The sequence below is a fragment of the Miscanthus floridulus genome, chromosome 18 (assembly GCF_019320115.1).
Source record: "Miscanthus floridulus cultivar M001 chromosome 18, ASM1932011v1, whole genome shotgun sequence".
Lineage (NCBI taxonomy): Eukaryota > Viridiplantae > Streptophyta > Magnoliopsida > Poales > Poaceae > Miscanthus > Miscanthus floridulus.
Genome location: NC_089597.1, coordinates 88,802,100 through 88,873,767, shown reverse-complemented (window position 1 = coordinate 88,873,767; position 71,668 = coordinate 88,802,100). Strand labels below are relative to the sequence as shown.

Sequence of the window (71,668 nt, the reverse complement as noted above, 5' to 3'; positions counted from 1 at the left end):
TGATGCAAGTGGTAATATGGTGGACCAAAAATTATATCGGTCTATAATTGGAAGCCTACTCCATGTGACCACATCAAGGTCAGATGTCATGTTTAGTGTATGCATGTGTGCAAGATTTCAAACCTCGCTAAGAGAAAGTCATTTGAAGGCTATAAAGAGAATATTGAGGTACTTGAAGCTTACACAAAATGTTGGTTTATGGTATCCCAAAGGAGCAAAGTTTGAGCTAGTTGGTTACTCCAACTCAGATTATGCAGGATGCAAGGTTGAAAGGAAGAGTACCTTGGGCACATGTCAATTGTTGGGAAGATCACTAGTTTCATGGTCATCAAAGAAGCAAAATAGTGTTGCATTATCAACCACCAAAGCTGAATACATATCCACTGGTAGTTGTTGTGCACAAATACTTTGGATAAAGGCCACTTTGAGTGACTTTGGAATCAAGTTCAAGAAAGTTCCATTGCTATGTGACAATGAGAGTGCAATTAAGTTAACCAACAATCCGGTTCAACATGCAAGAACAAAACACATTAATGTCCACCACCATTTCATAAGAGATCACCAATAAAAAGGGGACATTTGCATTGAGAGTGTAGGCATTAAAGATCAACTTGCTGATATATTCACCACACCATTGGATGAGAAAAGGTTTTGCAAACTAAGGAATGAGTTGAACATATTGGATTTCTCAAATATGTATTGATGCACCCCCACTTATATGACATGCCTCTCCTTCGAGCAATCCAAGGTAAAAGTTGATTGGCATGGCATCTAGTCATCTTTCACATTTAATAGGCTCATTCATGAAAATCAAATAATTTTGATGTGTGTATGGTACCACTATTGCTTCTATGCTTAATTTGGTCTAGTGGTAGCATATGACATGTTTGTAGGTTTGTAAACCTAGTGTTTGATCTAGAAAATGAGCTATAAGTGTTTAACTCAATATGGTACAAGATAACCCTTATTTGGAGGTGTGAAGAAGCTTATCCTTGGATCAAACCAAGTTAAATATCTTTGGCAAATGTTCTAGATTGAACCAAATTTGGGAAAATGGTCCTCAGCCCATTGATTCACATTGGTAATCTCAACCTATCTACATTTTGAACCTTTGTGGTCATTGATAATAAAGGGGGAGAAATAGTGTACAAAGATAGTGAAAAGACAACAAAGGGGGAGAGAAACAAAGATGTAAGTGATAGGGAGAAAATTTGATATAGGGGGAGAGAAATGACAAAGGAAGAAGATCAATTAAAATTTTAAGCACACAAGTAGGGGGAAAGCTCATAAACTTGTATGGTGCATTTGAATGTGCATTTCGTATATTTGCTTGCATGGCACAGGTTTTAAATTTCAATATCCATGCTTGTGTGGTATATGCTAGTTGTAGGATTGAATGATGAAATGAAAAACTAGCATGCATAGGTTAAGAAACTAGACTTATGTTCATTTTATGGAAACTAGACCCTTGCTTCTAATGTTGATCTCATGGATATTCTAGTTTTTGTGTATGTCTAGTTACTAATGGTGCTAAGGATGGAATATTGGTGCACTTCAATTGGTATCACACTTCAAAGGTCCATCTCTTATACCTTAGCATCATTTGGTAGACATTGTCTCCTATATTTCTTATCTAAGCATATGTGTAAGCTACAATCCAAACTCTTAGCACATATGTAAGAGCAATTGCTACCATTCGGGGTTCATGAAACTTGTCCATATCCTTTTACATATGGCAAATATGCTTAGGCAAGCAACATGGATTCAATTAAATTTTAATTCATATCTTTGTGTAAGGGTTGTCATCAATTACCAAAAAGGAGAGATTGAAAGCTCTAGTTTGGTTTTGGTGAATTGATGAAACCCTAAGTGCTAACCTAGTTCATCTAAGTGGACATGAGATAGGTAGCATTACTGGAAATGACTGGACTCCAGTGATGGAGCGTCCGGTCACTTTGAGCAGTGTGTCCGGTCACAACTTAACATGTGGCGTGAAGCAGACTAGCTGTTAAGATCAGACGCTTAGCATTTGAGGCTGATGACACATGGTGAGCATCGGGCGACCGGACGCTAGGGTCCTACATCTGGTCAACCTAACCAGCGCGTCCGATAAGCCCATGTTTCACTAGACAGAGGACCCAATGGCTCTATTCGTGGGTGCTCTCTATTTAAGCCTCATGGCTGGCTCAAGCTGTCTCTCTTGGCCATTTGCATTGACATAGCAACCTTGTGAGCTTAGCCAAAGCCCTCCCACTCATCTCCATCATTGATTCATCATTTTTGTGAGATTGGGAGTGAATCCAAGTGCATTGTCGAGTGTTTGCATCTAGAAGAACTTGGTGTTCGTGTTTCGCTGTGGGATTTGCTTGTTACTTTTGGTGGTTGCCGTCACCTAGACGGCTTGGAGCAGCAAGGATTGTCAAGTGCAGGTTGGTGATTGTCTTCGCCTTCGATCATGGTGATTGCGAGGATCGTCGAGCTAGGAACAAGATGAACACAGGTTGAGAGCCAAAAGGTACTCTAGTGAATTGCTCGTGGCTTGTGTGATCCTCATCTTGTGTTGGTTGTGTGGCACCCTATTGAGGATTTGGCATGTGATGCCAATTAGTGCGTGAACCTCCAAATAAGTGAATCGCCACAACGAGGATTAGCTTGTCGACAAGCAAGTGAACCTCAGTAAAAAATCATTGTGTCATCATTTGATTCTAAGGTGATTGATCTTCATTTATATTCATTCTTGTGATTGATTGGTTGATTCCTTGACTCAGCGGTATAACCATCTTGCTCTCTCTTTATATTACCGCGAACTAGTTGTCAAGCTCTTTAGTGTAGCTAGTCATGAGAGCCTGTTAGTTTGGTTAGTGTAGCTCTTTAGTTAGCCTTTGAGAGCACACTAAATTAGTGTAGTGACAAAGCCATTGTATGGATAGAGACTATAGAAACTAGAATTGTGGTAGGTGGCTTGCATTTTTAGTAGGCTAGCGCAACACTCGCTTTGCCTCATATTTGTCTAACCGGTTTTCTAAGTGTTGTTGTAGAAATTTTTAATAGGCTATTTAGCCCCCTCTAGGCATTAGGACCTTTCACCAGCTTTGTCCCTAGCTCCACATGTATGCACGCCTCACCATGCTGTCATCGTCCCCTTCGTCGGAGCACTCGTCGTCGTCATCGTCGCTGCCGCCACATGTGCATCGTCCTAATCATCAAGATCACCTCCGGCCAGCACTGCCTCGAGCTCGTCCTTCATCCCTAGCGGCTAGCCCTATGCACATGCGCGCCTCGTCCCGGCCAGCTCCATGCACGCACGCACTTGTTGTCCTCCATGCTCGTCGTCCTCGATCTCCTCGCTATGCTCGGGCTCGTGCTTGTGCTCGTCGTCGTGCTATATGTGAGCAACAATGTGTGTGTATGAGTGTGTGTGTGTGTGTGATGTGTGTGTGCATATTATTTTTTTGGCTTAGAAAAATATAGAAACAATAGATAGATTTTATTTGTAGACAAAATTGAAAAACTATAGTAGTTTACTTAAATATAATATATATAGAAAAATGTTATGAATTGTAGAAAAAATGTAGTAGTGTACTACAATATATAGTTGTAGAAATATATTACAATCTTCGTCACAATTGAAAAGATTGTTTTTATTAGTGCTATGAATTTTTTGGTATATATATATATGAATTTTGATATATTCACATTAATGTTGATATATATCCTAATATCCTAAGCTCCGCTCCAAACCCTAAGCCAGCCGAGCTCCGCTCCAAACCCTAAGGAAGGTGTAAATAATAACCCTGAATTCTATAGTTATATATATTTGAATTTGATTCTTCATAATTAGTGTGACATGAATGTTAATATATTTATATACACCAATGTAGATCATGATATATGTATATATCCTAATATCTTGAACTCGCTCCTAACCCTAACACGGCTGAGCTACGCTCCAAACCCTTATATATATCCCGATCGAGTTCCATGCATGCAAACTCTAACCAAAGCTAACCCTGAATTCTATAGTTATTTAAGTTTAAGCCCCTGGCTCTATCCATTAATAAGCATTTGCATGACTAGTGTATGGTTTTCATTTATATATAGTTGTGGTAATTAAGATGGCCGAGCTGCAAGACGACTACAACCAGAATGAGGCCATGATGAACATTATCAATGCTGGCACTCAATATGGCCCCAACAACTAGAACGAGGCTGACCCAGAGTTTGACGACGGATCTCAATACTTACTGAATTTTGAAGATGAGCAAGAACCTCTTGTGCAAGAAAATGCTGGTGAGGTATATTTGTTAATAATCTTGCATCTCTTATATATATGAAATTAAACATAATTCCATTAATTTGTGTATATATATATGTGTATTATTGAATCTTTGTGTTTCTACGTACATAGCCCTCTAGATCGATGATGTCGACGAAAAGTGTACAAGGCCCGACAAAACCATTGGAGGGCCACTACATAATCACAGAAGTCGATCCTAAAACTAGTGAATCGCTCCTGCCAAAAAATAATGCAAAGAAGTTTGTAAACCACTGTGGGGTTCTTGTTAGGGACAGGGTCTCGATCAACGTCCATGAATGGAAAAAGAGGAAGGACGATCCTCTGATCAGTTTTGTCTCTGAGCAAGAAAAGGACATTCTTTGAGATTCAGTCACTGCACATTTCACTCTACCAACAGGTGAAGATTTAAGAAATCTAGTTAAAAGTTGGGCTTTCAAGAAGATGGCCACATAATTCCAAACCTAGAAGAAGAAGCTGTACACTAAATTTGTCAAGAAGAATCTGACTCTAGATTTCAATGAAAATAGCCCATACAAAAAGTTGAGGGACGACTGGCCTAAATTTATGAGGTACAAAACCTCGAAAGGGGGTGAGGAACGGGTGAGAAGGAACCAATAGAATGCATGACAGAAGTGATACCATCACAAAACGGGATCAGGTGGTTATAGGAGTGACATTCCAAAGTGGCAAAGAATGGAAGAAGACCTGCTTGCCAAAAGGATCAATCTATTTTCAATCGATTCGCCCGAACGTTCCAAGAATTGGTTTTTCATGCACAGGGGATCACTGGACCCAGAGACCGGGGAGCTGGTTGTTGGTGAGCAAATTGGAATAGCAACATAAAGACTTTTCCATATTGTAGATGCTTCTACCAATGGTGCCTTTATGGCCAACCGAGAGAAGCATGAGCTCACGTACGCCCTATAGACTCCTGAACACCCTGGGCGAACATGAGGCAAAGGGTTGATTTCATGGCAGCATGGCTTTCCTAAGGACTCCGCTACCTATAGAAGCCGCCAGTGAAGGAAGGATAAGGAGGCAGAGCTGATCCATAGGTTTGAGGAGGAGGTGTTTCAATTGTGGGAGCGAGAACTAAGCATGGAGGCGAGAATGCAAGAGGAAATCAAATGGTGAGTGGCACTACAGTTAAGTAGCCAAAGGCAGTCATCAAACATCATAGCATGCAGTCAATATTAGCCCCTCTAAGCTAAGAAGTAGCTGCCCTTCCACTGAGCTCCCAAATTAAGATGAAGCATTGCAGCAATTCCCCATGGATGACATCACCGTGCCTTTGAGCCATGTGAGCTGCACATTCCCTTAGGGAATACCGGTGCCACAGTCTTGGTGGCGCATAGTATTGTTTATCCTATGGTCCCCAACAAGACACCAATGGATGGGTTCATAAACCCAGGGTCCCCGATGGGCCCACTTTCCAACAAAAGCTCAGCCCAGTAGACGACATTACAACAAACGTACGACTCTTGGGCCGGCCCAGATACCTAACGATAGGCCGGAAGAGCGATCTAGTCTCCGACCAGAAGGCCTAGCCAAGGAGGGGACAACACTCGCTTCTGACTCCGACCCTCTTTTCCAACCGGGAATACACCGAACCTCTGCTTATAGCTCTTCTTCGACCGGTGCGGTAGGAGCCGACTATGAATGACCGACCAGAGACGCCCACTCGAAGAGGACCCAAGAAACAGGTAGAGCAGATAAGGCAAGACGCTCAAGTCAACCACAATACCAAGGACCATATCCTGCACACCTGCAGGACGGTTCCGCTAGGCCATGCCAGAAGGGTGCTTTGCAACCTTCCAAGCATGTCAGAACCCGAACAGTGTTGTGGGCACCGGCATTTGCCTTATAGTGTTGTGGGCACCATCATTTTCCATACCAGGCAAATATGGTAAAGCCTGCCACACGCATCTGACATAAACTGTATTATGGGCGCCGACGATCGTCTTGTACCTGATAGCGTGGGCAACAAGACTTAGTAAAACACAAGCCCACACACTCTCTCTCTCTCACTTGTAAGGCCATCCCCTTCACCTATAAAAGGGGATACGCTCTCTCCCAACAAAAGGGCCCCATTCCGACTCTCTCTCTCTGCTAAGCTTTAGACATTTTAAGCACTCAAACAGCTCCATAGCTCTAGAAATCTAAAGCTACATAGAGCATATGTTCCAATACTTAGTGCCTGTTGGAGCTCCCGTCACTCTTGACCCTTTGGTTCAGAGCCCGACCAGACCTTTGACACCCCCCTTCTTATTCCTATTCGTTTATAACCCCACAGCAAACTTTAAGCACCTAGGCTCAAGAATAAAGTCTTCGACCGACTAGAACTAGACGTAGGGTACATTGCCTGAACTAGTATAAACCCTGTGTCATTGAGTGCTAGGCAACATCCTATCACAACGTACAAAAAACTTTAAATATTTACTTGTTGGTCACGTTTCGCACCGACAATTGGCGCCGTCCATGGAGAGGACGCCGTATGTTCATGCTTTTGGTCATCGGATGGCCCACCTTTCCGCCATCTTTGGCATGACGGGCTCAAGTGATACGATTCACTTCAGCTCGCTAGAGTTTCCCATGCTCCTGCCTGTTAGAATGTGGGTTCCTCCTATCTTTGAGCAATTCCAGACCTTCCTCTTTAGAAGCCTAGACTTCGTCACTGACCAGCTCGGCATGCTTCGCCTCCACGAGGAGGCACTTGTCCCAGCGCCCATCGGAGGAGGAGCACCCTTTATCAGCTCTGAGCCACCCGGTGATGTCAATGACGAGGCACCTACACTTCGCTTCGAGCCCACGCTAGGCTCAAACCCCACTGTGAGTAACGTACATATTATTCTTTACTCACTATTGAATACCTCCCACCGATTCTCCAAAGGGGCCCCGTTGTCCCCGCCATGACCGGTTCCCCTATGGCCTCGCATCCCCTGCAAACACGTATGCACGGGGGCTCTGAAAGATGCTGACATGCCATCTCTCACATCCAAATTTGTGGGGATGACACCTCATGGATGACTAGGTTGAAAGCGACGGCTCTAGCATCAGCGACATCGTGGCACCTAGCCACCCTCTATCTCAGGAGTGTGCTATGGCGGACGCCCTAGGATAGCCGCTGGTGGTAGCATAGTCTCTACATACTCACACCCCTCTGGACCCTCGTGCGGAGACCCTCGCTCGTGCATAGGAACACGGCGAAGAGTTGCAACAAAGGTGGTAGAGCCAACTACCACCTGCGCTAGCACGCTTAGCGCAGCACACTACGCCACATGTGCTTAACCCGACGAGCGATGCCTGGGGTCGCACTCGTCAGGTCCAGTGCAACATCATGGAAGGAGGAAACGACCCCCCACAGTTCACTCGAGCTAGCCAAAACATCACCGTCGTGGCCATGCTTCTGCGTGGCCTTCCTGAGCCTATCAACACCCAAGAGCAGGAGATCCACCAAAACCTCCGAGCGCTGGTGGAAACCATCGCCGTTCAAAAGGCAGAGAGCTCCGTGTCGCGACACCGGCTTGCAACCTCTTTCCCTATCGGGGGAATGGGGTGCACCAGTCAAATCACCCTATCCGCTCAGCACTATAGTCATAGGGCATGGAACAGGAGGCTGTAGCTGCACCATGGCCTGACCTAGTGCCCGCTCCACACTGACCACATGTGCATGAATGGCTCAGGCCAAACCGAGACGCTTGCAGCATCATCAACAATCAGTGTCAAGCCTGGCGTGATGATGACATCCATCAAGGGGCAGTGAGAGCAGGCGGCATGGGCCCTGGCCAGACCATCAAGGGGAGTGGGGAAATGTACCCAAGGCATGGTGGCTGACCAGATCACTGGAGTCCTAGCCCGAACATCTCAGGACTATGAGCCTTTGGCCATCGCATCCAGAAAGTGTTGTTCCCACAGCGCTTTCGACCACCTACCAACATTGCCAAATACAACGGGAAAACGAATCCCGGTATATGGCTTGAAGACTTCCGGCTCACCTACTAAGCTAGAGGAGTGGATGATGACCACTTCATCACTCAATACCTCCCCATATGCATGGGGAACATGTTCGAGCATGGCTCAAATTCCTCCCGCCTGATAGCATCCTCGGCTGGGCGGATCTCAAGAGGATCTTCATTGGGAATTTCTAAGGGACATATGTCCTTCCTAGGAATTCCTGGGACCTCAAGAGCTGCCAGCAGGAGCCTGACAAGTCCCTATGGGATTACATCCATAGGTTCTCAAAATGATGCAACTCCCTTCCTGATGTCATTGACGCAGACGTCATCAGCACGTTCCTCTCTAGGACAACCTGTGAGTCCTTGATCCACAAGCTCAGCTGTCTGAAGCCCTGTGCCACTCGTAACCTGCTCAACATTGCCACGAACCACGCCTCCGGTGAGGAGGCAGTCGAGGCTATATTTAGTGGAGGCCAGGACAAGGGCAAGGCCAAGCATGAGGACCAAGACGAGGGCCCCTCCATGCAAAGGGGCAAAAAAAGAAGGATCGGCGCCGACCGGCCAACTCCGCTTTGGTTGCCGTGACCGATCATGCGAGCAAGCAGCCCCAATAGGGTCAGCCTGACCACTTCAACAAGCTCATGGAGAGCCCATGCACCAACCACGCCTACCCCATCAAGCACCTCTACAAGGACTATGAACTCCTCAAGTGCTTTCTACAATAGGTCGGCAGTCCAAAGGAAGGAAAGGACAAGGAGGCAGTAGGCAAGGATGATGATAGCTTTCCTGACCCTAAGGAATGCCTCATGATCTTTGGGGGATCCGATGCCATCTACTCTAAGCGCCAGCACAAGGTGCACTACAGAGAGGCATGCATCGCCAAAACAGTCGTCCCCTCTTTCCTTAGCTAGTCAGAATCTCCGATCACTTTTGATTAGAGGGACCATCCTTCCCACGTTGCTAGACCTGGTCACTACCCGCTCATCATTGACCCCATTGTCTACAAGAAGCGCCTCACCAAGGTGCTGATAGACAGAGGCAGCGGCCTCAAGAAGCACCATGCGCATCCCCTGGTCAGAGCTATGCCTAGTGAGCTATCCCTTCCACAGCGTGATCCCAGGGACACAGGCATACCCGCTTGGGCAGATCGACCTACCCATCATGTTCGGTGACCGAGCCAACTTCTGCTTGGAGGTCCTCACCTTCAAGGTGGTGGACTTCCTAGGGTCCTACCATGCCATCTTGGGGTGGCCATGCTATGTCAAGTTCATGGCGATCCCCAACTACACCTACCTCAAGTTGAAGATGCTAGTACCGAATGACGTCATCACTATGGGTAGCACCTTTTCGCATGCCTACATGTGCGACCGCAAGCATTACGAGCTCGCCACTGCCGTCATCAACTCAGTCGAGCTCCCTTAGCTCAGAAATTCATTGACTTCAGCAGTCCTGGATTGCAACAAGCCAACCTCCTCGACTACTTTCCACCCAATCGAGGAAACTAAGGTGGTGGAAATTGACCCCATCGACCCAACCAAGACGGTGTGGGTTGGGGCCAAGCTCTCGACCAAATAGGAATGCGAGCTCACCAACTTTCTATGCACCAATTGCGATGTCTTCACATGGAAACCTTCTGACATGCCGGGCATACCACGAGAGGTCACCGAGCACGCATTATGCCTTGTCCCAGGCTCAAAGCCCACCGAGCAATGCCGGGCAATGGATTGCAGAGGTCCCAATGATCCTCTAGAGCCTGAGAATGACCCCAAACCGATCCACAGGGTTCACACCTTTCTTCCTGACCTACAGAGCTAAAGCAGTGTTGCCTTCTGACCTCGACCATGGCGCCCCAAGAGTGAAGGCCTTTGACCGAGACTAAGCCACGGAGGCTTAGTAGGATGTGGTTGACCTGCTCGAGGAGGCTCATGAGATGATCATCATCCACTCCACTCGCTACCAGCAAACTCTCTGTAGGTACCATGAAAGAAAAATCAGGGGGAGGTTCCTCGAGGTCGGAGACCTCATGCTCTGAAGAACCCAATCAACCAAGGAGAAACATAAACTCTCTCCACCATGGGAAGGACCCTATACAGTGACCGAGTTGATCTGACCGGCACCTACCAACTGAAGGATGACAACAGCAATATTCTTACCAACACATGGAACATTGAACAGTTATGTCGTTTCTTCCCCTAAAACTCGGTCTTACCGCTTTCTTTCAATCAATGTTTGTTCCTACAAGCACCCTAGCCCGAACACTCTTGGCCTGGTTCGCTCAGGGGCTCCACAAGGGTGTGATACCACCCCTCTTTTTTACTATCATATAGTAATACTTTTCCTCTAAACAAAAGGGTAGTCCGTTCCTTTATTTACCCTACGTAACTTATGTTTTAAACTCCTGACCGATTACACCCCGACACGACCTATGGTTACGAGCAGCTGAGCCTCATGAGCCACGCTCGAGCTCTTAACTTTGCAGCCTATGGGTCAAATGGGTAGGTGCGAAAAAGAAAGGATAAAAAACAAAGCTATGCTAGGGTAAAAAACAAGGACGGATGGGACAAGCTTCCCCTTACAAGTGATTCCATCACAAAACAAAATTGAAGTATTCATGAATACAAAAAACTGTTCACACGGGGGCTCCCCCACGAACTTATCTTTTACATATACTGACTGCTTCTACTCTAAATTCTATTGTGGCCACCCGGCGGCATTAGCTGATGGCACGATCGACGAGGATAAGGGTTGCTCGCTTTCCGATGGGATGATGTTTGGCTCAGTCCGAGGTGGGACGACGCTCGCTTCCAACTCAGTCTCCACTCTGTCTGTAGGCTAGATAACGTCTTCCTAGCGCACGCCTTTAGCCACGCTCGAACGGTGAGCCTCCATCACCCACTACACGGAGACTTGCTCAGCAATCATCTGTGTGTATGGCACTAAGCTCTCCTTAAGCGCATGGATTGCATCCGCGCTCTAGCCGTCAGCGTACCCTCTATAGATGGCGGTGAAGTCTAGATCTGAGTGGTGCGTTGTCACTAAGGTCAGCACCCCTAACGTCCCGTAGAACATGTCATCGGAGATGAGTGCCCAAACTTCATTCAGGACCTCCACCAGCTGGACAACGGGTGTACTGGTGCTTGACGCCGACCCGAACACCTTAGAAATGACCACCTGGGCAATGTTGTGAATCTGGTCAAGCTCCCCATCGATAGGCTCTTCAAGGGACTTGTCTAGTGCCTCCATGCTCTGACCGATCACCGCCTTGGCTGTCTTCACCTCATGATCTAGAGAACCAATTTTTCCACCTAGTTTTGGAAAAAGGACTACAAGTTCAGAAGCAAAGCAAAGGAAAAACCAAGGCATCAACCAAAGGTAGAACAGATACATACTAAGGCAGGTGCTTTCAAGGATGGAGAGTCCTTCCTCTTGCTGGGTCACCTTCTCAAGCAGTCGAGCGTTTGACTCCTCCGCCCCAAGCACCTTTCCTTGGAGCATGAGCACTTCTTAATCAGCCTCTGATCGAGCCCTCCGCTTCATCTCCAGAGCCTCCAAGGACTTTTGGAGCGTTGCCTCGGTCTCCGCCAGGTGGACCTTCACTGCGTTGAGTCCCCGCTCGGCAGCAGTCGCCCATTCTGCCGTGAGCAGTTTCACCGCCTGTGCTCTTGTCGCCTTAGTCGCCCAGTCTTAGGACTCACGGCAGGTGGATTCTAGTTGGTGTTGAAGCTCATCAACCCACCATGACATCATGGCTTCCCGCCCCATCCAATCATTTTCCTCCCGAAGGAAACATGACTTGCGGATCGACATCGCCTCTAAATCCTGTATAGCGAGAAGCAAACATGCTGAAAAGTGAAAGACCAAGGAGTCAAGGACAAATGCTAAAAATGTAGAAAGCTTACCTTTGCAACATGTGGTAGGTCGACTAAGACCGCCTGATGGATGAGCTCAACCCGCACCAAGGCCTCCTTGAGCCTCGCCTTGGTTTGGGCGAGATCGGACTCCATCAACATTCCTCTCTCCTCAAGCAAGTGCCAGAGCCCCACCTCCTCCTCATTGAGAAGGATGAACCGAGCCTTCCTCAGGTCGCTAGGGTAGGGCCACATCAGCTTGTGGTCGCCCTCGACCCGCTGGAAGATCCAACCATCGTAATATCATGTGATGACCGGATCATCACCAACTCCTATGACGGTGGGATGGCTGGCGGCTCCACCTAAGTGCTTGCCTCGCCGGAGCAGGGGATCTCCACTATCTAGACTCCGTGGCTTGCCGGTAGATGTTCTACCTCTGGCCTGGCCACATCTTCTCCCGACCCCTCTAGCTCCGACTAGGAGGGTGAACCATGCGTTCCTCCCCTGGGCGAGACAGGGAGCCTGATCTCCCTCCTCTCTTCCATCGTAGCTGTTGGGGGAGGGATCGCAAGGGTCACCTCTGACCCAACCTCCATCATCGCCATGAGGATCGCTGCCATCACTGCCGCTACCACTGTACTTGTGACTAGCTAGGAGGACGCCACCCCCAGAAGGGAAGGTCGCACCACCGCCAATCGGCTTTCCCCGCCGCTCGTCATGACTCGCTGTAGGCTGGGCCTCCACTCCTCCCACATGGGAGGCGGGGGATGCCTAGTCTTGCCAGTCCCTGGCTGCTGTCAAATGAGTACAGGTCAGCCACACTCAAAAAACTCAACTGTGAGATTAAAAAGGAACATAGATACATACCTAGACGAAAGCGGCAAGGCCCTGAAGCCCCAACCCGCTGGCGACAAAACCATCGGATGCGGACTGCTCATGGGTCGCGACCTATGTCCCCTCATATTAGCCAAGGGAGGAGCCGACTCAGCCGGTTCCTGATTGGCCCGTGAATGATCGTGACCGTCGGCTCGTGGTGCACCCACCGGAGCAACTAACATGGCATCTACCCGCTGTTGGTCACACACACGCACTGACCCCAAAGATGTGGGGGTACGAGCACACTCCTCTGACCGGCCCGAGTGCCCCGCCACGCTCAGAGTAGGGGGGTGCGAAGCCAACGATGCCTCTGAAGGGCACGGCGACTGCGCCCGCTTCACCTCTCGCTCAATGGCGTCATCTTTGCTCGTGGCACGCTTCCTTGACTCAAGAACATTGCTATGCTTCTCCACATCCCGCCCACCACCGACAGACGCAGCCGCAAGCTCACGACACTCCACCGAGGTCATGGCGATGCCCCTATCTCCTTCATCCTTGGAGGTACTCGTGTCGCCACCCATCTCTGTGGGCTCCTCCGACTCGAGCTCTACCTCCACGTTGCTCCTACTTTCGCCCGCCTAGACCCGTCAGCCGATCTTCTTCTCCTTCTCAAACCTCCTCTAGGCCTTCTCAGCTCTCTTCTTCTTTTTGGCAAGCGCTGCCTCCTTCAGAGCAGCTTGTCGAGCTACGCCCTCTGGCCCCCTCGGAAGATGCGGCCAGGATCTATAACCCATCAGTCCCTACGAAACAGACAACTCAAAATTGAAATATGGGAAAGCAAGAGGGAAAAGGACATAGAATAAGAAGAGGGGAGCATACCAAATTGGACAGCTTCATGGCTTGAAGAGGTTCGGGCTTTCCTTCAAGGGACTCTTTGTCCTTCAGTTGCAACACCCGGTCGAGTCGACTCCATACTTCATCCTTCGGCAACTCCTCCGATGATGCACGGTCGGGATCCATTGGGCCAGAGTACGCCCACATTGGCCACCTCCTCTCCGCCAGTAGGGCGACTCGACGGTGAAAGAAGGTGTGGAAGACCCATAGCTCATCGAGGTCGTGCTGCACTAGCTTCTGAAGCTCTACCTCGATGACCTCCAGCTTGTTCTGCCGAGTAGAGGGACCCCACGACCAGCTCTCCCGCCTCTCCGGCGTTCTTCCATTGAATGTCAGGAATGGCACCTCCACTAGGTTCCTGATGTAGAACCACTCGCCATGCCACCCCTGATTGGAGTCACAGGGGGAGTACGTGGGGTAGGAGCCCAATGGCCTCGGCTTCTTCTACAAGGCGAAGCCCCCAATTGGTGTGGTTCTAGGTGGCTTCCCCTTAGACAAGGCTCGCCCGGTGAAGATCGACCGGAAGAGGACCATGTGCGGATCCATCCTGAGGAAGGCCTCGTAGATGGTGATGAAACCGGCAACGTGCAGCAGCCCAGTTGGATTGCGGTGTTGTAGCTCCAGGCCCCACTCATTGAGGAGCCCGCACAAGAACCAGTGCGTGGGATATCCAAGCCCATGCTCATGGAAGGCGAGGAAGGAGACAACCTCGTCGGCCCATGGTCGCAGAACAGCTTCCCCTAGCGTAGGAGCCCTCCAATGCACCACCTCCTTTGGTGGGAGCAACCACTTCTCGGTGAAGGCAGCCAGCACCGCCTCGTCTACATTGGATGGCCTCTGGTTCAACATCGTGCTCCGGATTCACGAATGAATCTGTGAGTTCTCCTCTCCCTCGCTTTACCCTCTCTCTCCTAGAAACCGCCAAGCCAAGGAAGAAGGACGAGAGGCGGTAGGTGGAGAAAGGCGAAGGAATGGGATGAAAACCCTCTCCCTTCCCCTATTTAATGCGAATAGGCATGCGGTGGGACACGTCCTAACTAATGGCACGCGCCCTACCCAACGAAACGTCACCCGATTAAAATGGGACGTGGCCTGGATAGGGCTCACCACTACCACAACCTAGGCGCAGGAAACAAGGCGCAACCGCATGCAAAATGACCCTTCGCCTTCCCAGGTAGGGTTTGGAAGGGCCCACCAATAGGATCTCTATCGAGGAAAGACCAACGAGCTACCTGAGTCGATTGGACGGCTCAGGTGACTACCAAGAGACAGGTAAGGAGCAGTGGGATGCCCTGTACAGGCTACGCCAACTCCGTCACGAATGACGGATAGGGATCCCATTCAGACGTATCCGATAAAGAGCTCCTCAATCCCACCACTTGAGTCATCAATGTATCTTTACTAAACCTTCATACTTTATTTTATTTTCTAATGCATAATCATTCATTCATCCTTCCTCATACATGCATTCACACATTCATCCCATACATCCAAAGCATTGCATATGCAATTGATGCATCACAACGCTTCGTGTTGCGTCACGAAGCAGTAGTCGCCTCATTCGAGTTGCGTCACGAAGCGGTAGTCGCCTCATTCGACATGAGCGACGACCGACCGGGGTTCAAAGGCCGGCCCATGAAGGGCTCGAGGCCGCCACACGTCAAACAGAGTTAGGGGAGAAAACAAAGATGAGCCCTAGTGTTCCTCGCCTGATCTGCTTAGAAGCAGATAGGGTCATCTCGACCTTCTCGTTCAATTCTATCCTCGAGCCATGCCCACGGAATCTCCATCGTGGGGAGGCCAGCGGGCCACCTGAGTCAATCTTCGAAACGGCTCATGCATCTGCTGGGAGGCGGGTTAAGGAGCAGTGGAATGCCACATGAGGGCTATGCCAACCCCGTTACGAACGACGAACCCGGATTCCACTCAGACATACTCGTTAGAGAGCTCACCAAGCGCGTCACTCGAGCCATCGAGGCAAGCGACGTTAGCTCAGTCTCTCCGGTTGTGGAAACCATGGATGGGGTAACGCATGAAACTAGACCAACCCCTCAGCCATGCCCGGCGCTTGGGTCCGCACTCCATCACGCTCGACCCCTGGGTTATGAACACTATTGTGACCGTTTACTTTTTCTATCGACGAGCAAAACTGGCAGTGATAAAGTTATTATGGTAACGTATATTCGTTATAATGAAATACTCCCTCCATTTCAAATTATAAGTAGCTTTAACTTTTTTGGTATATCTATTTTGCTATTTATCTAAGCATACATTATATCTAGATACATATAAATTGATGTACCAAAAAAAAATTAAAGCGACTTATAATTTGGAACGGAGGTAATACTTCCTCTGTCTCTAAATAGGTGTTGTTCTTGTTCTCGCTTCTCGAAGAATCAAACGTTTTTAACTTTGACCAAATGTATACAATAAAATATTAATATTTATAGTACATAAATAGTATCGTTAGATAAATCGTTGTAAATCTATTTTCATAATAAATTTATTTAGAGATACAAACGTTACTAATATTTTCTACAAACTTGATTAAATTTAAAAAAATTGTCCGACACAAATACCCTAACGACATTTATTTGGTGACCGAGGGAGTCCTCGGTATCAGATTTTGACAGGAAGGAAGAAAATAGCCCGATAACATTAAAAATGCTCTCGTGGACCAATGGTGTTGAGTTTTTGGAAAGTCCAATGGTGACGAGTTACAGGCGGCTTTACAGCAGTGACTGAGAAGTGAGAACGCCGACGTGCCGCAAGAACGCAGTTGGATGCCACAAGCACAAGCACAAGCGACGGGCGGGCAAACCAACGGCCGAAACGTCATCGGCTCAGGTCGAGAGGACGATGCTCCTGCCCCCCCCTCGCCGTCCTTGGAGCACTGGCGGGCGGCTTGTGTGTGTGTGTGTGTGGGTGTGGGTGTGTGGTGTGTGTGTGTGTGTGTGTGTGTGTGGGTGGGGGGGGGGGGGGGGGGGGGGTGGGGGGGGGGGGGAATGGATGGGTGTGTTACTGCTCCTCAGGCAGCTCGGCTCAGATTGATTAGCACGCCGTCCACTGCATGCCCCAAAGCACTGCTCCAATCTCCCGCTGATTCTGCTGCTGATCCAGTCAGCCTAGTACGTGCTTAATAAATAATCTTCGACCGGAGCGGCCTCAGGCCATCACCCACACACATCCACTCTTTCCGTTCTAGCTTCCTCCTCCTGCTCCAAGTACGGCCACCGCCGCTCACCGGATCCAAGAAGAACGGCCGATGGATTCGATCGGTCTCCTATCCAAGACGACGAACTGCTCCATGCTTTGATTGTGTGTTTATTGCTCGTACGTGTTGTACTGTATTTAGTTGCAGAAATAGCAGCGGTGGATTAGGCCCTGAAGAGATTGACAGAAGAGAGCGAGCACCCGGCGTGGCGGCCGGCATGAGCGCATGCCGTCCCCGCCGCGTGCTCGCTTCTCTTTCTGTCAGCCTCTCCCTCGTCCCTGGGCCGACGCCGCCGAGGGGGTGCTGGGTCTGGGTGACTCTAGCAGGCTAGCTACCTTGCTCTGATCTGGGCAGCAGCCGCTGCTGCCTGGCTAGCGGCTACTGGTGCCAGTGGGGCGGCAGACGCTGAGACGCCACCACCGAGGCTGGAAGGAAGCAACGAGGGTGAGGGGGGGAGGAATTGGCACGGGCTCGCGCGGTGAAAACTGTGCCACGCAGTCGCAGAGATGGACGACACGCATGCTGCGAGGGGACGACGGCTTTTGCAGGCACCAAGGACATGTCACCTCATTATCTTCTAGATTTCCCATATTTTTTGCTCTCAATTTGATTCCTTTCGGTCAGGCTGTCGGGGGGCTACTACCGAGGAAGAGGATGAGGCCGTCCGCCCATGGAGAGGAGCAGGAGCGAGCAGCCAAGCCAAGAGTGTAGACTTGGCTTCCACTTCCACGCCTCTCATGCGGTAGGTTTCGCAGTACACTGAAAATCACTTCCAAGGAAGGAGCCAGTTCATGGTAGGTTTTGTGGTACACTGAAAAATGATTGGTACTACTAGTTTTATTTGCCGTTTATTTTTTTGCTTGCATGCTCCTGATGCAAGATTTTTTTCTCTCCCACTTCCTCACTCTCCGGTCTTGCCGCCTCACCTCACCTTGGGAGCTGAATCATCACATGCCGACAGTACACTGCGGCACTGTAAGGATTTAACAGAACAAAGACCGCATCATTTCTCACTCTCCCTCTCCTTTCTTTCTCATGGTGCGCAGGTCGTCTTTGGACACTGTAGCCATTATTCTAGCTAGCTCGCGCTGTTTCTGCTCTTGCTTGCTCGGCTTCTTCTTCGTCTCGAGTTCTTGCTTTGCTAGGTCCTCCTGCGGCCATGGCGATCCAGGTGGTGGTTGCGCCTTTGCTAATAACCTCATGTTGGCTCATAAATGGAGCGTGGAGGGCACCATGTGATGACCCAAATTTGGCAAAGACCCTGGGCTCGACTTGCTTCTGCCAGATCTGGTTTGCATCTAAGGTAGGAGTAGGACTGAGTACCTTCTTCTTCTTGTCTCTCTGTCTACACACCGTCCACACATTTGGTCTTTTCATTCATGGTTTGGGCTGCCCCACTCTGCATGAATTTTCATCTCCTCTCTCTACCACTCATAACATATCCTCGCCTCTCTTCCTCGACCTCTCAGATGCACGTACGCAGGGGTAGAGAGAACAACGCTGCTGCTCGTTACTGATGAAGAGGGTTGTTGGTAAGAGTCACTGCCCTTTTGTTTCATTGGTTTCATGGCTTCACTTCACAGTGAGTGACCTACCTATTCACAATGCATTTCTTGTGGTCCATGGCTATTCGCTGACTCTTCTGCTGTTTCTGCTTCCATCGTCGTCTTCTTCTTTCCCAGGATATGGATTTGAGCATCATGAATTAATGGGGATCATTTGCAAATTTTACTTGACCAAGGTATGCATGCACAGACCCTTTTCTTTCTACTAGCTAACTGGCATGAGCTCTAATGCTATCTCTGAGGATATATATAAAGTTCTGTGGTTCAATATAAATTAGTAGATTGTAACTTGTTACAGTGGTTGCATGTGTTTACTGATTTTTTTTAGGAAAGTGTTTACTGAATTTTGATGGACGAAGTTACGTTGGAGCTTTGGATGTTGATATGTTGCAACATTTCATTTAAAAGTTCACTCGTTCTACTCAAAACATGGCTGGAAATTAAGTTATTTGAGCGTAGAAAGACCATTTCATGAGAGAAGCCCATTTGTTAGCATTTGTCGTTGAGTACATAGAATGGATTGCCTGCTTTCAAGTACTGTCATCGGAGGCTACCTCTGTTGGTAAAATGAGGTGCCGATTTGTAGAATATACAGCTTGGTTGGTTTTATTTTCGCTAACCACTGTCTTATGAAATTGAGATAATTCATGTAACCAAGATTTACAACAATTTGCTCTCCGTGTTAGCTAGTGGAGTACACGGTATTTGTAGGCAATGAAACCATTACATGAGAATGCACAACCATAGTGTGTGTGCAGTTGCAAGTGTATGGAATTGGTTGTCTTAGAATATTAAGAACTGAATTTAAGACCATGCAAGCTAATTTGGTATCAAATAGTTCTATTTACTACCGGAATCCTCAAATTTGCCGAGTGTTTTTATGTTTGCCGAGTGTATTCCCTCGGGCACTCGGCGAATAAGTGACTTGCCGAGTGCTGCGCTAAAAACACTCGGCCAAATAGGGGGTTTGCCGAATGTAAAAAAACACTCAGCAAAGAGCGGGTTTCCGAGTGTCAAAAAAACACTTGGTAAAGAAATAAAATATTTTTTCTGGAAAAGAAGGAGAAAAAAATAAAAAAAAAACCTTTGCCGAGTGCTAGATATACAACACTCGGCAAAGAAATATAAAATCTTTTTTCTGAAAAAAGGAGAAGAAAAACAATAAAAAAACATTTGTCGAGCGCTAGATCTACAACACTCGGCAAAAAAAAATTCTTGGAAATAAAAGCCGCACTGCCTCGCACACCGCCCCCTCCGTCACCCCGCACGCCGCGCGCCCCTCCGTCCCTCCCCTCCCAGCTTCCCTCTCACTCCTCCTCCTCCGGCGCCGCCCTCCTCCTCCCTCTCTGGCGCGCCCCCCTCCTCCTCCTGGATCCGGCGCTGCCCCGCCCTCCTCCCTCTCCCGGATCCAGCGCGGCCCCACCCTCCTCCCTCTCCGGCGCGCCCCCTCCTCCTCCCTCTCCCGGATCCGGCGCCCCCCTCCTCCTCCCTCTCCAGGATCCAGCGCGGCCCTGCCCTCCTCCCTCTCTCGGATCCAGCGCGCCTTCCTCCTCTCCTCCCTCTCCCGGATCTGGCGCGCCCCCCTCCTCCTCCCACTCCTGGATCTGGCACGCCCCCCCTCCTCCTCTCTCTCCGGCGCGGCCCCGCCCTCCCCTCCTCCCCCTCCCGGCCCTCCCTCTCCAGATTCGGCGGCGACGGGCGTGGTGGTGGTGGCGGGCGTGGCTGTTGTGGTGGCCTGGGTGTGGTGGTGCGGCGTGGTGGGGCCCTCCCTTCTTCCCCGGCGTGGTGGCGGCGGCGTGGATGGTGGTGGTGCGGCGTGGTGGGGCCCTCCCTTCTTCCCCGACGTGGTGGCGGCGACGGTGCTGGTGGTGCGAGCGTGGTGTCGACGTGTCTTTTTTTTTATTTTTTTTTGAAAAAAAAAGTTTGTCAAGTGTTTTTTGGGCACTCGGCAACGCCTTTACCGAGTGCCCGACAAAAAACACTCGGCAAACTAGCGTTTGCCGATACAGGGTTTGCCGAGTGTTGTTTACCAAGTGTAACACTCAGGCAAACCCTTTGCCGAGTGTTTTTTGGGCTTCGCCGAGTGCCCCTGGCACTCGGCAAATCTCCTGTATTCGGTAGTGATTTTTCTCCATGGGATGCTAGTTTTTTTTTATTTCAAGTTAGGCCATTTAATTTATTAAAAATCAGTAGGAAAGGAAGGCTGGCTTCTTGTCATTAAAGACGAAAAAGTACTATTGTATCCATACATGCACTGTTCCTGCTACTTCTGTCTGACGCTCCTATTCACACCGCCTCCGGACTCTATGCCGCCTTGTGCCCCTCTGTGCCTCTGTTCCATATGCATAATTTGTTTTACCCCGTAATATGTCTCATACCTTATGTCAGGACTGATGGAGTAGTTAGGTCCTAAACGGTTCTAGATTGGTTTGGGTGTTTCAATTGGTTGTCAAATTTGTCATTGGTAGTCTGTAAATATGTACAGCAACATTATTTTAATTTCTAAGAATTATTGGTGCTGAATTTCAACAGTGTTGATAGAAAAATTGTAGGTCTCATTTATCTTTCCCACGGTGCTGGTTTCACTCAAACCCGATAGGCAGTCTAGGAGTAACAGTTAAAACAGTGCTGCTGTCAGGTTAGGAATTTTCAGTGCAGAAATATTTTCATTTATTTTTGACCAAGTCAGATCCAAAGTTAGACATGGAACCTGAATGAAACATGCTGGAAATTCTATGTAGATCTCCGAGATGTATTTTTGTGAGTAGTAGATTAAAAAATATGGCCGAAACAATGAGCAACATGGAAATCTAGTCAATTTTTCAGAAACCGTGATAATTTGCAATTTAGGGTTTTAGTGAGGGATTTATTCTGGTATTCGTGAAATAGAGTTGTGATCATTGTGGAGTAGTTTAAGATAGTGTTGCTTCACAAGTTTGGGAAGCACCGGATTCTCTTCGTAATTAAGGCAATGCATGATGAACTTGTGCAATGGCATGTTTGGTTGATCGTGTTTATTCAAGCTCTCTGAATGTGTTATTCAACATTCATGTTCTTGGTATATATTCATGAATATATCAGGATTGAAGTTCCAATTTATTCCCTTACATTCCATTCATGTTCCGGTGGATCTGGATATGCAATTTGGTTCTCATATTCATGTTCCTGTGAGTAAGTGTTGGCCCTACTTGCTCGGCTTTATCGGTAAGTGTTAAGGATGTATTTAGGTGTTGTCCGTTTCAGATGAAAATTACTGCGCCATTGATGATTTATTCGACCTTTGTTATGATTCACATGTTGTATTTTCTCTTCTGGTTCCGATTGTACTTGCTGAGTACTCATGCTTTATGTTTATTTGGTTTTTAGGTACCTATTGATAGTGGCATCTTGAGCACACGCATTTAAATTTCATGTTCTTAGCTTGCTAAAATCCAGTCTTTACATGTAATAATTTAAATTTTGTTGCTTTAACTGTGCTTTGGTAAAGACGATCTTGCAAAGGGTTTGGTCGATATATTCTAGTTCTTGGAATGGGCTGTGATGATTAAATTCTAGTTCATTTGATATTACTATGTTCATCTTATGCATTTCTTGTTTTGGACCTCTAATTTACAACGCAAACTCTGTCGGAATTTTCAATAAATCCCTATCTTAGTAGATTGTTAGGAGTTGTATGGTAGCCTCCAGTTTAGTAAATAACTGGGGTGTCACAATTTTGTTCTAGTCATTGGGTGCTTCTTTGATATTATCTTCTGCGCAGGATCCTATTCCAACTAATTCATTACTAAAGGAGTAGCAGCGACCTTGTGAACCGCTCAATTAAGTTAATCCATGTCATAGTAAATAACTTGGTGGACGTCGATGCAACAGAAATAATAAGTGGAGAAAATAGAACTTGTTGCGAAGCCCTGCAAGCATAGGTTGAAGCTAGCATTGTGCACTTGGCGCTGAACTCTGCACAGATTTCAAAACAAACACTTGACGATCTAGGAGCTTGGTCGATAGACGATAGGAGCTTGGGAGCTTGCATTGTATCTGTGTGCAGCACATGGATCCTCTTCCGCTTAAGTCGCAAAACGGTTTCCTTAGCTAGTACACCTAAGTGCGCCCCATTGTCTTCACGGCGCTTTTGTGTCGTGTGTTCACCCCATCGTTAGGCAGCACCTTGCCAACTAGCGGTGCTGGGCGTGTATTAAAACGTTCTAACTCCTCCTTAATGAAACACGTGCTAAGCACGTTCGTGAAAAAAAGCAAATATATTGGTGCATACTAGTGTGAGTATGTTCATTATATTGTCCATGGAACCACAAATTATTCTGATGTTTGAGTTCTAGCACTGAATTTTGTGTTGTTCTAGATATTTTCGAGATCTATAACTTTGATTTTATAGTCATTCCTCCATCCGAGTCGTATGAAACATTCAAAAAAATGAACTTAAAATGTGAGAACTTCAACCAGAATTTTTGGGATTTTAAATGACTTAAAATGAAAAGGTTGTCAACTATAAAGCTGTAGGTTTTTTCATAAGTTTGTCTTCATCTGACTTCGTTTGAAAAAAATATATAAATTTTATTGTATTGCACCTATTTTTAGAGACGGCTCTACAACATGGGCGAAGCCAAAATTCAGATATAGGGGCAGTCCGACATTGATGCTAGACCAAAAAAAAAAGATATTAGTGTCAAGCATTGATGTCAATTTAAAAAAAATTATTGATCTTGATATTGTCTTAAAATCTATAAATCATCTTTAGTCTCTTTTTTTTTTCTTTATCTTACACAAGTGCTAATTGTTTAAATTGAAAATAAAAGGAGACATTGTTCGTAAAACCAACAATTCACATCATATTTATTTCATCTAGCCACGTAAAATTATACAATTAGAAGATATAACTTGAGAAAAATATAATAGGGAGATGTGTTATTTCTAATTGGACTTTTGTTACTTACTTAAGTAGGCTTTTTACCTATAATATCAAGGATTAGTAGAACTAATAAATATTACTAGTCTATTTTATGCAACATTAGGGGGGCAGGCCCCTGCACGCCCCCTGACCTAGAAGTGGCCACCTCTAGAAAATGATTTATAGAGATGACTTTAGATCCAACCGCCTCTATAAATCGATTTCTAAAGGCACTCTAGATTTAGTTGCCTATAGAGATAGGTGCATTTGTAGAGGTGGTTGTAAATTCTAGCCGTCTCTAAAAATCAATTTCTAGAAATTGGTCTACTGGGGAACTATTTTTAGAGGCAGGTTTTGATAAAGCTGCCTGCTGTACTAAAAATGGCCCGTTACTAAAAAAACATTTATGTAGTAGTTGAATCCATGATTTGCTGAAACCTGGTTGTGCCCTTCACCTTGATCACAGCTTCATTTTTCTCTTCACGTGACGCCATTGGCCACAACACCTTCCCTTAGCACGTCGACGGACGGACGGTTGTGGTGTTGGATTTTTGCCAAATTAGGGATTCGGTGAGATTTAGGTCAAAGTGAGATGCAAGCGGGTCTGTCATCAAACCCCTGCAAATAAGCTTAACCATGTGGGTTACCGGTTTGCGGACAAGCCAACTTGCATTCCTACCAAGCGTGTACACTGTAGCTGTTTGGGCGGCGGCCCTTGTTTGGAAATCGTTCTCGTGCCGATCAATCATCTTTGTTCGGTCTTTGGCAGAAGCCAACGATCGGCCGTTCGTGTTAGGTAAGAAATTGTCGCCGCGACTGACGACAGCGATTTGAACATTTCTCATTCTAGTGACTCAAAACGTCACCCTAATGCATGTTTAAGTCAGAGGATCCTCTCGCATCAAGCAATTATTATGGTGTAGTGTCATTACCACAAACTCTGTAATGCATATTGATCTATTCCTTTCTTACTCCGTCAGGTTGTCAAATGAGTCTGGTGCCTTTGGAGTTTGGTGGGGCATGGATTTCGGAAAAAGGAAATAAACAATTGGTGCTGAACTTGGTTATCAGAGCCTTGGTTGGTTCTTGTTTTTCCAGCTCATTTGGCACATTCTGGAGGTGAAAATTTGCTAGTGATGATGACTGCCAATCTTCTGTTTCAGCCAGAGGAGTTTGGTGTTCTCTGGATCCAACCACTCCAATAGTCCAAAGTCACACTCACACAGTTTTGTTTCATCCTTGTCCTAGATTGACTATTAAGGAGTCACTTTCACGATGGTTACCCACTGAACCATGAAATGTCGTTATACGATCAGTTGCGACTAGCTATTTCCAGCCTTTTTGGAGGTACGTCGCATCCAAGTCATGGAGCGAGAGTGCTTATACCAGACAATATGTTCAAACAACCAGCTGCACAGTTCCGTCAGGTCCAATTCAACAACCTAATGCCTAGAGATTAGAGAACACTAGTTCTAGTACACTTGTACTATTAGCACTAGTGTAGTAAACGACTAAACGTACTGAGGTACTAGTACTATCCATGATCGTCATTCCTATAAAAATAAGCATCCACTTGTTATTATCATATACACACACATGGGCATGCTTGGATCCTGTAGAAGTTGGAGCAAGCAGCAAGTCTGTGGGGGGGGGGGGGGGGGGGGGGGGGGGGGGGACTGAAAAATAAGCCAAAATACTGTTCTGACTGATTGTTGTGAGAGAAAAATACTGTTATGTCTAGAGAGCTGGTCAGCCAGGCTGAGCCCAGCCAGCCAGCCGAACGAAGCCTGGATCTCTAGCTCGCGTTTACCTTCGGGTCCTGCGCTAGCAAGCGTTCCTCATGTTTTTTCTTGCCACATGTTTAGATGCATAACAAACATTATATAACAAGAAAAGCCAGGACGACTTATAATTTGGAGTAGAGAAAATACTATAGAAATTAGGTGTTCTCGAAGACGATAAAACTATTTTTTTTATTACATCACTAAAAGGTTACACACCTCAAAGTGACTATATATAACCATGTGTAAATAAAGTTATTATATGATTTCAGTGACCACATTTAACAAGGGATAAGTAAGAAAGCCACATGTGCTTAGGAGGCAGTTGTGAACTTAATTTTTCTTATCATATATATTCACCATCTGTAAAGCACAAATATGATATACAAAAAATTCAATTGTCTAAGACTTTCGGTGAGATTTAGCTTTATTGGACATCCTAGCTCTTTGATGATGAAACACAACTGTTGCTCTTTGAACCCCTCTTCACCCCACAGGGTAAGAAGCTATGGCTTGTCATCAGGATCAACTGACCCCGAACTTTTGGAAATTCTATTGCAATATTACTGAATATATATAGTGCTAATTAGTTCCTAATGGCCACACCGGGCCCGTTTAGCTGCTGCGTGGGGAGCGACTGGGCAGCATTCTACAGTGTTATACTCTCACTACGCATCCAGCTGCAGCTGTGGCAGCACTGCATTAAAGTGCAGCCGAGCGGACCCACCATTTTCAGAGAAGACCCCGATGGTCATCTGCCCTAGATTAGCCCCTCTATCATCTCATCATCCCTATCAAAATTGTTAGGAACCATTGTGGATATCTTGTTCACTGGTACCATGTGTCGAACGAGGTCTGCATATACACATCAAAAGTTCAGAGCATATGTATCAAATCAACACTGTTAGAACTTATATTTTTTGTGAATTTCAGCATATGCAAACACACAAAAATATGCTTGGAAACTCCACTTCAATAAGCACATTTAAATGATTGGGCCAGCAAATCTCAAGGTTATGTAACAAAAGAACGGTGTCAGCCACATGCTCCATGACACAAGTCACCACTCATCTGATTTTCAAACAGTCACCACTCATCACACCCAGAAAAATGAGCAGGGGCCCCACCATGCACCAAGAGTATAAACCGCGCACGGAACAAAATCGAACCCGCCCGGACCGGAAGGAGGAGCCGCTTCCTTTCCCTCCCCGTCCTCCTCCCTCACCCCGACCCCGACGAACTCGCCGCCGCCTGCGCGCCGCGTGATCGTCCCCGCCTCGCCACCCTGTTTCCCTGACCGCGCGCCCACGTCGACCGCGCCGCGCAGCCATGGCGCCCGCGGCCCTCCGCCTCCTCCTCGCCATCCTCTGCCTCGGCTCGCGTCTCGCCAGGGCGGCAGCGGCGGGGTGCGGATCGAACACGAGCCTTGCGGGGTACAAGGCGGACCTGCGCATGTCGCAGCACCAGCTCCGCGGCCGCGTGGAGGTGCTCGACGGCTGCTCGTTCCGCGTCGCTGCGCTTGACCTCCTGCCGGGCTCCACCTCCACGCGGTGGTGGCGCGCGGATGGGACCGACCTCGACTCCCTATCGCGCGGCGAGCCCGCGGCAGCCGAGCCGCTGGACCGCACCTTCCGGTCCGAGTCCCTTGTGTTCCGCCTCCTCCCGGGCCTTTCCTGGCCGCTCGTCCCCGTCCTCGCGGCCTTCGACCCCGTCACTTCCTCCCTCTTCGGCTTCGTGCGCCTCTCCGGTGCCAACGCCTCCGATTCATCCTCCTCGTCCGCGGCGTCGGCGCCCACCATGCTCGACTCCTGCGCCCAGCTCTCCCCGCGCTTCCGCGTGCGGTGGACGCTCCACGAGGCAAACAATTCCATCGACATCGCCCTCGAAGCGGCGGTCGGATCAGAGTACTACATGGCGTTCGGGTGGGCGAAGCCTGGCGCGGCCAAGCCGTCCGTGATCGGCGCCGACCTCGCCGTCTCCGGCTTCACCGAGGACGGCCTCCCCTTCGCCGAGGACTACTACGTCACCAAGTACAGCGAGTGCCTGCTGCGCAAGGACGGCCTCGTCGAGGGCGTCTGCCCGGACACGATCTACGACCGCGACAACACCACCGGGCTCGTCAACAACTCGCGGCTGGTCTACGGCCACCGCCGCGACGGCGTCTCCTTCGTGCGCTTCTCGCGCCCGCTGGTGTCCGAGGACAAGAGGTACGACGTCTCCGTGGACGGCACCAGGAACATGACGGTGGTCTGGGCGATCGGGCTGCTGCGGCCGCCGGACTCGCTCCGGCCGTACTACCTGCCGCTGATGAGTCGCCGCAGCGGGTCTCCGGGGACGGCGTTCACCTTCGCCAAGCTCAACTTGTCGAACGCGAGCAATGGGTGCGTCGGGCCGCTGGACGCTGAGGACAAGGAGGATCAGGCCAGGATCACGACGGAGCGCAACACGCCGCTGGTTGTGACGGTTGGACCGGCGCTGCATTACCCCAATCCGCCCAACCCCGACAAGGTGCTCTACATCAACAAGAAGGAGGCGCCTCTGCTCAAGGTGGAGCGCGGCGTGCCAGTCACCTTCTCCATCGAGGCCGGGCACGACGCGCCACTCTACATCACGTCTGACCCCGTCGGAGGCAATGCCACTTTCAGGAACGCGTCAGAGATCATCTACGCCGGTGGACCCAAGGCAGAGGGCGTGCCGGCTACACCAACAGAGCTCGTCTGGCTGCCTGATCGGAACACGCCGGACCAAGTGTACTACCAATCCTTGTACGATCCGAAGATGGGCTGGAAAATTCAGGTAGTCGATGGAGGCCTCAGCGACATGTACAACAACAGCGTGCTACTGGATGATCAGCAGGTGACATTCTTCTGGACTCTCTCTGGTGACTCCATTAACATTGCTGCACGGGGTGAGAAGAAGAGTGGATACCTTGCAATTGGATTTGGTAGCGCAATGGTAAATAGCTATGCTTATGTCGGGTGGGTCGATGGCAATGGCAAGGGGCATGTCAAATCTTATTGGATCGACGGGAAGGACGGGATGAGTGTGCATGAAACACATGAAAATGTTACACATAAGCGATGCCGATCGGAAAATGGCGCGGTCGTATTTGAGTTCACTCGTCCATTAACACCTTCATGCAGCGGAAGGGTGGAGTGCAAGAACATAATCGATCCGACGACTCCTCTGAAGGTCATCTGGGCCATGGGTGCTCAATGGTCACCGGGCCCCTTAAGTTTGAAGAACATGCACTCGGACACAAGCAATCGTCCTATCAGGATTCTTCTGCTGAGCGGCCTGGCTGAAGCAGTGGAGGACCTCCGCCCGGTGCTTGCTGTTCATGGGTTTATGATGTTTGTGGCATGGGCTATTCTGCTGCCAGGGGGAATCATGGCTGCGAGATACCTGAAACATCTGAAAGGCGAGGTCTGGTTCCAGGCTCACACCTATCTGCAGTACTCAAGCATAGCTGTCATGTTCTTGGGTGTTCTGTTTGCGGTCGCTGAGCTCCGAGGTTTTTCTTTTAAATCCAGACATGCTCGAATTGGCGCAGTAGCATTGACATTCGCATCTATGCAGCCAATTAATGCCTATCTTCGACCGCATAGAACAGAGAATGGAGAGTCTCCGCCTGGAAACAGAGTAGTTTGGGAATATCTGCATGTTCTGACCGGGAGATCTGCTGCGCTTGCTGGTACCGTGGCGCTCTTTACTGGTTTGCAGCATCTTGGGCACAGATATGGCAGTAAGACCATCAAGGGACTTACATGTGGACTGATCTTATGGGTTATAAGCGTTACTTTGGTAACCGCTTACCTTGAGTATATGGCGATTAAGCGAAGAACAGCAGGTGCTGATGGTCCTTCAGGAAAATGGGTGCTTGGCAGCAGTGAGGAAGATGATACAGTCGATCTTTTGCAATCTGACAGGGTAGTCAGTAAAATGGAGTCTAATTCGTCACCTGAACCAATGGAAGTACAGCTTGAGCCACTTAAAAGATGAGACGAAATTTTCAGCGTACTTATGGACATAAAAGTATTCTAACTAAAATTCTTTATAGATAGAACAAGCGGCATATACATCTCAGGATAAAAGAAGTTTCAGATTTTTTGTTGATATATAAAGGGAGGATTGGTGAGAGTTCCATCTTTGACTTGCTCCAGAGGTATTGCCCTGTTCGCTTGGCTTATAAGCCGTATTTTTTCAGCCAACGAACAATATTTTTCTCTCACAATAAATCAGCTAGCAGTACTTTCAGCCATGACTTATCAGCCAAGCGAACAGGGCATATATCACACCACATGGTATAGAATAGGTTTTTCTTGTCTTTTGGAGCTTAGGTCCTCTTCTTTAATCTCCTAACTTCTTAGCAAAAATGTATGTATATCTGTACAATTTTGGTATAGTTATAATGACTGGAAAGTGGATACACATTTTTCTTTAAATGTCACACGACTCTGAAGCATTTTCATATATGCTACTATCTGACATTATTTGTTTGTGATATGTTGTGTATATACACTATGGTCCCGTTCGGCTTACCTTATATCAAGTTTGTTCGACTTCTTTTTTCAGCCGAAACAGTGTTTTTCTCTTACAACATTTCAGCTAGAACATTGTTTTTCAACCACTTTCAGCCAAATTTCAGCAAGCCGAATGTGACCTATGTGACTTGGAACTAGAAACAACCGTCCAACGAAATCACAGTGTTCCTTCATTTTGTAAAATCAGCTATCCACATTTTATCTGTAGGCTATAGTTATCCTTTGTGCTAATTTTTTGCCTATTTAATATTAAAACCAGTGGCCATCTATGCCTACCTGATGCAATGGGGCATGTTTGGTACCAATTGAAAGGGGTCCAATGTTGGGTTGATCTGCATCTTGGTATACCTATGTACTGATTCCATGATATTGCTTGGCAAATTATCAGAAATGCATTTACTTCTAAACTACATATTCATACCCGCCTTTTGTCGGCAAAAAACAGATTTCTTTTTTGCTGTTGTGACACGCAGGCGAAAGTAGTTGCCCACTTGTCTTCTACTAACGTGCTGCAGTTTGTTGACCCTGGAAATCATCCACAACAACCACTGAGTTGGCTCTCATCTGCTCCATGCAAAAAAGACTAGGGTCTTGTTTAGTTGGCGGAATTTTTTGGGAAATGGTACTATAGCACTTTCGTTGTTATTTGGCAATTAGTGTCTAACCATAGTCTAATTAGGCTTAAAAGATTCGTCTCGTGAATTTCGTCTAAACTGTGTAATTAATTTTATTTTTTATTTATATTTAATGCTTCATGCATGCGTCCAAAGATTTAATGTGACGGGAAATCTTGAAAAATTTTGCAAAATTTTGGGAACTAAACAGGCACCGGGTATGCTACTTAGTACTTACTATTCCCCTTTTGCTGTTGTGTTCCTATTATATTGGATTCGGTGATATCGACCTCAAATCTGCATGTTAGGTGTTGCCACTCAGTCAGATGTGGATCACTTGTTGGTTGGCTTGCCACCTTGTTAAGAAACCAGGTTAGGTGATGTCTGGTGAAGGTGCAAAATCAGAAGCATGCTACGTGAGTCCATTTGTTCTTATAAGAATCTCTGGCCTTGTCTTTGCCGTGAAGCCTAGTGGCCAACATGTTGTACATTGCTGAGTTTTTTTTGTGTGTGTGGTGGTGGGGTTGGGTGGGTGGGTGGGGTGGGGGGAGCTAATCTCAAAAGGAAAGTTGATGTTGCTGACCTGCCGTACTGATGATTTTTTAGTGGTAGTGTTTGGGTGTCTACTCTCTAGACTGACCTGCCCTGCTTTTTTGAACTTATGAGCCAGGCTTATTAAAGTATTTTTCTCTCACAACAAATCAGCGAAGAGTGCTTTTCATGGCTTCCGTGCTGGAACAATACTGTGTATGTCACAGCCTAGAATCAGTGGCAACAATACAGTTCAATCTCAGATCACCTGTAGCCAGAGCAACTGTACACGTATGTCTTAGGAGCCAGTAAAATGGTCCTAAACGAAAAGACAGTCGGTATTTCAGTCATTATAAAAGGCAATCAGGGTTGGGGTCAGCCGACTCTGAACCTTATTTTCTTACGATATATTGTAATGTTTTACACGGACATGATAGGGCTTGTTTGAATACTATGGATTAAACTTTCGTTCTAGGTATCAAACAGGTGGACTATTTTTTTAGTTTTTAACCGACTAGCAATTTGTTCATTAATTGGTAAATGTGAACTAATGTGGACTAAGTGGTGCAAATGAGTCTTTGTCTAGGAAAACTATTTGTTATATCTAAATCTAAATAGCACTGGACTAAACTCTAGCCACCTAAACTTCAGTCCAAGTATATACTTTAGTCCACCTCAAATTTAGTTCTAGGTGGTCTAAACTGGCTCCTAGTTTTGCCTCTGCATCCTAGACTGTGGCAAAATAGTTAACCTACCCCAAATCTAATTTGTCATTAGACGGGACCCATTCCTAGCATATTTGACCTAGGCACGCTTTCTACTGATCCTGACTTTTGCTGTCGAAAGGAACCTGCATTTCTGTCCGCTTGTGTTATCAGTCGTACTTTTCCAGTGAAGAAACAATATTTTTTCTCTCACAATAAATCAACGAACAATACTTTTTAGCTTGTCTTTTTCAGCAAAGCGATGTTAGAATCATCATCATCTCGTTGACTACCATGATTGTTTAGTGCCTGAGTCCACTCCGGCCTTCTGCCTAATTTGATGGAGAAAAATCCTTGGTTACCATTGGAAAATTATAACAATCCCTTCGTTGCCATTTGTATAGATTTTTTTCCTCCCTAAATTGTCATTCCATCCATTTTAAGCTAACGGCGTTATAGCTCCCCATCATTTTACCGCTTATCCAATCTAACTACTCTCCTCTCTCTCTCTCTCTCTCTCTCTCTCTCTCTCTCTCTCTCTCTCTCTCTCTCTCTATATATATATATATATATATATATATATATATATATATATATATATATATATATATATATATATATATCCAAATTAATTCTTTCCAAACCCAATATCCTCTCCGGCGTCCACCTATCCCAGTGTATTGCTGCATTCCGAACGCCTGGTCCCAAGGTCCCCGGCAACTCGGCGCTCGCGGCACTGCGCATCGCAGCACTGTACACCGCAGCTCCGCGCCTGCATGCGTGAATCGTCCCAAATCGGCGCTCATGGCACCGTGCACGCCGCCTTGACTGGTCACTGCGCACGCGCCACGCGTCGACTCGGTGCCCGTACGTGGACTCCTTGCCCGGCCGCTCCAAAAACATTCAAGGCTCCAAGCAACAACTTCGCCGGCACGGTCATGCGTCGACGTGCAGCTCGTCACCAACAACTCCGCCGGCACGGTCATCACCTTCTACGTACGCTTCTCGGCATTGTCCGTTCACTCCGTTCCTCGATTGATCACACCTTTCAGTGATGCATGCACGATGGAGTATCGCCTCTAGATCCTAATGACGGGTTTCTGATGATGGTGCAGTTTTTTTTTGGAGGGGCCATGGATGTCCACGACGAGGTCGACCTCGAGTTCCTGCGCGCAACATGAGCGCCTAGCCGTACTGCCAGTACACGCTGCCCACCAACGCGTTCGCCAACAGCAACAGCGGCAAAGAGCAGGTCAGAGTCAGATCCACCGCCACCGCCACCGCCACCGCCGAATCAGCCAGACACACAGATCAGTACTTCAGTAGTTCCCACTGTCTGAAGATTTATTTTGGACAAAATATCTCTAAAACCCAATCCCTCATTCCCCCTCCTTGTAAAAGTGAAGTAGTTTTGTGAATTGATCCCTGCAAGTTTAGAAGACAAGTGACAGCTTCCGCCCAGAACCACTGACCACGTCGTCCCAAATTTTACTGTCCGTCTGATCTTTACATCGGATGGCTACGAATGCCTGAAGCGGATTTCGCCGGGAGCGGATTCTGGGCCTGCTTTTTGTAGATCCTTATAAATATGCGATTTGGTGTTCCATCGTACAGCACGGGGAAAATCTAGCGTGGTCCCCTTCTACGAGCAAGCTGCCCAAGAACTGCCTACAGACAACTGTGGACGCGGTGGCCAGGGGCTTGCCACGGACCTTTGATGGCACGCAGCGGGCGTCTGGTCTGGGTGAAGTCGGCCCTCACGGCCGTGCCCATCTACACCATGCTCGCGGACGGGTTGCCACCTTGGGCGCGCCGGGAGATCGACGGCATCTGCCGCCGTTTCCTTTGGACCGGGAAGGAGCAATCTTGCCGCGGTAAATGCATGGTCCCTTGGCCTATAGTCTGTCGCCCCAAGGAGCTGGGCGGTCTTGGGGTGCCAGACCTCAGGCTGACCTCCATCGCGCTCCAAACAAAGTGGCTCTGGTTGCAGCACACGGATTCTCAGCGGGAATGGGCTGAGCTCCCCATCCAAGCTTCACGGGAGGTCTCCGACTTCTTCAACGCCTCAACTTTCACCATCCTCGGAAACGGGAGATCCACTTTCTTCTGGACGGGACGATGGATCAACGGACGCTCCATCCAGGAGCTCGCTCCAACCTTGGCCAGCCTCGTGCACTGTCGAATTCTACAATCGGCAACGGTTGCACAGGCTCTGCCGAACAGAGCATGGGTCAGGCACATCGCCGGAGGAATCACAGCACCGGCCATGCAGGAATACCTGGACATTTGGGATCGGATCCGTGGTGTCGAGCTCAGCAACGCGGAGGACACCTTGGTTTGGCGCTGGACCGCCGACGGCAAGTTCCCGTCGCGATCGGCATATCGCGCTCTGCACCTTGGCTCGCACCCGCATCACGGTTGCAGCAGGATTTGGGACACATGGGCACCTCTTCGCGTCAAGATCTTCTTATGGCTGGCGGTGCGAAGAAGGCAATGGACTGCCGACCGACGACGACGCCATGGACTTGATGCCAACGAACACTGCTTCCTCTGCGATCAGGAGAGCGAGACCATGGACCACATCGTTGCATCATGCTCCTACTCAAGGGAAAGTTTGGTGCCGCATCCTGCAGGCCCTAGGGGCAGCAGACTACTCCCAGGTCGGCAATGAAACCTTACTGGCCTAGGACTTTTGGCGAGCCAGATGGACGGGCACAAAGAGAATGGGGGCGGACTCACTCTTCGCTTTGGTTGCCTGAGAACTATGGAAAGAGAGGAATGGAACATGTTTCCGCCAAGCTTCATCGACGGTCACGCAGATCCTACTGCACATCAAAACCTTAGCGGACCAATGGATCGAGTATGCGAGCGAGTAGTAACGTGAGCGTAAGTCCGCTAGGAGGGGGAAAGCTATTATAATATCTCATGCGCGCCCGCCCCCCTAGTGCGCCGATTTAGTCGTTGTAACAAAAATTCTTAACCTTTAATAAAAGAGTAAAGTCCAATTTACAACCTTAAACTCTCGCTAAAGTTCGGATTTAAACCTCGAACTCCAAAACCAGATAACTTTGGCCCTCAAACTCGAAACCGTTCAATTTTCAACCCTGGGCTGGTTTCTGGTCGGTTTTGGTGTATGAACAGTAACTTTTAATATTTTTGGGAGGCGCCGAAATTTTATATTATTTTTTTGAGCATCTCAACATCCTCAAATGAAAAAACTCAAAACTATAAAGTTGTAGATCTCATTGAGAGTTACAACTTTGGTATAAAAGTATTTTTATTTAACTCCATACAAATAATATATTATTGCTCTAATGCGGCAAGCGCGAGTAGGCAATTATTATGGTGCTGAAATTTTATATTATTTTTTTGAGCATCTTACTGTCCTCAAACAAAAAAAATTAAAACTATAAAATTGTAGATCTCATCGAGGTCTACAATTTACATATAAAAATTATCTTCATCCGATATCGTATTGAAGGGTTTTCTATTTTTTAAAATTTGAGTCTCGTCACGCCACAAAATAATACTGTGGCGTGACGAGACTCAAATTTCAAAAAATAGAAAACCCTTTAATACGATGTCGGATGAAGATAATTTTTATATGTAAATTGTACACCTCGATGAGATCTACAACTTTATAGTTTTAATATTTTTTTATTTGAGGACAATAAGATGCTCAAAAAAATAATATAAAATTTTAACACCATAATAATCATCTACTGGCGCTTACCGCATTAGAGCACTAATATATTATTTATATGGAGTTAAATGGAAATACTTTTTATACCAAAGTTGTAGCTCTCAATGAGATCTACAACTTTTTAGTTTTGAGTTTTTTCATTTGAGGACGTTAAGATTCTCAAAAAAAATATAAAATTTCGACGTCTCACAAAAATATCAAAAGTTACTGTTCATACATCAAAACCGTCCAGAAACCGGCCCAAGGTTGAAAATTGAACGGTTTCAAGAGTTTGAGGGCCAAAGTTATCTGGTTTTGAAGTTCGAGTTTGAAGTCTAGACTTTGGCGAGAGTTTAAGGTTGTAAATTAGACTTTACCCTTAATACAATGATAGACAAACCTTTTGCATATTCGGAAAAAAATAATATATACTCCGAGCCATCGAGGCTGCCGACTGGGCCTGACTCCACGTCTCCACTACACGGTTCGACCAGATGCTTCCGGCGCTGCGGCTTCGCTGCCGGCTCCCGGTGGCATCCCTCCGTCGCCTCCTCGGCACCCCCTCCTCCTCTGGTACTGGCGAGAGCGATCTTCCCGTCGACGCAGCAGCGATGGCTGCGGCCGCAGCGAAGGCCCGGGCGGAGGCGGCAGCGCGGGCTCAGGCGGAGGCGTACAAGCAAGTCGAAAACTTCGATTGGAGCACTGGCGCCGACTGGAAGACCACCGCTAACATCCTCTTCACGGTCCCCCCCAAGCGCAAGGAGTTCGGGTGAGTATCAATAGACGACCATCTTCGTCTCGTAAGGTTTATGGGTTTTTTAGTGTCGGTAGCAATTACATCTCGAGGCGAGGTTAGATGGAATGGGAGTAGGATAAGGGCAACGAGATGAGATGGAAGTTGAATAGTCTCATTTCGCTGGGAATGTTTTAGCTTGTTTTGATTTTGCTTCATGATACAAGTTACAACCCTGACAATTATAGCATTGGCTGAGGAGTTGTCGCAAGTATGTCGTTTAGTTTTGCACGTACTATGAGGTTATTTAGGAATCTCTTTTGAATAGCCTTCTAGAAGCAGTTTCCACCTCTTCAAATTAGCTAGAAATGAGTAAAAATGCATGTATAGATTTGTTAGGGAATTTGTTAACCCTGTTTTATTTCTGATGTGCAAAATAGCCCAGAAAACCTCTGCAAAACTGAATTGTCCCCAAAGAGAAGTAACTCCCAATATATAGAAAATCCACCAGAGACCTAGGGTTTGCATCCAAGTTGCACTCTCCTTTGATGCAAGACTACTTGAATGTTGTGAAGCAATGAAACATATGTGATTTACACTTTCAAACTTGCCACATAGAGCACAGAATTCACCCCACTGCCAGTTATTTTTTCCCTTCTCTTCTGCAGCTGATTGGATCTTTTCATGCAATGCTTGCCATAGGAAAATATTTACCTCCAAGGGCATTTTGCAGTTCCAAATTTTCTGTGCATTGTAGCTTGAAACATTCCTCACAGTCAAGTATCTATACATAGATTGGCCCCTGTTTGTATACTGTCTGCACTTTGCTTGAACACATTCAACCCTTGTTTCCATCCGCAGCTAATAATATGGTACTTAGTTCAACATATTAAGTAGTTCCCATTGTCTGAAGATTTATTTTGGACAAAATGTCTCCAGAACCCAATCTCTCATTCCCCCTCCTTGTAAAAGTGAACTAGTTTTGTGAATTGATCCCTGCAAGTTGAGAAGACAAAGGAGAATAAGGTTGTAATAGAGAGATCATGTGTCCAAATATCAGTCAAAGATCTTGTCTACCTGCTATTGTGAACAATATATGATACCCCTTTTTCAAACAAGATATGGGATACAGCCCCACCGAGAAATGGGCCCTCCATAAGGATCAGTGTCTAAAATGAACCCCGATTTGGCATGTATTTGTTCCTCAGCAACTGATACCCTGCTCACTGTCCCTTCATAAGATTAGCTTACAATGCATAACAGATGTTGGGCGTCCGATGGACTTTTGCCAGTAGGGGTTTGCCTCACCCTGCTCACTGCCCCCTATGTGGCCAGGAGAACATGATAATCCAACACATCCTGTCGGGTTCATAAACCCGGGGTCCCTCGGGGACCCGCTTCTGCGCCAAGACTCGGCCCAAGAGTCTAAAAACAACAGGGCAAAGGGGCGGTCCAGCAACCGACCGGAAGGCCAGGCCCAAGAAGAGCAACGCCTTCTCGTCGGCTACTTCGGCCCACCTATCCGACCGGAGCGCTCGATTCGGGCTCCAGCCGTCTCCGGACGGCCTCTCCGATCGGAAGGCCTGCCTCGAGCCTTACTTCTGACCCCGACCCCACGTCTCTCCGATCGGGGTACGTAAAGACCCTGCTCACCGCTCTTCTCCGACCGGCGTAACCAAAGCCGACTAGGGCCATCTGACCGGAGACGTCCACTCGGTAGGAACCAGAAGACGTGCGGAGAAAGGCAAGGCAAGGCTCACAAGTCAAAACCACTGTCCAGGGACCATACCCTGCATGGAATAGTACTCTGCAGCCACCTAACACAAACAGTATTGTAGGCGCCGACATTTATCCCTACAGTATTGTAGGCGCCGCTGGACTCCCGTATGGTAAAAAGCCCCTCACATGCCTCTGGGCATCAATAGTTTTGTAGGCGCCAGGATTTACCATACCCGGTAAAACGTGGTAAGACTCCTCACATGCCTCTAGGCATCTAGCAGCATTTTGCAGGTACCGACGTCCACCGTCCCTGAAGAAGGCAGCACGACCTCCCACATGCATCTGACATTCTACAGTAACATCAACAGTGTTGTAGGCGCCTACCACTATCTTGTAGCCACCGGTGTGGGCAACAAGGCTCGGTAGGCGTGGGCAACAAGGCTCGGCAGCATACATACCATCACCCTCTCACTTGTAAAGTCATCCCCTTCATCTATAAAAGGGGGTGCGCTTCCTCCAACAAAGAGACTGATTCCAGTAGGCCAGAGTTCCTTAGATCGATAGATCACAACCACAGAACCACTGGGTTCGGACCTCAAGCACTCGCTTGAATACTTAGCTCATAGCGAAGTTCCTGTCACTCTTGGCCCTTCCGGTCGGAGCCGACCGGACCTCTTGTACGCCCCATCTTTCTCCCTCTCGTTTGTAACCCCACTGCAGACTTCGAGCACCTGGGCTCAAGAATAAAGTCACCGACCGACCTCGACTGGACGTCGGGCACGTTGCCCGAACTAGTATAAATCCTGTGTCATTGAGTGCTAGGCCACCTCCGATCACAACGTACAGCAAAACTACAAATATTCACTAGTTGGTCACTTTCTGCACTGACAGTTGGCGCCGTCCGTAGGGAAGACGCTGTACGTTCAACACTTTTTGGTCATCGGATGGCCCACTTTTCTGCCACCCTCGCCGTGGTGGGCCCGGGCGATACGATTCGCTTCGGCTCGCTGGAGTTTCCCGCACTCTCACCCGCTGGGATGCAGGTTCCACCCGTCTTCGAGCCATCCTAGGCCTTCCTCTTCGGAAGCCTGGACTTCATCGCCGACCGGCTCGGCGTGCTGCACCTCTGCGAGGAGGCTCGCGACCCGGCACCCATCGAAGGGACGTCCTCCATCGACTCCGAGACGCGCGACCTCGACGGCGCGGCATCTGCGCTTCATTCCGAGCAAACTCTCTGCTCAAACCCCACTGTAAGTAATATGCGTACTACTATTTACTCTTTATTTATTATCTCCCACCAATCACCCGGAGGGAATGTACCGCCCACGCCACAAACACTGTACGATCGGTTCCCCTATGGCCTCGTGTCCTCCGCGGACACGTACGCTCGGGGGCTCCGAAGGATGCTGGCACCATTCCCCCTCACGTCTGAGTTTGTGGGAATGGCAGGCTGTGTTCCTGCCATTTCCCATGAACTCCCGGATGGTGAGGGCGAGAGCGATGGTTCCAGCATCGGTGACGTGACGCCCCGCCACCGTCCGTTCTAGGAGTGCACTATGGCGGACGCTCCGGGACAGCCACCGGTGGTTGCGGAGTCTGCGCAAACTCACATCCCTCCAGACCCATGTGCGGGGGCCCTCGCATCTGCGCAAGCACACGCCGAGGAATTACAACAACGACGGCAGAACCAGCTGCCACCTGCGCCGGCGCTGTCAGTACAGCCCGTTGCGCCCCATGCGCATGGCTCGATGGGCAGCGTCTAGGGTCGCGCCCGTCAGGTCCAACACGACATCATGAACGAGGGGAACGATCTCCCTCAATTTGCCCGGGCTAGCCAGAACATCGTCGCTGCGGCAATGCTTCAGCGTAGCATTCCCGAGCCCACCGACCCCTAGGAGCGGACAGTCTACCGGAACCTCCAGGTTCTAGTAGAAGCCACCGTCGTCCACCAGGCGAAAAGCTCCGCGTCGCGACTCCGAGCCGCGCGCTCTCTCCCCACTGGGGGGACAAGGACGCACCAGACGGATCGCTCCATTCGCTCGCCGCCACAACCGTCAGGCCTGGCTCGGGATGCGGTAGCCGCGCCACGGTCCAACCTGGCACCTGCTCCACACCAACCACCGGTACACGAGCGGCCCGATCCATACCAGGACGCTCGCAGCATCATTGACAATCGGTGTCGGGCTCGACACGATAACGATGTCCACCGTACGACAGCAGGCGACACGAACCTCGGCCAAACCATCGAGGGAAGCAGAGAAACGCGCCCCAGACATGGTCGCCGGCCAGACAATCGGAGCCCCAACCCTGAGGGCCTGGGGCCATAGGCCTTCAATCGGCGTATCCGAAGAGCACCGTTCCCGCAGCGTTTCCGGCCGTCCACCAACATCACCAAATACACTAGGGAGACCAATCTAGGCATTTGGCTCGAAGACTTCTGGCTCGCCTGTCGGGCCGAAGGAGTGGATGATGACTATTTCATCATTCAATACCTTCCCATTTGCGTGGGGGAACATGTTCGAGCATGGCTCGAATTTCTTCCGCACGACAGCATCCGCGACTAGACGGACCTCAAGAGGGTCTTCGTCGGGAATTTCCAGGGGACGTACGTCCGCCCGGGAAACTCCTGGGACCTCAAGAACTATCAACAGAAGCCCAACGAGTCCCTGCGGGATTACATCCGTAGGTTCTCCCAATGATGCAACTCCCTCCCCGATGTCGTCGACGCAGACGTCATCAGCGCGTTCCTCTCCGGGACGAACTGCGAGTCCCTGATCCACAAGCTTGGCTGCTTGAAACCCCGTACCACCCGCGACCTGCTCGACGTCACCACGAACCACGCCTCTAGCGAGGAGGCGGTCGGAGCGGTCTTCGGCGAAGGCCGGGACAAGCTCAAAGCCAAGTGCACGGACTCGGGTGAAGACCCCTCCACGCAGAGGGGCAAGAAAAACAAAAAAGATTGACGCCGGTCGGACAGCCCCACGCTAGTCGCCACGGCCGATCGCGCGGCCAAGCAGCCCCAACAGGGACTGCCTGACCACTTCAACAAACTCATGGATGGTCCGTGCCCCAACCACGCCTACCCCGTCAAGCACCTCTTCAAGGAGTGCGAGCTCCTCAAACATTTCCTCTGGTAGGCCAGTGGGTCAAAGGAGGGAGACGACAGCCAAGAAGGGAGGCGCGGCAGGCAAGGACGGAGATGGTTTCCCCGAACCTAAAGAGTACATCATGATCTTCGGCGGGTCCGACGCCAACTGGACTAAATGCCAGCATAAGGTACGCTACAGGGAGGCATGCGCCGCCGAGATGGCCATCCCCTCCTTCCTCAGCTGTTCGGAATTCCCGATCATGTTTGATCAGAGGGACCATCCCTCCTGCGTCGCAAGACCGGGACGCTACCCGCTCGTCGTCGACCCCATCATCCGCAAGAAGCGCCTCACCAAGGTGCTGATGGACGGGGGCAGCGGCCTCAACATCTTGTACCTCAACACCCTCGATGCCATATGCATCCCCCGATCAGAGCTCCGCCTGGCGGGCTCCCTCTTCCATGGGGTAATCTTGGGAGCGCATGCATACCCACTCGGACAGATCGATCTGCTCGTCACGTTTGGCAGCTGGGCCAACTTCCGCTCGGAGGTCCTCACCTTCGAAGTGGTGGACTTTCCAGGGTCCTACCACACCATCTTAGGGTGTCCATGCTACGCAAGATTCATGGCGATCCCCAACTACACCTACCTCAAGCTGAAGATGCCGGTACCAAACGGCATCATCACCGTGAGTAGCGCCTTCTCGCACGCCTTCACGTGCGACTGCGAGCACTACGAGCTCACCACCATGGTTGTCAACTCATTCGAGCTCCTACAGCTCGGGGAGTCTTTAACCCCAGCAGTCCTAGACTGCAACAAATCGACCTCCTCGATGGCCTTCTGCCCGCTCGAGGAAACCAAGGCGGTGGGTGTTCACCCCACCGACCCAGCCAAAACGATGCGAATCGGGACCCAGCTCCCAACCCAATAGGAATGCGAGCCTGTCGACTTCCTGTGCGACAATCGCGTTGTCTTCGCATGGTAGCTTTCTGACATGTCGGGGATACCACGGGAGGTCACTGAGCACGCACTACGCCTTATCCTAGGCTCAAAACCCGCCAAGCAATGCCTACGTCGTTTCGACGATGAGAGGCGCAGGGCCATAGGCGAAGAGATCGCCAAGCTCTTGGCAGCCGGATTCATCAGGGAGGTTTTCCACTCCGACTGGCTCGCCAATCCCGTCCTTGTCAGAAAAAAGACCGGGAAGTGGAGAATGTGCGTCGACTATACTGGACTCAACAAGGCATGTCCAAAGGATCACTTTCCCTTGCCACGCATAGACCAGATAATCGACTTCACCTCGGGTTGCGAGATCCTCTCCTTTCTAGACGCCTACTCAGGCTATCACCAGATCGCGATGAAAGAGTCTGATCAACTCGCAACCTCGTTCATCACCCTATATGGTTCGTACTGCTACGTGACCATGCCTTTCGGCTTGAAGAACGCTGGCACCACCTACCAAAGGTGCATGCAGCAATGCTTTGCCGACCAAATCGACCCGCCCGATCAGCCTGATCAGGCCGAACGGCCGAAACCAACAATCGTTGTCTATGTTGATGACATAGTTGTCAAAACAGCTCGAGCGTGCGATCTGATCGCAAACTTGGCCGCGACGTTCGTGAACCTCCGAAGGTTCAACATCAAGCTGAATCCCAAAAATGCGTTTTTGGGGGTTCCGAAGGGGAAGCTGCTCGGATACATCGTATCCGAGCATGGCATCGGGGCCAACCCTGAAAAGATTGCAACCATCTCCAACATGGGTCCCATACGCAACGTCAAGGGCGTGTAGAGGCTCACCGGTTGCCTGGCTGCCCTAAGCCGCTTCATCTCCTAGCTCGGCGAACTAGGAATGCCACTCTACAAGCTCCTCAAAAAGACGGATGCCTTCGTCTGGACTGAGGAAGCCCAGCAGGCTCTCGAAAGCCTCAAAACGTCTCTGACGTCAGCCCTAATCCTCGTCGCTCCCAAACGGGGAGAACCCCTCCTCCTTTATGTCGTGGCAAGTAACCATGTGGTGAGCGCCGCCCTGGTCGTCGAGAGGGAGGAACCGGGACACCAGCTCAAGGTACAGCGACCCGTATACTTCGTCGGAGAAATACCTACCGACCCCAAGGTCCGGTACCCCTAGGTGCAGAAACTCCTATACGCCGTACTAATGGTGACCAGGAAGCTCCTACACTACTTCACCAACCACGAAGTCACAGTCGTCACTTCATACCCGCTTAGAGACATCATCCGCAACCGTGACACCGCGGGACGAATCTCCAAGTGGGCACTTGAACTCATGGGCCATGACATCAGATATAGCCCCCGCACCGCTATTAATTCTCAGGCTCTCGTGGATTTTGTCGCCAAATGGATGGAGGTCCAACTACCGACCCCAGACATCACCCATGAGTACTGGATAATGTACTTCGATGGGTCCATAATGGCGCCCGACTCGGGGGTCGGAGTGGTTCTGATCTCCTCAGACGGGAGTAGGCTCCGCTACGCCATCCACCTCCAGTTCTCAGCTTCAAACAATGCCGCAGAATACGAGGCCCTTATCAACGGGCTCCGCATCGCCATCGAGCTCGGTGCTACGTGACTCTACGTCTACGGCGACTCAAAACTAGTCATTGACCAGGTCATGAAGGAGTCTTGCAAAAGCCCCCTCATGACAGCATACTGCCAAGAGGTGCACAAGCTCGAGGACAAATTCTAGGGGATCGAACTACATCACGTCTCTCAAAGGGACAACGATGCTGCCGATTTCCTCACAAAACTGGCCGCCAGGCGGGATCCATCCCCAAGCGAGGTCTTCATCAACGACATCCATGAGCCATCCGCCCGCATCCTAGAAGGTCTGACCCAGACACACCCCGATGCCCAGCCGGTGCTCGGGGGCTCCGACTCCAACGCCTAGCTAGTGCCCGGGGGCTCCGACCCTAGTACCTCTACGTCACCCACAAACGTCGCCGTACTAGCACTCAATCAAACCGACTGGCGAGTACCGCTACTCGCCTACCTCCTCGAGGAGGTTCTCCCACCTGAAAGGATTGAAGCCCGATGAATCACTCGACGTGCCAAGACCTTTGTCGTGCTCGGTGATGAACTCTATAAACGGAGTCTGTCAGGGGTACTCATGAAGTGCGTCCCCGCCAGCCGGGGGAAGCAGATCCTCCTTGAGGTCCATGCTGGGATCTGCAGACATCATGCGACCCCAAGATCTCTGGTCGGAAAAACCTTTCGCCAAGGTTTTTACTGGCCCACCGCGCTACGAGATGCAGATGAGGTCGTCAGTAGGTGCGAAGGATGCCAGTTCTACGCTCGGCAAACCCATTTACCGATGCAGGAGCTCCAAACCATCCCGATCACCTGGCCATTCACGGTCTGGGGTCTCGACATGGTGGGACCCCTCAAGAAGGGCCCGGGCAGCTTCACTCACCTACTTGTAGCGGTCGACAAATTCACCAAGTGGATAGAGGCCAAACCCATCACCAACATCTGGTTGGAGGAGGCAGTCAAATTCTTTCTCGACATCATCTACCGGTTCGGTGTTACTAACTGTATCATCACTGACCACGGGACTAACTTCGCCAAAAAAAAGTTCCTAGACTTCAGCGATGGATACGGTATCAGGATCGACTGGGCTTCGGTCGAACATCCACGAACTAACGGCCAGGTTGAATGTGCCAATGGCATGGTCCAAGGACTTAAGTCATGCATTTTCAACCGACTCAATAAGTACGTTGGGCGATGGGTAGCAGAGGTTCCAGCGATCCTCTGGAGCCTAAGAATGACCCCCAACCGATCCACGGGATTCACACCCTTCTTCCTAGCCTACGGAGCTGAGGCAGTGTTGCCCTCCGACCTCGACCATGGCGCACCAAGAGTGAAGGCTTTCAACCGCGACTGAGCCGCGGAGGCTCAACAAGACGCGGTCGACCTACTCGAAGAGGCCCGCAAAACGACCGTCCTCCGCTCCACTCGCTACCAACAAACCCTCCGCAGGTACCACGAAAGGAAGATCAGGAGAAGGATACTCGAAGTCGGCGATCTCGTACTCTGGAGGACCCAATCAACGAAGAAAAAACACAAGCTCTCTCCACCATGGGAAGGGCCCTATACGGTGATCGAAGTAATCCGATCGGGCACCTACCGACTAGAGGACAACAACGGCAATACTCTCACCAACACTTGGAACATTGAATAACTACGTCGTTTTTTCCCCTAAATTCGGTCTAACCGCCTTTTTTTAGTTAAATACATGCTCCTTTAAGAGCACCCTGGCCCGAATACTTTTAGTCCAGGTTGCTCGGGGGCTCCACTAGGGTAGACTACTATCATTATGCTTAATGACTACCTCCCTATTTTGTTTACTTATGGTGGAATTCCTTCCTACCCAACTAATGGGATAGTTTGTTCCTTAGTTTTGCTTTATGTAGCTTTGCTTTAAAAAACATTCCAACCGATCGCACCCCGCCTTTCCCTACGATTACAAGCAACCGAGCCTCGCGGGCCATGCCTTGGGCTCCCAAGGTCGCGGTCTATGGGACAAACATGCAGGTACGAGAAAGAAAGAATAAAAAACAAAACTATGCTAAGGAAAAACTAAGGAACGAAAGGGAACAGGCTCCCCGAACGGAGCAATGCCATCATAGAAAACAAAACCGATGGTAGTCATTAAACACAGTAATATTGACACAGGGCTCCCCCAGAAACTTAGCTTTTACATTTTCTACTACTGCAAATACTACTGCGACTGCAAAGGATCCACTTGGTTCCGCTCCCTCAGCTTCGTTAAGCGCAATGGGTAGGAAGCGAAGGGATGCCTAGGCCATACCGACTCCATCACGAACGACGAGCGCGGGTCCCGGTCGGACATTTCTGACTGAAGCTCTCCGAACCCTGCCACTCAGGTCATCAAGGTCCCGGTCAGACATTTCCAACTAAAGCTCTCCGAACCCCGTCACTCAGGTCATCAAGGTGAGCATGCGTTCATTAATACAAAAACTGTTCACACAAGGGCTCACCCACAATTGATGAGCGCAGGTCCCGGTCGGACATTTCCAACTGAAGCTCTCCGAACCCCGTCACTTAAGCCATCAAAGTGAGCACTACCAACCCCCTCTATTTCCTTACAATCATTTCATACATCCATATGCGCATTCATTCCATACGCCCGCGCCTCCCGGACGATTTGGGCCCTGAACCGCCCAGGGGCTCGGGAACTAAGCATCGCACGTGCAGCGAAATGCATCAGAACGCTCCGTGTTGTGTCACGAAGCGGCGGTTGCCTCATTCGATATGAGCAACCAACAGAGCCAGGGGAGAAAACTGTAGATGAGCACCATGTGTCCCTAGCCCGGTTCAGTAGACCAGGTCATTTCAACCTTCTCGTTCGATCCTGAACCTCTCACCAGACCCACAAAATCTCCATCGAGGGGAGGCCATTAGGCCACCCGGGTCGGTCTCCAGAATGACATAGGCATCTGCCGGATTGTAGGTAAAGGAGTAGTGGAATGTCACAAGAGGGCTATGCCGACCCCATCACGAACGATGGACCCGGATTTCGCTCGATCTTACCCGTTAGCGAACTCACCGAGCTAGTCTTCGAGCCCAAGCGATTGGGACAAGCGACGAAACTCAGCCCCTCCGGTTTGTGAGGAACCGAATGGGGTAATGCACACAACTCATATCGACCCCCACGAAGGCCCGATAGGGCTTGGGGGCTCAAGACAAACGCTAAGGAAGCGACCTCGAACTCGCTAGATCCATGACTACGACTCGCCCGGTCCCACGGCGCGCACCGACGCTAGGATCCACGAGCACCGCCTCATCCGATCTTTAACTAACTAACTACGCTTCGTCTGCACTCCAAAAAATCTAGGGACCACAACACCAAACTCGCGTTGATAGGATCTACGACATCCGGCTACGGCTTGGGACCGCGACTCTGAACTCGTGTAACGGCTTCACTTCCGACTGCGCTCCAAAAAACTCTAGGACCGCAACCCTGAACTCACGTTGATAGGATCTACGACATCCGGCTACGACTTGGGACCGCGACTCTGAACTCGCGTAATGGCTTCACTTCTGACTACGCTCCAAAAATCCAGGGACCACGACTATGAACTCGCTTGAAAACTAACTGAACTAACTACCTCGGCTGCCCAGGCTACGCCAAGGCCAAGGATCCACGACTCCGATCCATCCGATCCCACGGTGCGCACCGACACCAGGACCCACGGGCTCAGTCTCGTCTGCCCTCGGAACTAACCATTTCAAAACCACAGTGCGCACCGACACTAGGATCAGTGAGCTCTCTCGTGTCCAAACTAACTTCTTCGCCCGATCCATGGCGCGCATCGACGCCGGGATCAGTAAGTTATGTTTCAATCCAATCTTCGCACCTAAAAACACCTCGGCTGCACAACAACACCTTGGTTGACAAAATTCCATCTTAGACTAAAAACACGCACACATGCCCACTAAAAACACGCACACACGCCCCCGGGCAGTTCGGGCAGAACCGTCTAGGGGTGTTTTGTGTCATCAGGGGAAGTTTTCTATTTTGTCGACGAGTGCGCGCGAGCGTACCGACGGGTGTAGCCCTCGAGCACCTAAAAACACCTCGGCTGCACAACAACGGGGGCTCGGGGGCTACACCCGTCGGTACGCTCGCGCGCACTCGTCGACAAAATAGAAAACTTCCCCTGATGACACAAAACACCCCTAGACGGTTCTGCCCGAACTGCCCGGGGGCTTGGGGGCTACACCCGTGGGTGCGCTCGCGCGCACCCGTCGACAAGACTAAAATCCCCCGGACGATTCTAGCCGAATCGCCCGAGGGCTCGGGGGCTCCTGTCGGGTTCATAAACCCGGGGTCCCTCGGGGACCCACTTCTGCGCCAAGACTCGGCCCAAGAGTCTAAAAACAACAGGGCAAAGGGGCAGTCCAGCAACCGACTAGAAGGCCAGGCCCAAGAAGAGCAACGCCCGCTCGTCGGCTACTTCGGCCCACCTATCCGACCGGAGCGCTCGATTTGGGCTCCAGCCATCTCCGGACAGCCTCTCCGATCGGAAGTCCTGCACCGAGCCTTACTTCTGACCTCAACCCCGTGTCTCTCCGACCGGGGTACGTAAGGACTCTGCTCACCGCTCTTCTTCGACTGGGGCCATCCGACCGGGGTCGTCCGCTTGGTAGGAACCAGAAGACGTGTGGAGAAAGGCAAGTCAAGGCTCACAAGTCAAAACCACTGTCTAGGGACCATACCCTGCATGGAACAATACTCTACAGCCACCTGACATAAACAGTATTGTAGGCATCGACATTTATCCCTACAGTATTGTAGGCGCCACTGGACTCCCGTATGGTAAAAAGCCCCTCACATGCCTCTGGGCATCAATAGTGTTATAGGTGCCGGGATTCATCATACCCGGTAAAACATGGTAAGACTCCTCACATGCCTCTAGGCATCCAGCAGCATTTTGCAGGTACCGACGTCCACCGTCCCTGAAGAAGACAGCACGACCTCCCACATGTATCTGACATTCTACAGTAACATCAACAATGTTGTAGGCGCCTACCACTATCTTGTATCCGCCGGTGTGGGCAACGAGGCTCAGTAGGCATGGGCAACATGGCTCGGCAGCATACGTACCCTCACCCTCTCACTTGTAAAGCCATCCCTTTCATCTATAAAAGGGGTGCACTTCTGTAAGTGCAATCAAGTCCTATTGTGAATTTTGGCATTGATGACCACCAAATTAGAGGACTAATGAGATTTATCGAGATGACAAGCAGGGAATCGAAAAATAAGGATGATGTACAGGTTGCAGGTGTCCTAATTACAAAAGGTGGCTAGACCTAGCTCAAAGAAGGTTTAAATTCTTTTATGTTTTTAAATTGAGTTTAGGGAAAGCCGTACTATTAAGAGGGATTTTAGGACAGTTGGTCAACTATTGAACTAGATGCTCAAATTCTCAGATTTAAATCCTCTCACCTAGTCAAAACAGCCAGCCAAATTTCACCTCAACTTACCTGTTTTGGCTAGGGTGGCAGTGCCGCCCTATTAAGAGCGGCAGTGCCACCCTTAACTGACCGTTGGACCCAAGGGGTATTTATACCCTTCTGGCCTAGCCCACAACGGTCATCTTCTTCACTTAGTCATTCTGCTTGAAACAGAACATAATCCAAAGCTCACCTCTCTCCTCCATTGTTGCTCCTTCATCCCTTAAGCAAATCTTTGATACTAACTATCAAAACTTGAGAGAAAAGGCAGCAAAACTCGATTGGAGAGAAGATCTAATGATTCCCAAAGTCTAAGAGCATTTGGTTCACGTTTTGCCAGCGGTTCTAGGGTTTGTTACTCTTGGAGCTTGCTTGCTCCACAAACCTTTGTGGTGAGTTGAACCACGTGATAAATCTTGTGTCTCGCATGCTTCATCTTGTTTACTTGCTGGTTTAGATCATTACTATCTGGTGTTAGGGTTTGGTTGCTCGATCCACTCTTGTGTGGAGGTTCTGTGATATTCAATCTTCAAACTGGATCTTATCTTTCTATTGCAGGATTAAGCAGCTAAAGGGGTCAAGTTCATCTCTGTAAAATCTCAGCTGTGTTATATTTATTTTCGTAGAGCAGCAATGCCGCCCTGTCAGGCCGGTAGTTCCGCCCTCTGTTCTGACAGAGTTTTGAGTTGAATTTTTATAGGCCTATTCATCCCCCTCTAGGCCTCCTTTATCTTCCTAGAGATCCTACAAGTGGTATCGGAGCAAGGTTACTTTATATACGCTTCACCGCATGAAGTATGGAAGAAGGAAGAGGTTCGAGGACCATTCACGATGCGGACGCAAGTGGTGTGCACATCGAGGATGTCGGCAGCAGCAGCGAGCTGTCCATGTCAACAGCAAGTGATGCCACCATCAAAGTACCTAAGACCACCGATGCCGAAAGAAGAAAGGCAAGAAAAGAAAGAAAAGCCACCAAGATTGCAACAAGAGAAGCTAGAGAAAAGAAGAAGTAAGAGCAGCGGCTCAAAGATAAGAAGAAAAGAAAAGAAGCTAGAAGAATCACAAGAGAGACAAGAGCCAAGAGAAGGGCAACAAGAGCTCAAGAGCAAGAGAAGAATGAGTATGATGCATCATCTAGTGAGCTCTCTAGTAGCTCGGATGATGGAGATGATGATGTGTCATACCGTGCTTCGAAAGATAGCAAGAAGGTGAAGAGCAAGGACAAGAAGAAGGATAGCGATGACAAGGGCAACAACAATAAGAAGAACAAATATGTCGCCATATCCTTTAATTATTCTTATTTGTCTAATCATAATAAAAGGTCCTTTATCAATATACCCACGGGCAAGTTGTCTTATTTTGATGGGACAAACTTTGTCAAGTGGAAGCACTTGATGAGTGCCTATCTTATAGGTCTTCACCCCGGTATTTGGGAGATTGTGGTGAATGGATTGCAGCCACCGGAAGATCCCAAAGCGCCAACAAATGAAGAGTTAGCTGTTGTCCATCTCAATGGCCAAGCCACAAGCATTCTTCTTAGTGCCTTGGATGGAAATGGGTACAACCGAGTGATGAATGTCAATGTTGCAAAATAGATTTGGGACACTTTGCATCTAGCACGTGAAGGTGTTGATAAAGTGAGGAAAGCAAAGATTGATTTGTTGATGGCTAAGCTCAATAGGTTCGTGATTGTTGATGGAGAGGGGCCACAAGAGATGTTTGATAGATTAATGACCTTGGTGGGCAAGATTAGAGGCTATGGATGTGATGAGCTTGATGATCACAAAGTGGTGAAGGTTATGTTGAAAGCCTACTCACCAAGAAATGAGACCGTAGTTACCTTGATTAGAGATAAGAAGAAGTTTGAGCACTTCACACCAAATGATGTGCTTGGAAGATTGTTGACATTTGACATGCAAAGAGAAGAAGCCAATAAGAGAAGAAGACTTGTTGAGTTGCAAGGCAAGCTAGAAGGCATGAAAATCAAGGAAGTAGCTCTCAAGGCCAATAAATCAAGCAATCAAGGCACCTCCAACAAGGCGAAGGGCAGTAAGCAAGCATCAACAAGTCAGCCCAAGGAAATCAAGTCAATTCTACAAAATGATGATTAAAGTTCATCCTCAAGTGAAGATGAAGATGATGGGGCTGATTACATGAAGATTGATGACATGGCTTTGTTCATGAAGAGCTATCCCAAGGGGCTGAAAAGGAATGTGTATAAAACAGTGCAAAGAAGGTTCCTAGACAAGAAGAAGAGGACTTGCTACAATTGTGGCAGCACCGAGCATTTCATTGCTAAGTGCCCTTATGAGAAAAAAGACAACAAATACAAGAGAGACAACAATGAAGGCAAGCATGAACACAAAAAGAGATACAAGCAAATGGGAGAGGCACACATTGGGCATGAGTGGGACTCAACTAAGGGGTCAAGTGATGAGGATGTGAAGGTTGCAACCGTGGCCATTCAAAAGCCATCCTCTACACCAAGGCTCTTCAACAACATGTCCGATGATGATGACCACCAGTCCACTCACATTTGTCTTATGGCAAAGGGTGAGAAGGTAAAACGAAAAGCCAAATCTCTTCTACCTCCTAGTGACATCTCTACTAGTGAACTTAGTGATTCTAGTGATGATTAAACTAGTGATGTTGAGAAATATGCTAAATTAACTAAAAAGTTAGATCCTAAGATCAAGCTCTTCATCGTAAATCTAATGGAGGAATTATAAAGTATCAAAGCCGAGCTAGCCGATAGAGATAAAAATCTTGAGGAAACCGAAAAGATGTATATTGGCTGTAAGGAAGCTCTTGAGTTAGAGAGAAGTGAGGTGGACTCTTTGAACAAGGCCTTGGCCAAAGAACAAATAGAACATGCTTGCACAAAGAAGGCAAATATTGCACTCAATGACAAGTATTGTGTCTTAATTGAAAAGCACAACAGACTTGAAGAGCAATATAATCTTCTATGCGAGAGCACCCCACTGCCCTCTAACACAAATGACACTTCTATTCCCTCCACTAGCCAAGGGTGTGAAAAATGCTATAATCTTGACTTAAATGTTTATTCCACTAACCTTGCAAACATGGAGGTTATGAAAAAGGAAATTGCTAGGCTCAATGCCATGTTAGGCAAAAGATGTATGGAAGGCAAGAAACCTGCTAGTGGTAAAGTTGAACAACCAAAGAGGCCGCAATACAAAGGTGGAAGAAATCCATACATCAAGAATGGGCTTGGGCACACTCATGGAGGTAAAACCAATGGAAGAAAGGTAATCAATGGATATGAGTGTGTTCAGTTCATGAGCAAAGGGAAGAAATGTATAGATCGGTCTACATAGATGGTGGCACAAGGCCAGCCTAGAGCAGCATCGCAGCCTACGGGTGGCAGTGCCGCTGTGAAGGGCGGTAGTGCCGCCTCCCACAAAAAAGGGAAGACAACCTCCTCCTCCTCTGCTCATATCAAGCCCAAGAAGAAGGTGTCTCATCCTGAGCAGGTTATTCAAAAACCAAAGAAATCTATCTAGGTCACTCCAAATAGATATGCTTATCAACCAAAAGCAAAAACACCTCAACAATGTTTGAATTCTAATTTTGTTTTGCAGCACAACAGCAAGGGCAAAGTGTTTGTCAAGTTTGTTGGCAATAGTCGAAATATTTATCATAATGCTTTCATTTGGGTTCCTAAAGTTCTTGTGACTAACATGCAAGGCCCCAAGAATATTTGGGGACCCAAAACTAGGAACTAAACTTGTGTTGCAGGCATACTCCTCCGGTGGGTTAAGTTGGGTGCTTGACAACGGCTGTACAAATCATATGACCGGAGAAAGGAGTATGTTTTCATCATACTCCCTAACTACAAATTCAGATGAGAATATCATATTTGGTGACAATTCAAAAGGGGGTGTGATTGAACTTGGTAAAGTAGCTATTACACTTGATCATTCAATTATAAATGTCTTACATGTTGATTCCTTGAAGTACAATTTGCTGTCCGTTTCTCAATTATGTGAGATGGGCTATAATTGTCTCTTCACTGATATGGGTGTGGAAGTCTCTAAGAGGTAGGATTCCTCTATTGTCTTTACAGGTCGCCTCAGGAACAAGCTTTACCTAGTTGATTTCAGCAAAAGTAAAGCTAAGCTTGAGACATGTTTAGTGGCAAAATCTAGCATGGGTTGGCTATGGCATCGCTGACTAGCTCATGTTGGGATGAGGAATTTGGTCAAACTTCTAAAAGACAACCACATCCTTGGACTAACCAATATTCAATTTGAGAAAGACAGGATTTGTAGTGCTTGCCAAGCCGGAAAGCAAGTAGGTGTACCTCACCCACCAAAGAGCATCATGACCACCACACAACCGTTGGAGTTGATTCACATGATCTCTTTGGGCCGGTCGCCTACCTAAACATCGAGAGTAACAAATATGGTCTAGTTATTGTTGATGATTATTCCCGTTTCACTTGGGTGTTCTTTGTTTATGATAAGTTCCCGGTGAAAGAGAAAGTCAAGATATTTGTGAGAAGGGCACAAAGGGAGTTCGATCTTTCTATCAAGAAGATAAGAAGTGACAATAGGATTGAATTGAAGAACACTGTAGTTGAAGAGTTTCTTGATGATGAGGGCATCAAGCATGAGTTTTCAACTCCTTACACCTCTCAATAAAATGGTGTAGTAGAGAGGAAGAACTATACACTTCTTGATATGGCACGAACAATGCTAGATGAGTACAAGACGTCGGACCTCTTTTGGAGTGACGCCGTCAACACCGCTTGCCATGCCATCAACCGCCTCTACTTACACAAGAAACTCAAGAAGACTTCATATGAGCTTCTAACTGGTAACAAACCAAAGGTGTCATACTTTAGAGTGTTTGGGTGTAAGTGTTTTATATTTAACAAAAGACCTAAAACCTCTAAATTCACACCTAAAGTTGATGAAGGCATTCTTCTTGGTTATGGATCAAATGAGCATGCCAATCGTGTCTTCAACAAAACCATGGGTAGAGTTGAAGTCACGGTAGATGTGACATTTGATGAATCTAATGGCTCTCAAGTGGAGCAAGTTGATTCAAGTGTTGTAGAAAAGGAGGATCTACCATGTGAGGCAATCAAGCAAATGGCTATAGGCGACATTAGGCCACAAGAAGATCGAGCCACTGATGATGAGGATCCCCAGGCTGTTGCTGCACAAATTTCCACTGACGTACAACATCGAAAAGGGTAGCACTCACCTGCTGAAAATCAGTAGGGCGGTAGTGCCATCCCATCCACCTCAGCAGCAGCTCCTTCAACTCCTACTCCACCACTTCAAGAGCTTAACTTGGAGCCTATCTTTGAACAAGAAGAAGCTAAAGGTCCAGAAGAACAACAAGGAGGTGTTGAGCATCCAAGGCTACGTCAAACTATACAATGGGATCACCCTGTTGACAACATTCTTGGGAGCATTCGAAAGGAGGTAACAACTCGCTCACATTTAGCAAATTTTTGTCAATATTACTCGTTTGTTTCCTCTTTGGAATCTCTCAAGGTAGAACAAGCACTTGGAGATCCGGATTGGGTCATGGCCATGCAAGAAGAGCCCAACAACTTCGAGAGAAATCAAGTATGGAACTTGGTGGAAAGGCCAAATACCAATGTCATTGGTACCAAGTGGGTCTTCCGCAACAAGCAAGATGAAAATGGCGTGGTAACAAGGAACAAGACAAGATTGGTGGCCCAAGGCTTCACTCAAGTAGAGGACTTGGACTTTGAAGAAACATATGCACCGGTGGCAAGACTTGAAGCAATTCGAATGCTTCTAGCCTTTATTGCCCATCATGACTTCAAGCTGTACCAAATGGATGTCAAGAGTGCATTCCTCAATGGCCCAATACAAGAGTTGGTGTATGTGGAGCAGCCATCGGGGTTTGAAGATCCAAGTTCCTCAACCATGTTTATAAACTCCAAAGGACGCTCTATGGGCTTAAGCAAGCACCAAGAGCATGGTATGAATGCCTTAAGGAATTCTTGCTCAAACAAGACTTTGCAATAGGCAAAGCTGACCCTACACCCTTTACTCACAAAGTTAGAAATGATATATTTGTGTGACAAATATATGTCGATGACATAATATTTGGTAGTACTAACAATGTGTATTGTGATGAGTTTAGTAGGATCATGACTAAGCGATTTAAGATTTCCATGATGGGTGAGCTGAAGTTCTTCCTTGAATTTCAAATCAAGCAAATGAAGGAAGGGACGTTCATTAGCCAAACCAAGTACACCCATTATATGCTTAAAAAGTTCGACATGGTGAATGTCAAGCCTATCAAAACTCCCATGCCAACCAATGGACATCTTGATCTAAATGAAGAAGGGAAAGCCGTGGACATCAAGGTATATCGCTCCATGATCGGCTTTCTACTTTACTTATGTGTATCTAGGCCGGACATAATGCTTAGTGTGTGCATGTGTGCTAGATTTCAAGCCAACCCGAAAGAGTGTCATTTAGTGGCTGTTAAGAGAATCTTGAGATATTTAGTACACACTCCTAACCTTGGCTTGTGGTATCCCAAGGGCTCCAAGTTCAATCTATTTGGCTATTCGGATTTCGATTATGCCGGTTGCATGTTAGATAGAAAAAGCACTTCGGGGACATGTTAATTTCTTGGACGGTCCCTAGTGTCTTGGAGTTCAAAGAAGCAAAATTGTGTAGCTCTTTCCACCGCCGAGGCCGAGAATGTTGCAGTCGGTGCATGTTGTGCTCAACTACTTTAGATGAGGCAAACCCTTCGTGATTTTGGATGTCAATTCACCAAAATCCCACATCACTTCCTGAGAGACCACGAAACCAAAGGAGATATCGAAATTCGTCATGTGAGCACCGAAAAACAACTAGCCGATATTTTCACTAAGCCTCTCGACGAGTCAAGGTTTTGTGCTTTGCGTAGTGAGCTAAATATACTTCATTCTCGTAACATGGTTTGAAATATGACATACCTCTGTTTGACAACCTAGCTGAAAGCTCTAGTTTAGTTTTAGTGAATTGATGAAACCCTAAGTGCTAACCTAGTTTATCAAGTGATCATGAGATAGGTAGCACACTTCAAGTGGTGAAGCAAACGAAGATCATAGCATGACAATGATGATGCCATTGTAATGATCAAGTGCTTGGACTTGTAAAGAAGAAAGAGAAAAATAAAAATCTCAAGACAAAGATATAAACCATAGGAGCTATTTTGTTTAGGTGATCAAGACACTTAAAGAGTGTGATCACATTTAGGTTTGATAGCCGTACTATTAAGAGGGGTGAAACTCATGTCGGAATGTGGTTATCAAAGTGCCATTAGATGCTCTAACTCATTACATATGCATTTAGGATCTAGTGGAATGCTAACACCCTTGAAAATGTTTGTGAAAATATGTTAACATATGTACACAAGGTGATACACTTGGTGGTTGACATATTTAAGCAAGGGTAAAGAAGTTAGAGGTGAAATGGAGTTGGTCGCAAAGATGCTGGCGTCGGTCAACTGACCGGACGCTGGGTCGCTCAGCGACCAGACGCTAAAGGGCTGCATTCGGTCGTGTTGTCGGTCAGCACAGTAAGAAGTTATAGTGTGACCAAACACTAGAAGGGTCCGGTCGAGCATGACCGGACGCGTTCGGTCGGCAAAAGTCGGTTTTGGAACCTTACTGTAAACGACCGGATGCTGGTGTTCAGCGTCCGGTCAACTCAACCACAGTGTCCGGTCAAGACTGATGACCGTTGAAGTCAGGACACGTGGCTGACTACGAGTGACCAGACGCTGGGGGCTCAGCGTTCGGTCAACTGACCGGAGCGTCTGGTCAGCCCGTGCTGTGCCCAGTGAAGGGGTACAACGACTCTATTTCGTGGGGGCGTCTATTTAAGCCCCATGGCCGGTTGAAGCTAAAATCTTTGGCCATTTTCATTGACATAGCAACCTTGTGAGCTTAGCCAAAGCCTTTCCACTCATCTACATCATTGATTCATCATCTTTGTGAGATTGAGAGAAAATCTAAGTGTATTGCTTGAGTGATTGCATCTAGAGGCACTTGGTGTTCATATTTCGCTGCGGATTTCGCTTGTTACTCTTGGTGGTTGCCGCCACCTAGATGGCTTGGAGCAGCAAGGATCGTCGAGCGGAGAGGGGTGATTGTCTCTGGCTCCGATAGTAGTGATTGTGAGGGGTTCTTGACCTTTTCCCGGCGAAGAGCCAAAAGGTACTCTAGTGGATTGCTCGTGGCTTGTGTGATCCTCATCTTGTGTTGGTTGTGCGGCACCCTATTGAGGGCTTGGTGTGTGAAGCCAATTAGCGCGTGAACCTCCAAGTGAGTGAATCGCCACAACGAGGACTAGCTTGCCGGCAAGCAAGTGAACCTCGGTAAAAATCATTGTGTTCATCTTTGATTGGTCTTCATTGTTATTCATCCTTGTGATTGATTGGTTCCTTCATCTACACGGCGGTATAACCTTCTTGATCACTCTCATTATATTATCGCAAATTAATTGTCAAGCTCTTTAGTGTACCTAGTTGTGAGAGCTTGCTTGCTTGGTTGATGTGGCTCTTTAATTAGCTTTTGAGAGCATACTAACATAGAGTAGCATCATAGCTATTGTGTGAATAGATACCATCCAACCTAGAATTGTGGTAGGTGGCTTGCTTTTTGAGTAGGCTAGCGCAACACTTGCTTCGCCTCATAATTGTCTAACTACTTTGTTTAGTGTTGTTGTAGAAATTTTATTAGGCTATTCATCCCCCTCTAGCCATTAGGACCTTTCATTAGCAACATAGGAAAATGATTTAAAAAGGATGTTACATTGTGTTTCAAAACCTTTTAAAAAGGCCAACTAAGTGTTATGACCATTGTCTGTATTGTTGATTGCTTACTGGTCATGATATTTAGATAATATGTATCCATATCTGAGGTAAAGGAGGTCATAAAGTTTCAGTGTAATCCCTGCAAAATTGGTAGGGCGACAGTGCCGCTCATATTGGCCGGCAGTGCCGCCCTCTGAAAACTGGGCCGTTTTCTGCCAATTTTGGCTGGTTTGCGGGGCCCGTTCTCTTCTATCTATTTCATTCCTTAGCCCTCGACCCAACTCTTTCCTTCTCTCTCAACCGACGCTGACGCCCGTGCTCCTCTTTCTTTCTCCCTCAAGCACGTGCCATCACCATTCCCTGCGGGCTGCCACTCCGACAGTGCCGCCCCTACAGTTGGCCGAGTCTCCTCGTCGCTGGCCCCATGTAGGAAGCTCCTGGCCGAGCCCATTCTCCTCTTCTCCCTCCACTCCATCGTTTTGGAAGCAAGGTGAAACCATAACCCCATTCGATCTATGCAATGTGAAAGTTTTAGTCATGGATTTCTGTTTCTAGGGGAAGTATGAAGGGTTTAGAAAGGTTTTTGATGAGTAAATCGAAATGATTTGAGTTTCAACGGTTGGATGATTTTGGGGAGAGCGGCAATGCCGCCCATGGGACCATTAATGGTACCCCTAGCAGATTCTAACTGCTATACTCAATCTCATTAATATGGAAGTTCAGAATGGATTGGATTCATTTATCAAAAATTGTTTCTAAAAGTTTTTCATACTCAATCTTTCAAATCCATGGCTAGGGTTTTATATATTTTCGTTTAGACTATGATTATGAAATTATGATGATGGATAGACACTATTGGAAGTAGGATTTAGCCAGAACAAGAAAGTTGAAAATGAACTAGTGAAGCATCTGAGGGCGGCAGTGCCGTCCTCAGGGGGCGACAGTGCCGCCCTATCATGCTGATTCCAAATCCAGCAAAGCTTCCTGTGTCATTTTCAAAATTCTTTTTCTTGTTAAAGCCTACTTGCAACTGTCTCTAACTCTTTATCTTATATAGTTTCTTATCAAGTCTCATTTAATTGTATAGATGGACCGAGAAAAAAGAAAGGTGATGTCAACTAAGCAAAAGGTCAAGAGAGGCAGGGGACAGGCAAGCTATATTCCTAGTGATAGAAATCTTGGTGAAGACCTTACTGAAGAAGAAAGAATTCAGAGGATGGGAATGACTATTCGTGTGTGGCATGATTCTCCTCTGCACATTTCAGAGTTCGATAGCAGCTACATGAGAGAAAATACTGATGGATTCAACCTCAATCCTCCCCAAAACAGTGACAATCATACAGTTCTTGATTATTCCATGAGTTGGAAGAAGACAGGTGAAGCTAGAGAGATTGATTCCTACTCCTCTAATAGGTCCAGTGGCATTGATTATAGATTTTGGAATGCTTTCCAATCTGATTTTTATGCCACAGCCATCCTATCCAAGTCAAAGGGCAAGATTAACAAGATGCAGTACATTGATTTTGGTGACTTGAAGAGCAGGGATGATCAGGGGTTTGCTGCAGCCATCAAGACCTGTGACTGCTTTGAGATGACAGATATCATGAGTTTCAAGTATGATTGGAACAGGGAGATTCTTGCACAGTTCTATGCCACTTACTATTGGAACAGGGAAGTGGATGAGCTTCATTGGATGACTGATGGGCGACATTATCGCATTGATTTTGTCACCTTCTGTCGTATTCTTGGTTTTGGATAGATCCACAGGGGATATGAGAGGATTCATAATGAACGTCGTCTTGAGCCAATGGAAGTAAGCTTCATGTGGGAGAATCAAAATCTTGCAGTTCCTGATTGGTCAAGGACCAAGCTCAAGAGCTTCTATTATATCATGAACAATCTTTTCAGGATCACTCTTAACCCCAAAGACAATGCAACAGATTTGAATGGCTACATCACCAATGTATTGTCTAGGTTTTCCAGTAGTAAAAAGTTTAATGTTCCAAGGTTTATTTGGGTTGAGCTAGCATATGCCATGGATGATGGGAGGAGATCTTTGCTCTATGCTCCTTGCCTCATGTTTGTGATTGAGAGAGTGATTGGCATGTGGTTCCCTAAGGATTGTGAGCACACTGTTTACAAGATGAAAAAGACCCATGGTGGCTTAGGGGGACTTAGGTCAGCCACTCAGCGCACTTGTTCTGGAGGACATGGAGATAGTGGGGCAGCAGGCCTTCACTCTTCTGGAGCTGAACATAGAGACATTCCTGAGCCGTCTAGGGCTAGGGAACAAAAGAAGAAGTCTAAGTGGGGAAGATGAGTGCATGGATGAAGGATATCTTTACTCATTGTGCATATGCGTCACAGACTGCTTATGAGGATAGAATGGAAAACAGGGAAGCAGTGAGGCATGCTAGGTAGATGGCGAGGCTGCCACCTCTTCCACCAGTGCAGTCATCACCTAAGTTTCCTAACTTGCCTCGCCTTTCTTCCTCTGACGAAGAGCAGGATCAGCCACATGAGCATCATTATGAACAGCCAGATGATCAGCAGTATGGGCACTCTTATGAGGCGTTCAATCAGTACTACGGGTACCCACAGGGGTAACATTTTGAGCAGCCCCCATGGCAGCAGGACCTTGGTGCAGAGATTCACTCCACAGAGGCAGATCCATAGGTTCAGGTAGTCTTGCTTCGCACATATTCCAGGAGACCGCGTCCTTCGACGGATCAGCCAGGTCCTTCTACTTCAGCTAGGGCATCTCCTCCGCGACGTTCAGCACGCTTCACTTCTCACACCCACGTCGCCGGACGTGCCCGCGTCGACTCCGACAATGACGTGTGACTTTTCTTATTTTTCTTCTCTTTTTGGTACTTGATGACAATGGGGGAGAAAATTAGAGGGGTCAACAAATTTTCGACGCCATGAGTTCTCTGCAGCTGCGCTTTATGTCCAGATTCTATGAGAGTAGAAATATGCTGCTTTGTGACTTAATTTGCTTCGGATATGGACATGTATTCATGGTTACTGTTTTAGCTTGTCATATTCTGAGTTTAGATTGTTTTATATTCATATGATCTGTTGTAGGAACCTGATTGCTACCTGACCGATATAGTCAGGACGGCAGTGCCGCCCTCTGGGGCCGGCAGTGCCGCCTTGTGTTGTATCCGCCAGAGTCTTGTGTGTTTGAACTGATATAACCTGTCATATGCATCATGTTTATTCCTGTGGCTTCCTCAACAACGTGGACTTAGGCAAACCTTTGTGGTGAGCTGAACCACAGGATAAATCTTGTGTCTCGCATGCTTCATCTTGTTTACTTGCTGGTTTAGCTCATTACTAGCTGGTGTTAGGATTTAGTTGCTCGATCCACTCTTGTGTGGAGGTTCTGTGATATTCAGTCTTCGAACTGGATTTTATCTTTCTATTGCAGGATTAAGCAGCTAAAGGGGTCAAGTTCATCTCTGTAAAATCTCAGCTGTGTTAAATTTATTTTCATAGAGCAGCATTACCGCCCTGTCAGGCCGGCATTGCCGCCCTCTATTCTGACATAGTTTTGAGTTGAATTTTTACAGGCCTATTCACCCCCCCTCTAGGCCTCCTTTATCTTCCTGGAGATCCTACAACTTCCTCCAACAAAGAGACCGATTCTAGTAGGCCAGAGTTCCTTAGATCGATAGCTCACAACCACAGAACCACCAGGTTCGGACCTTAAGCACCCGCTTGAACACTTAGCTCATAGCAAAGTTCCTGTCACTCTCGGCCCTTCCGGTCGGAGCTGACCGGACCTCTTGTACGGGGTTTCTCCCTCTCGTTTGTAACCCCACTGCAGACTTCGAGCACTTGGGCTCAGGAATAAAGTCACCGACCGACCCCGACTGGACGTAGGTCACATTGTCCGAACCAGTATAAATCCTGTGTCATTGAGTGTTAGGCCATCTCCGATCACAACATACAGCAAAACTACAAATATTCACTAGTTGGTCACTTTCTGCATCGACACATCCTTTGTGTCTGTGTATTTGCAAGACAAGTGTGGTTACTCCTCTTCTGTTTATATGGACTATCTGATTTATCACCATTCCCTGATGAAAAAAATCTTATGGGAATGGTGGTTTAGATTACTTGTTTTGGCCCTGGCAACATCAAGGGAGGCCTAAATTCATTGATGACTTTGGCTGCTTGGCCTTGTGGAAGCATTGTAATGATGCTGTCTTTAATGGAGTTGCTCCCAGTCCTAGTATACAACTTGTGCCTAGCGGTTGCCTGGGATCTGGCTCACCTAGAGGTTATTGCTAGATAGGAGGCTGGCAGTTCTGTTTGGTTGGGTCATTTTAGTTCATCAAAGGCACAAATGTGATTTTTCTGTATGAGGGGTGTGGCAAACTCAGTGATAGCGCAGCGATAGGACCTCTAGTTGGTAGGCTGCTGGTCAGGGTTTGAGCCCTGGCTTGCACGAAGAAAAGGCCCCTTGCTGTGTAACTGTCTTCAGATATACACGTTCTGCAGGCGTGTGCTGTAGGCGTGTCCTGGGCAGCTAGTTTTCAGGGCTTTTCTCAGCCCTGCAGTTCAAGAAAATTTCTACCTTAACTATAATGCCTCGCGGGAGGTCTTTCCCCCTAGGGTTGAGTTTTCTTTTTTTTTTTTTTAAATCTTGGTACGAGGGGTGGAGGTGTGAGTCTTGGGTGCATTGTATTCTCTGATTTATTCTTCTTAATGCAATGATATCAACTCTCTTGCGTATTTGAGAAAAAAAAGCAACTGATACCATGTGTGTTGAAAATTACTTTCAATTCTCCAGATCCATTTAATGAGAAGACATTCATTCAGAACCTTCTATTTAGCATACCTAAGACTAGCATCTCATATCACCTCATGGTATTTAAATTGTCACTTGCTCCTCTCCAAAGAAGCCTTGATCCCACTTGTTTCCAGTTTCTGTTGATTATTCTCTTCGGGATGTATGTATTAGTTATCTAACGTGATACATTGATACTTCTATCAAAGATGTCTGAAATTTAGACCACCATTCCAAACTGAGTACCACTCAATCTGTAGAATTTGCGTGGATTGTAGGTTTTGGAGTTGATTTCCATTAAGAAACAAATTCCAGTGACAAGCTTCACCGGTTTCTGTCTTCCTCGTTCCATTTCAGGCTTGATTTCCACCTTGTGCAGCTCTTCTTTGTCTGCATGCCCTCACTAGGTTTGTTTCATGAGAAAAGTCTATTCCTTTCTGATGCTTGGCCGTGCTTTGGAAAGCCAACTGTGAATCTTGGTTCTTCTTTTTGAGAATCTTATGTTGTGTTCTTTTGTTTTGTTGTGCAGCTGTCTATTTAGTGGCCCAATATGCACGGAGGGTGATAGAGCTAGTAATCTGGTTGAACTTTATTGATGAACTAGAGGTAATAGCAATGGCTAAATCTAGAGATAATCAGCAACGGTAGAGCAGGTTCGCCCTCTCTGGGAGGCTCCGAACGTGGTGCTCTATTTCTGCTTAACTCCCCCAATCAGCTGGCCCTTTGTTATATCTCCCAATGGCCGGCTGGACACTAACAAACTCACTAACAAACTAGCTCCCAGATCCTAACTTATAGGAAAGGATAACTATGGCCTAAAATTAGCCACTAGAGGCTGGCGCCTTCTTCTTCTTCCTGCTGTATTGCTTCCCAATGAAAGCGTCTACAACACTTCCACCCTCCTTTCGAAACAGCTCGTCCTCGAGCTAGAATTTGGGATAGGTGGCCTTGAAATCTTCCAGTAGCTCCTAGGTTGAATCAGCTGGACTTCGACCGAGCCATTGCACCAAAACTTCCCACACACCATGGTTGAGGCGAGCGCGGGCAATGTGACTGGGCTCAGGAATAGCATGGCCATGGACAACTGTAGGTAGTGGAAATGTCTGCAGGAGTGTTGCCATGGAACTTCTTCAGGAACACCACGTGGAACACATTGTGGATGCGTGCCTTAGCAGGGAGCTAGAGGCGGTAGGCCACCGAGCCAATGCGCTCGAGCACCTGGAAGGGGCCGAAGTAGCGGGGCGCGAGCTTGGCATTCTGGGTGGACCTGATAGCTGTCGCAGCGCGCTGGTGAAGGCGGAGCCACACCCAGTCGCCCACACTGAAAGACACATCCCGGTGTGCCGAGTCATGGCTCTGCTTCATGATACTCTGGGCTTGGAGGAGCCGTTCCCGGACAGCAGCCAGGAACTCATCCCTGGCCGTCAGCTGCTTGTCCAGTGCCACCACCTTTGAGAGACCTGGTTGACATGAAGCCAAGGTGGGCGGTGGTCGACCATACACCACTTCAAACGGAGTTGCCCTCAATGCTGTCTGGAAGGATGAATTATAGCAGAACTCTGCCCAGGGCAGCCACCGCAGCCAGCTCCGCGGACGATCACCGGCAAGGCAGCGAAGGTAGACGTCGAGAATACGGTTGGTGACCTCTGACTAACCATCAGTTTGGGGGTGGAAGGCAGAGCTGAGGCGCAGCGTGACGCCACACAGGCGAAAGAGCTCGGTCCAGAAGGCACTGGTAAAGACCGGGTCCCTGTCACTGACGATGGAGCATGGCAGCCCGTGGAGCCGCACAATCTGGTCGAAGAACGCCTGGGCAACAGAGGTGGCGCTGTAGGGGTGGCCGAGGGCGATGAAATGTGCATACTTGGAGAAGCGATCAATCACCGTGAGAACCACCGATTTGCCTCCGACCTTGGGAAAGCCTTCCACAAAATCCATGGCGATGTCAGCCCAGACGGTGTGGGGAACGTCCAGCAGCTGCAGCAGGCCGGCTGGATGGAGATGCTCCGTCTTGTTACGCTGACAGACGGTGCAGCCCTGCACGAAGTCGCGGACAAGACGGCCGGCGTGCGGGCTGTAGAAGGAGGCGCGCAGGCGGTGCAGCGTCTTCTGTACGCCTTCATGGCCGGCGCCGTGAGCTGTGGCCAGGATCTGGGGCCACAGAGCCGACGTGTCGGGGATGAAGATGCGGCCACGATGCAGGACGAAGCCATCGACGGACGTCCAGTTCGCCCCAGCAAGGCCCTGGTCAATTTCCTGGCGCTTGGCGATGATATCTGGCAGTGTCTCGGCCTCCGCTTGGAACTCGTGGAACAGATCGAAGTCCGGCCGGGAGAGTGCGCAGGTTGTCAGTGCTGCGGTGTCCTCATCACGGCGTGACAGGGCATCAGCAGCCGCGTTTTGGCGGCCGGGCTTGTACTCCACCTTGAAATCATAGCCAAATAGCTTGCTGACCCATGTGTGCTGCGGGATGGTGGAGAGGCGCTGGTCCAAGAGGAACTTGAGGGCGAAGTGGTCGGTGCAGATCGTGAATGGTCGTACCCAAACATACGGCCGCCAGTGCCGCACGGCCTTCACCAATCCGATGAGCTCGCGCTCGTAGGCAGCCAACTTGGCATGCTGTGGCGCCACGGCGTGGCTGAAGAACGCGATCGGTCCTACGCTCTGGTAGAGGACAGCGCCGAAACCAGAGCTCGAGGCGTCGCAGTCAATGACGAAGGGCGCCGTGAAGTCAGGAAGCTGCAGCACCGGACCGGAGGTCAGTGCTGACTTGAGCATGTCGAAGGCGGCGGCGGCGACGTCACTCCAGCGGAAAGCATCCCGCTTCAAGAGGGCCGTGAGCGGGGCTACGATGACGCCGTAGTTGTGGATGAAACAGTGATAGTAGCCCGTGAGGCCGAGGAAGCCACGCAGCGCGCGGAGGGTTCGCGGCATGGGCCAGCTCTGCACCGCTTCAATCTTGGCTGGGTCCATGGCCACCCCTGCCTCAGAGATGAAGTGGCCCAGGTACTCCACCCGACGCTCCGCGAATGAGCACTTGGAACGCTTCAGGAACAGGCTGTGGGCGCGCAGTGTGGAGAGGACAGCACGGATGTGTTGCAGGTGTGCAGCGAACGACGTGCTGTAGATGAGAATATCATCAAAGAACACAAGCACAAAGTGGCGAAGGAAGGGGCGGAGAACCTCGTTCATAAGGGACTGGAACGTCGCCGGGGCATTGGTCAAGCCGAAGGCCATTACCAAGAACTCAAAATGCCCATGATGAGTTCGGAACGCCGTCTTGTGGATGTCATCGGCGTGCATGCAGACTTGGTGATATCCGCTGCGAAGATCGAGCTTGGTGAAGTAGGTGGCACCGCGGAGTTCATCAAGAAGCTCGTCGACGACGGGAATGGGGAAGACGTCGCGCACTATTTTTGCATTGAGCGCGCGATAGTCGATGCAGAACCTCCATGAGTTGTCCTTCTTGCGCACGAGGAGGACAGGCGATGAGAACGCTGAGGTGCTTGGGCGGATGATGCCCTGCTGGAACATGTTGGCGCACTGCCTCTCCAGCTCATCTTTGAGCAGCTAGGGGTAGCGGTAGGGCCGTACTGCGATCGGGGCCGTGCCTGGTAGGAGATGAATCCGATGATCGCAGGCACGAACTGGAGGCAGTGACGACGGCGTGTCGAAGATATCGCCGAACTCAGCCAGGAGCAGTTGGAGGAGGTCCAGGCACTCGGCGGCGTGGAGAGCAGGGGCCCTGGGGGCTGTGATGCCAGTCCAGCGAATGCGGCGATCCCGGTGCCAGAACGCCATGGTCTAGCGGGCGAGGTCCTAGAGGATGGGGCCTAGGGACCGGAGCCAGTGGCAGCCCAACACGAGCTCGTAGTCGTGGAGAGGCAAGATGAAGAGGTCGATGTGGAACTCCTCGGTGCCAATGGTGACGGGGACGGCGGCGCGGACCCCGACAGATGGGACGCGTTCCCCGTTGGCAACGCCCACGGTGAGGCCGGGGCGCGACGCGGGCTGGAGGCTGAGGTGACATGCAGTATCCGCGGCGATGAAGGAGTGAGTGGATCCCGAGTCCACCAGAGCCCGGATGGATGTGCCTACGACGGATGTGGCCAGGTGCATGGTGTCCGCCGTCTTGATGCCGGTGAGGGCGTGGATGGAGATCTCGACGTCGTCGGTAGGGGAAGACTCCTCCACCGCAGCGTCCTCAAATGGTGTATCATCATCGAGCTCCATCAGGTACAGGCCCTTCTTCATGCAGGCATGGTCCTTCGTGAATTTTTCCAGATAGTTGAAGCAGAGGCCCTCTGCTCTGCGTTGGGCCATCTCTTGCGGTGTCAGCCGCTTGAAGCGCGGGCCTGCTGGAGGTGGGCCTTTGGTTGGAGTCGGCGGCACAGTTTTGGCCGCGGGAGGAGGCGTGTGCGGTGCGGAAGTCGCGGGCAGGGCGGCGCCGTTCGAAAGCCCGCGCGAGGGCCATGGCCTCATCGAGCGTGGTCGGATGTTGGAGCTCGACGTCCGTCTGTAGCGGATTGCGGAGGCCACCGGTGAAGATGTCGATTTGGTCCTGCTCCTGAAGCGGCCTGCAGCGCGCGAGCATGGGCAAGAACTGCGCCTTGTACTCCTCGACCGTCCCTGTGCGGCGGAGCTTCATGAGGGCGCCGAGCGGGTTGCTGCGCGCCGGCGTCCCGAACGCCCGCTGCATCTTGTCGACGAAATCTGGCCACGTTGGAGCGCCGTGGTTCTGCTCCAGGCGGTAGTACCAGTCCTGGGCAGCGCCTTCCATGTAGAAGGAGGCGAGCCACACGCGCTCGTCATCCGCCGTGTGATCGGCGCGGAAAAACTGCTCCGCCTTGTGAAGCCATGTGACCGGATCGGTGCTGTCGTCGTAGCGCGGAAACCGGAGCTTGTGCTTCCCGTGTTCGCGTGGGGGTGGTGGGGGAGGGGCGCCATGCTTCGTGTCCTTGCCACTGTGGGAGCCGCCGGAGGAGTGGTGGTCCGATTGCAGTCGGTTGACGGCCACGTTGAGACGGCTCTGGTCGCCCTTGATCGTCGTCACCTCGTTCTTGATGGAGGAGAGATCGGCGAGGATGGCATCCAGAGTGGTCTTGAGTTCGTCACCCATGACAGGCGAGAGGATCGAGAGGTCTCTGATACCAGATGATAGAGCTAGTAATCTGGTTAAACTTTATTGATGAACTGGAGGTAATAGCAATGGCTAAATCTAGAGATAATCAACAACGGTAGAGCAGGTTCGCCCTCCCTGGGAGGCTCCGAACGTGGTGCTCTATTTCTGCTTAACTCCTCTAATCAGCCGGCCCTTTGTTATATCTCCCAATGGCCGGCTGGACACTAACAAACTCACTAACAAACTAGCTCCCGGATCCTAACTTATAGGAAAGGATAACTATGGCCTAAAACTAGCCACTAGAGGCTGGCGCCTTCTTCTTCCTCCTGCTGTATTGCTTCCCAATGAAAGCGTCTACAACAGAGGGAGATCAAAAGGATGGAGGGGGTAATATACTGTGGCCTCTTATGAACAATTTTTAATGGAATAAATTATCTATTTTGGAACAAATATGATATTTGACAACAAAGGGCTGAACTATGAATTACTTAAAGCATGTTCAGCTGTACTCACCAAAATATGGTGGTGCGAATTGTTTCCATAGACCAAATACTACTTAACTGATGCATTTATCTGCAACAACAGTAATTGAAACTGAAAGAGGTTATTTGTTTGGTAATAATGCTAATTTAATTGAGTTTAACCATTGTCATTCACTTGAAAAGCATACTTGAGTTGGTTGTCTGTCGTGTCTGTTTGGATAGAGCTGTCATGGAGTCTATCCTATATGCATCAACCATGCTGCTTATGAGGACAGTTAAATGGTTAGTTGATGCATTTTAGACTTTTTGCATTTGCATCTTATATTTACTTGGGAGAACGTGCAACCATATATTCTATATTGGATTTCTCTTTCACTGTGGTATATAATTGTATAAATGCAGAATGACGTTGTTGTTTTGCAGTTTTTCCCTTGCTCGACCAATTATGGATCATTTCCCTGTAGAATGCCATATTTTCTTGTTTCTCAAAATGTACTCAATGATGATCTTAAAATTCTTGATAAACAAAACTTTATTTTTCATGTTTGCTTTTGACTTCAAGTGGCTTTGCAACCAAATTGCTCTAATTATCAAATATAATGGTCTATTATTACATTGTAACCACAGCAAGTTCAAATGAAGTATCCAATTTTCAGATGTGCCAATGCCCAAACATAAAAAGTACATCCGCTAAGAAAGAAGTTTCTTATGATAATATAGAAGGCATGTCCATTAAACGTAATTTTACTGAAAGTTGATGTCATATTTCAGGAAGCAGAAGAGAAAAGGAAAAACAGACGAGGAACCTGAGAAACAAAAACAGCTTGAGGAAGAATGTGCCAAGAAGGATGCTGATTCAAAGCTTTCGAAGGTATTAGACAGGCTAGATACACTAGAGGCTGTCGTTGAGGAAATTGTGGATGACAAAAGGAAACACTCTTCCCCTGATTTACCGACCAAAGCGGACGTTGCAAAGAAAGATAAAGCATCTCCGGGCAAGGCTTCTGATTCGAAAAACGATAGTCAGCCAGTGACAGTCAAGAGTAAGGACATCAGCTGTGGTGCAAATGCTCCAGCAAATACTGCAAAACCAAACATTTAGGGGATTTGTGATAAGTCGTTTCCAGTTGAGTCCGAGAGTTGATAAATCGTTCTATTTTCTTTTTGTGTTTCTTAGAGCCATTACTGTTCTTGGCTGGGATTCCTTTGAGGTCCCCCCTCCCCTTCTTCCAACACAAGATGGGTGTTTACCTATGTAGTCTTGTCCTCAATGCTAAGTGAATGAATAGATGTAATCTCCACTTTGGAGTTTCCACACCTGTGATATGATGGGTCTTAGAAGAAAATATAGCGAGCTAACGTTTTGTACAACCTAGCACCTTTGATAGTTGAGGCTGTGATTTTGGATAATGAATACGACAAATCAGACTAAAGAAAATACGTCTCCTTTCACTGTATTCTTGCATTGTGAGTGTGTGTGTGTCGGTTGTGGGGTAGGGAGGGCGGCGGGGGCGCTTTTCCGTAGGAAAGCAAATATTCATCCTCTTTCTTTCTCTTCCAAATTTGGAAGATGAATCGGCAAAGGTTATAAGTTTCGAGTATTTCTTACCGGGACAATGTCCAAAGGTTGGGTGCATTCCACTGTATCCCTGTATCATGTCAAATCCTGTCATGTCATTAGATTTGAATAGTACTTAAATCTGCCTCCAATAAATCAACTTCTAGGCTAAAGTCAAATTTTCTAAGTTTAATCAAATTTATATAAAAAACACGACACTTTTATAATGCACCCCAAGAATTGGAAGTCCATATGGGGAACTATTGGAAGTGTTTCTTTTGTCCACGCCAAAAGCTATTTTTCCACGTATTTTAAGGAGCTTTTGAAGATGTTTATAAATTATAATACATTATACTATATTCTTTTCTTATCTTCTAGGTCCTGTTTGGAACAGCTCCACCTCTAGAAAAAGTGAATCTGAATCTAAAATTTATCATGATCTACCAGGGAACTGTTTGGCTAGCCGCAGCTCCAGATCCACAAAACCAAGGATTTGGTTAGAATGGCCTATTTTGCCCTTTGGGTTGTCTGATATAGTTTTTTTAATACAGGGCACGTGTTTTGTTCATATTTGTTACACAAATAAAATACCTTGACACAAATATTCAACAGCAATCAACGTTAACCCACAAGATAGATAATTAATTAATACTAGCAGGTAACCCCGCGCTTTGCGCGGGCAACAGTGGGGGGAAAAATTGCTACTGCAGAGCACTGTTCATTGTAACCCGTCGATGTTTCTTAACGGGCCAAATACTGTTCAAAAACCCGTTACTGTGCATCTGCCGTTTGCTGTGCCGGTAACAGTGGTATGTGAGAGGGATAGGAGATCTGAGATTGCACGCCTTTTATACTATAGTATAGATATGTCCATGACAACATCTAAACAATATTACGATTGTCCAATCATAAAAATAACTAAAGATTAAATTAAATGAAGACTAGTACTACCTTCGTCTGTAAAAGAATGCAATTCTAGCACAGTGTCATATTTTAGTACCTTAAGTTTGATTAATTATAGGCAAAAAAATATCCATGCTTATGATATTAAATAAATACTATCAGAATAATTATGAAATATATTTTCATAATAAATTAATTTAAAGACATAACTGTGAATATTATTCACTAAAAATTTAGTCAAATGTGAACCACTTTTCGTGACACGTAACCTATAGTTGTATTCTTTTTAGAACGGAGGTAGTATTAGTCATGAGCATGCTATTGCAAACTGAAATACAACAGTGTTATAATAGTAATTCGTGTTGCCTCGATCTGTCTGCCTAAACATTGGCAGGATAACTACACATCATACAAACGACAGCACAGAGCAATGTACAAGCTGAACTGACAGTTTTCACTGTAGGCCCCTTGTGACTACTTCCTCCCTCCCTAAATGGTTATCGTTTTCGTTTTCCGATAAACAACTTTAACTAAATATATATTAAAAAATATTAATATTTATGAAACATAATTAGTATCATTGAATAGATATTTGAATCTAGTTTTTTAATAAATTTATTTAGAGATAAAAATGTTACACGTATTTTCTATTAATCGAGTCAAAGTTATCGGCATGCAATTCGTGGCGACTAACATTTAGGACGGAGTGAGTATGCTCCAAAATTTTTTTGAAAAGCAAACCTATGCTCCAGAGTCCAGAATCTCAGCTTGTGACCTAGTATGTTCTATATCTATTTAAAAAAAAAAAAAAAACTGCTCCAGAGTCCAGAATCTCAGCTTGTTTACTTCTGAATTATGCAGAAGTGAATCTTGCTTGTTTTAAAAATGAATAAATAGCATAGATCTTTGGCATGAAGCAGATCGACCTCCGAGCCTTGTGAGAGTAAGACTGTTGTCCTCACTCCTCACAAGAAGGCATCCGGTAGTCATGCATAACTGACTCCATGGTTAGGTTCCTGAGCCCCCAAGAAATTAATCCCAGTCACCTGCTTAAATGAGCCCTGCAGCAAGCAGCCGCAGGGAATCCAGTTATGATGAAT

At 48.1% G+C, this 71,668-nt stretch overlaps 2 protein-coding genes and 1 long non-coding RNA gene across 14 annotated transcripts; all 3 read left to right on the top strand.

Moving 5' to 3' along the window:
• Positions 1-17,159: 17,159 nt before the first annotated feature.
• Positions 17,160-25,118, top strand: LOC136522982 (uncharacterized). 11 transcript variants are annotated; one of them, XR_010776039.1, is made up of 5 exons: positions 17,160-18,328; positions 18,495-18,557; positions 18,708-18,766; positions 21,672-21,794; positions 21,957-22,784. It is a non-coding gene; the product is annotated as an uncharacterized lncRNA (long non-coding RNA). The 11 variants fall into 11 exon arrangements; XR_010776036.1 differs by lacking the exon at positions 21,957-22,784 and adding an exon at positions 24,474-25,118 and having other exon boundaries at positions 17,161-18,328; XR_010776038.1 differs by lacking the exons at positions 21,672-21,794; positions 21,957-22,784 and adding an exon at positions 24,474-25,109 and having other exon boundaries at positions 17,166-17,573; positions 17,650-18,328.
• A 1,324-nt stretch (positions 25,119-26,442) lies between these two features.
• On the top strand, positions 26,443-30,842 carry LOC136521548 (cytochrome b561, DM13 and DOMON domain-containing protein At5g54830-like). Its single transcript, XM_066515296.1, has 2 exons — positions 26,443-29,439; positions 30,741-30,842. The coding sequence occupies exon 1, from the start codon at positions 26,604-26,606 to the stop codon at positions 29,274-29,276; it is 2,673 nt and encodes an 890-aa protein (XP_066371393.1). The 5' UTR covers positions 26,443-26,603; the 3' UTR covers positions 29,277-29,439; positions 30,741-30,842.
• Positions 30,843-35,822: 4,980 nt separating this feature from the next.
• LOC136522781 (uncharacterized) lies at positions 35,823-69,514 on the top strand. 2 transcript variants are annotated; one of them, XM_066516583.1, is made up of 3 exons: positions 35,823-36,118; positions 68,330-68,389; positions 68,879-69,514. In XM_066516583.1, exons 1-3 carry the CDS (start codon positions 35,844-35,846, stop codon positions 69,207-69,209), a joined length of 666 nt encoding a protein of 221 aa, XP_066372680.1. In that variant the 5' UTR covers positions 35,823-35,843; the 3' UTR covers positions 69,210-69,514. The 2 variants fall into 2 exon arrangements, with proteins under 2 accessions (XP_066372680.1, XP_066372681.1); XM_066516584.1 differs by lacking the exon at positions 68,330-68,389.
• The last annotated feature ends 2,154 nt before the right edge of the window (positions 69,515-71,668 follow it).

Excerpts from the sequence above, each read along its gene's own strand:
- LOC136521548 (XM_066515296.1), top strand. The coding sequence starts at position 26,604 with ATGGCGCCCGCGGCCCTCCGCCTCCTCCTCGCCATCCTCTGCCTCGGC.
- LOC136522781 (XM_066516583.1), top strand. The coding sequence starts at position 35,844 with ATGCTTCCGGCGCTGCGGCTTCGCTGCCGGCTCCCGGTGGCATCCCTC. Across the intron at positions 36,119-68,329 it reads CCCAAGCGCAAGGAGTTCGG|AGCTGTCATGGAGTCTATCC; the intron begins GTGAGTATCAAT and ends CTGTTTGGATAG. Across the intron at positions 68,390-68,878 it reads CTTATGAGGACAGTTAAATG|GAAGCAGAAGAGAAAAGGAA; the intron begins GTTAGTTGATGC and ends GTCATATTTCAG.